Source organism: Ranitomeya variabilis, chromosome 2 (genome assembly GCF_051348905.1).
Source record: "Ranitomeya variabilis isolate aRanVar5 chromosome 2, aRanVar5.hap1, whole genome shotgun sequence".
NCBI lineage: Eukaryota > Metazoa > Chordata > Amphibia > Anura > Dendrobatidae > Ranitomeya > Ranitomeya variabilis.
In genome coordinates this window covers 217,724,069-217,796,157 of record NC_135233.1, presented here as the reverse complement: position 1 = coordinate 217,796,157, position 72,089 = coordinate 217,724,069, and the positions used below count along the sequence as shown (strand labels likewise).

The window sequence follows — 72,089 nt, the reverse complement described above, 5'->3', positions numbered from 1 at the left end:
CACAAGAGTATCGGAATCCCGGTATCGGAATTCCGATACAGCAAGTATCGGCCGATACCCGATACTTGCAGCATCGGAATGCTCAACACTAGTTAAGAGGTGTGCACCATTAACAGCGCCACCTAGTGTCAAAGAAACGGTCCCAGCCACCACAGCAGTTGAACCGCCGACAACCCCTCAGACTAACGCCACCACTACTGTGTGCATGACTACCACTGTGGGACCTGCTGCTGTGACCAATGCTAAAGCTAACACCTGTACTCAGGCTACACAAACTTTAATAGCAGCTAATGACTTGACGATACATGAACAACAAACCCATGACGTCTACTTGGGGCCAGACGAAGATCTGGATACCCACCTCCCCAAGCCAGGAAGTGTGCGATATCGGCTGGTGCCTTTGAAAATACTGCTACCTCCAGAACCACCTGAATAAACCTCGAAAAAACTGAAAACACTGTACATAGTTTGAAAAACATTTCCTTTTCTTTGCTGCTTAAACCCGTCCAGGGTTAACTCTTAAAGGGGTCCCCTGTTTTAAGGGATCCTATGTTTTGGTTCCACCTACTTTGCACAAGTTCTCTATTTTATCAAAGAACTGCAGAATGATGGACTGTTGCATGATCACAAACTGTTCCTGTTAATAGTTTGCACCTTCTTAAAGGTGCTCTCTACTGGTTTTACAAAAGAGGCTTTTACAGAGACTGCCTCTTAACAGAAACTGCTGTTAATTACGCTGTAAAAATAACTTTGCCTTACAGACCTGAAGAAAACCCGTTGGTGTGGCAGAATTCCGGGTCAGGATTACACGTCTTGAAGCCCACCCAAGACCAGAGATGAAGTGGAATCTCACCTTGTAAAGGGACATCCAGGCCAAAGCTTGCACCCTGGTTCGTAACAGGTCCCTCATATCGCATCACGTCACCTTTAAGTAGGCTTGAATATTGACGATGTGATTGTTTGCCTTACCTCAGAAAAAGACTTGGGTTTACCCTTAAAGGGAATGTTTACTTGTTGCACTTTGTGCCTTGAGTAGTTAGATAGTAATAATGTTCACATAGCCGATAGTGTGTAGAATAGTAAAATGTTTGATAATAAAATGTTTAATGATGTACTTTAAGTAAAATTGGGGTTTTATGTGAGTAAGTTAAAGAAGAAAGATGCAGTGAGCCCGTGGGGGTTGATAGATAGTCCTGCATGTGAAGAAGAGAATAAAGAAAATACTAATTTGCACTTTGAAGTTTTATGATAGTATACCCTTAGAGGGTACTTGCACTTAATAGATAGTATACCTGTATGGGTAGTTGTATTTCCAGATCTTGAAACGAGTTGGTAATGTAAATATGTTCTTATTTGTAACGTTCAAGTGTTCTCACCTCCCATAAAGGGAAGCACAGTTAAATCAATTTGTTTTATAGCATTTCAAAAATTTTGCATGTCTTTTGCTAATGTATTGTTGTTTTCTTTTCCCAGTCCGGGAGTGTCACAGATCCCTACTCCGTGGTGTCACTTATTCGTCACGTGTCTGCTCTCACACGTGACTTGGGGTTGTGCCTGAAAGGGTTAATCTATCTCCCCACTCTCAGTCCAGCATTCAACCTCTGTCATATGCTGTAATGGGAGTATAAATCACACACCGACCCAGGCCACACACCCGCTCATACGCGCTGCCACCACTCATCGAATACACGGGCAATGAGTCCCAGTAATAATAATATTGATAAAAATATGTCTATCACTCATAAGGCTCAAACACCTTTAGGCTATGGATTCTTTAGAACATTCAAGGTTCAACTTGTTAAGGTTTTATACTTCAATAACAAAAGGGTCAGTGATTACAATAAGAAAAGGTATAAAAATATAATAAAAAGACATACAACTTATGTAAAACAGTATCAAAATAAACAGGAGAAACTTACAGAAATTATCTAACTGGTAGTTGCTTTCTGCTCCATGAGGGTAGGATGAATGTAGATTGGAAGACACCAGCTTCTCAGGCTGCCCTCAACATGTGAACACAATTCTCTGTCTGCAGCCTAAATTTATAACTTTGGTCTGAGGTCAGGTTTCTAGACCGGCCCCTCAGGCCAATATCATAACTGCTGCCTGTTTGATTGGGCCACGGCCGCGCCCCCAATGAATATATTATTCTCTCTTGTGGAGAGGTTCTCAGGGATAGATTACCTCAGGCCGCAATTTAGCATCTCCCCTCCAAGACCTCAGAGGTGTCAAGTGTTCCTTTGTTCTTGGCCTTAGCCAGACCTCCAGGTGAGATCTGGAGACAGCATTTCTACTAGTTCCAAGGAAGTACCTTTTAACACCTAGGTGCGACTTGCCTTTGTCGGGGTCGTTACGACAATATACCTTCATTCACCAGTCATTCCAAATTAAAGTGTGCGCTGGGCATATGGTACCGAGAAAAGAAATGATTCAAGCACGTAGCTGATTCAATCTTTGCTGATGCTCATGCGTCCACTTGTGTCCAGAGCAGTTACAGCAACAACTTTATTTTTGAATACACAGTACTATTTTCCCTTAAAAAAAGATCCTTCAAGACTGTCCATGTGATGGGAAAAGGGGAGGTGGATTTCTTCATCCAGACACCTCAGAAACTCTCCCCTAGCGAGAGGCCTCCAGGCAGCTGAACTCTTCACTAACCTCACATGGAGTTCTCCCACTGTCCCTAAACTAAATCTCTTAGCATCATCTGAGAATGGGGGGTTTTGTCTACTCTCTTGAGAGGAATATACTTCGGGATCTCCCCTGGGTCAGTACCATTATACTCTGGTGGGTCTATTTCTTGATTGAGGAAGGTGCCAGTCGGAGTTGCTTTGGCAATAACTTTTTTTATACAAGGGAATAACACAACAGAGAATTATCGATCCAATTACAAGGAGGGCAATCAGTACCAGACAAGCTTATTGAAGGAATCCCTTGATCCCACTTAACCAACTGGAGAAGAAAGATGTGTCTGCCCCAGCATACATGACACGTCGTCTTATTGTCCTAATTTGTTCAACTTCTTTAGAAACCTTCAGGTCTTTTGGATCTACATTTCGCCATTCAGGTCTGGCTGTCTATATTTCGTCTCGTAAGTCTTTGGTCATACCGTCAATGAATGTATTTACCAATACTCTAACATCAAGTGGGTTTATGGGACTGTACTCCATGTCTTCCCATTTCAGCTGTAACCGTCCAAAGTATAGCTCTACACTCTCTCCTTTGTCACATCTGTAGAAAATCTTAATTTGCGTCCTAGCACGTCACCTGTTTTTGTGCTCACTAACTACCTAGGCCTGCCTAGGTGCACTTATATGTCCATCATATGATCATTATTTGTCTGTAGAATGAGAAAGGTTGGTTCTCAGGGTCAGCCAAATATTTTGCGTAGCTAGCTAGTCAGAGGGCCTCCAGGGATAATACTCCTGTATCTGTTTTACCCTACCTGTTGTGGTTGGTTCTCTGGTGGTGGGGGTGACTAGATGACCGGTTGGGGGTGACATGACATGCTGGTCTACAGCTCCTTCCCAAAAGGATTACTGTCAGCCTACTCCTAAAAGTTAATGTCCCCACTATCCACCAACCACAATCCTGTGTCAGCTTCTTATGTCACTACTAGTGTTGAGCGATACCATCCGATACTTGAAAGTATCGGTATCGGAAAGTATCGGCCGATACCGGCAAAGTATCGGATCCAATCCGATACCGATACCCGATACCAATACAAGTCAATGGGACTCAGGTATCGGACGGTATTCCTGATGGTTCCCAGGGTCTGAAGGAGAGGAAACTCTCCTTCAGGCCCTGGGAACCATATTAATGTGTAAAAGAAAGAATTAAAATAAAAAATATCGCTATACTCACCTGTCCGACGCAGCCGGGACCTCAGCGAGGGAACCGGCAGCGTTGTTTGTTTAAAATTCGCGCTTTTACTTGGTTACGTGAGGTCCCGGCTTGTGATTGGTCAGGGCGGCCATGTTGCCGGGACGCGGACCAATCACAGCAAGCCGTGACGAAATTACGTCACGGCTTGCTGTGATTGGTCCGCGTCCCGGCAACATGGCCGCCATTAACCAATCACAAGCCGTGACGTCACGGGAGGCTGGACATGCGCGTATTTTGAAAAGCGCGCGTGTCCAGCCTCCAGTGACGTCCCGGCTTATGATTGGTCACGGCGCCATGTTGCCGGGACGCGGACCAATCACAGCAAGCCGTGACGAAATTACGTCACGGCTTGCTGTGATTGGTCCGCGTCCCGGCAACATGGCCGCCATTAACCAATCACAAGCCGTGACGTCACGGGAGGCTGGACACGCACGCTTTTCAAAATACTCGCATGTCCAGCCTCCCGTGACGTCACGGCTTGTGATTGGTTAATGGCGGCCATGTTGCCGGGATGTCACTGGAGGCTGGACACGCGCGCTTTTCAAAATACGCGCATGTCCAGCCTCCCGTGACGTCACGGCTTGTGATTGGTTAATGGCGGCCATGTTGCCGGGACGTCACTGGAGGCTGGACACGCGCGCTTTTCAAAATACGCGCATGTCCAGCCTCCCGTGACGTCACGGCTTGTGATTGGTTAATGGCGGCCATGTTGCCGGGACGCGGACCAATCACAGCAAGCCGTGACGTAATTTCGTCACGGCTTGCTGTGATTGGTCCGCGTCCCGGCAACATGGCCGCCCTGACCAATCACAAGCCGGGACTTCACGTAACCAAGTAAAAGCGCGAAATTTAAACAAACAACGCTGCCGGTTCCCTCGCTGAGGTCCCGGCTGCGTCGGACAGGTGAGTATAGCGATATTTTTTATTTTAATTCTCTTTTTTACACATTAATACATTAATGTTGTTGCGATACCCGATACCCGATACCACAAAAGTATCGGATCTCGGTATCGGAAATTCCGATACAGCAAGTATCGGCCGATACCCGATACTTGCAGTATCGGAATGCTCAACACTAGTCACTACATGTGATCTTGTCTGAACAGGATTCAGTGTAATTCTCTTAGGTCGGGTTGCAGCACTGGTCATACAAGTGTTAGAGCCCAAATCCTCAACTATATCCTGAAAGGCATCACAGCTATAATTAACAAATCTTTGTTCTCTGTAATATATATATTATTGATCCATTCAACATTTTTATTAATACGCATCTGTGGTACTATAGAAGCAAAGCCGGCATAAATCTGGTTCTGGGCTTTAAACTGGTCAGGCACCCCCCTTGGCACTCCAATGGCATCAATACATACTAGTGGATCTTCTTCATAACTCTTGTGGAGCTGATTGAGACTTTTCCTCTTTCTGGTAGGTTCATCAGGTACCTCTGGATCCCAAGGTAAAATCTTGAACTGCATGGCTAGTTTAACAAGGGTGCATTGGCCTAGCCAGGCATTAGGCAACCTAGGACGGAGCTTACCATCTCCACATAACCAATAAATATCGTACATATATTGTGTATGTTTAATTAGCAAGTCAGTATCTAAGGAACTGTTCTCCTTGCAGAAACCTGTCTCGAAGATCCCTACTGGTGTACCTGTGGTGTCGTGGGAATTATAGCAGGTGTAATTGTCAGCTAATACGGTTACTTCTCCTGGGACCTTTAGTCTGGGTTCCTTATGAATTAGTGGGACGTAATCTGGGCAATCAGTGGGCTTCAAACCTTTCAACAGATTCATGACACAGGCAGTGGTGTTGTCATCAGGAAAAAGCAATGCATGTGTGTAGAGATGCGTATTCGCAGCAGCACAAGCAATACATCCTACAGAGATATTCTGGACTCTTACATTGTATCTCACCCATTCTAACCATAGGTTTTTCCTTGGGGCTGTTTGTGTTTCTATGGAGAAAACCTCTTGCCAACTGAGACCTGGAATGGGGATTACTTCATTAACTACATTTTGCAAACACTCACCTGGGCCTGCTTTAACTGTACTGGTAACAGGGGCCTTGGTTGGTCTGAAACTAATATCCTGGAGCTGTATATGGCCTAAACTCCCATGATATCCACTATTAAATACATAATTATAATGCCTTCCCAGTACAAACGTCTGCAGATCAGCAGATTGGGGGTTTTCAAGATTCAGGAGGAGGGGGTGACAGTTTCTTCCCCATTTACAGCCTCTAGGTGGTTGCGGAAGGGCTGTTAGATGCATTCTCCCACGAAGACTCCTACCCGTCCCATCCTTAGGGAACATGGCTTCGCTAGGTTTATATCCCCAATCATCTCCCGTATTCCAGGCAGCATCTGACCAATAATAACAGTTATTGTTGTCATTTCTGGTAACACACATATAAAACTGGATGATTCCCTCTACCACCCGTTCAGTCTCGAGGCACTTGACTACATCACAGAAATCAAATCGCCAGATATTCACCGGGGCTGTCAGGTTTACCCAGAGTATAGTGGGACCTTAGTATTTTCATTTACATTAGGGGCCGAAGAGGTAGGGGCGAGGATGGCCCCCAGTCCCAAGGTCAAAAACAACAGCAACATTTCCCTTCAGTCACTACTGTGACTAAACACTGGTTCGGTCTCTTTTACAATATGAGGCGTGGATCCAAGTGCTCTTTCCTTCAAGTTTTACTGCAGTGGGGGTGACCAGGATCACCGTGTGAAGTCCTTCAAATCTCGGCTGGAGACAATCTCTGCGCACAAACTTTTTCACATACACCAGGTCTCCTGGCACAAAGGAATGGTGTCCAGGAACCTTGTCTGAGTCTGGAAGAGAACTGAAGACAGTTAAATGCACTTTAGCAAGGTATCCATGTAAGGCCTGCACATAGCTATTCAAGTCCTGGTACTTGAGCTGCAACTGTTATGGAAAGAAACATTCAAGATTGGGGCTCCTGCCAAACAGAATCTCATACGGTGACAGTCCTGTCTTCCTGTTTGGGGTATATCTTACTGAAAACAAAACTAGAGGAAGGCATTCTGTCCATGGTTTACCAGTCTCTGCCATTGCCTTCTGGATTTTAAGCTTAAGAATTCCATTTAGTCTCTCCACTTTTCCACCGCTCTGTGGATGAAGTATGCAATGCTTGACTTACCCCCAGTGCTGCCATTACCTCTGACATGATCTCTCCAGTAAAATAGGAACTCCGATCGCTTTCAATGACTTCAGGAACTCCATACCTGCATATGATCTCAGCCATCAGTTTCTTCGCCGTTGTCTTAGCCGTAGCTTTGGCAACTGGGTAGGCTTCTGGCCAACCTGAAAATAAATCAATGCAGACCAACACATACTCATACGTCCCTACCCTGGGTAACTGAATATAATCAATCTGCAGTCTCTGGAATTGGTTAAAGGGCCGGGGAGTGTGCTTGTATGGGGTTTTCACTGTCCTACTCTGATTATGTGTGGCACATATCATGCAGCTCTGTACCTGCCTTTCTGCGCAGGTGGAAAACCCCGGGGGCAATCCATTGTTTCTGTAGGGTGTCACACATGGCCGTCTTCGAGTGGTGCACATTCTCGTGCAGAACCTGTGCCATCATTGGGTACAGTACCTGTGGTAGGCAGACCTTTTCACCCCTCCCCCATAGTCCAGTGACGGTATCAGAGCAAGCCCCTATCTTTTGCCACCTATTTTTCTCCTCCTTACTTGCCTGTTCTTGTAACCGGGCTAAGATGTCTTTCAACACAAGTGGAGATGGTGGGGTGTCTAGGTGATGTACTTGAGAGGCTACAGGAGTGCTTGCTGCTTTCTTGGCAGCCTGGTCTGCCAGTGCGTTACCCTTTGTCCGTCCATCAGTGCCTTTGGTATGTGCCTTTACCTTTATGATGCCTGCTTGGGTTTGGAAACTGTAGTGCATTCATAAGTTGCTGGACTGCCTCAGCATGTTTAATGGGGTGGCCATTTGCTGTCAGGAAAGCCCTGGCTCTCCAGATAGGCCCATAACCGTGTGCAATGCCAAAAGCATACCTGGAATCAGTGTAGATATTTACAGTCTTACCTTCTGGTAGTTTGCACGCTTCTGTGAGCGCCTTGAGCTCTGCATCTTGTGCAGACATATGAGCTGGCATTGACTCTGCCTTGATTACCTCATGTTCTGAGACCACAGCATATCTGGTACAGAAGCGTCCTTGGTCATCTTGGTGACGGGATCCATCTACAAAAAGCTCAAAATCAGCATTAGAATAGGCACACTAGAGACCAGCCGTTTCCTGAGACATCAATTCTAGACAATCATGTGGTTTGGAAACCTAATCTTGTTCCTCTGGATCCATTCTAGAAAGAAAAAGAGTGTCCTTTTCCATGTCACCTACTCCTCCCCCCTTTGGATCCATAGGAACTAGGAGAAGAGTAGCGGGGTTCAGGACAGTGCACCTTTTCAAAGTCACATTAGTAGGCATGAGAATAGCACACTGAAGTCGCAGCTGTCCAGCCATGGACATGTGGCTAGGTTGTACCTGATTAAGGATACTATATACGTGTGGGGTGTGGACCATCAGTGGGTAATTCAAAACAATCTCTGAAGATTTGTGTAGCAACAGCTGGACAGACAACACAGCCCAAACACATAAGGGATTTCCTCTTGCCACCGTATCCAGGCGGCCGCTGTAATAAGCAACAGGTCTCTGTTTGTCTCCATGAAGCTGAGTCAGCACACCCGTAGCATGTCCTGCATTGGTGAGCTCTGTCTGCAGGGCAGTCTGCAATACTGTACAGCAGTGCTCGGGTGTCTTGTAATCATATACGGGGCCTGCAGTGTGTAACACTATATCACAGGGCAAATTCCCTCTTTGGGTGGACATAGCGTCTCCTGGATGCAAGGGGCCATAAGTGGCAAGGTAGGCCTGACACTCTTGGGCTATGGCTGGGCTTCCCTTGTTGGCTATCTGTTGAGCCAAACCACCTCTATGTGACAGGGTAAAATTAGCTGGGTTCACTATAGCTCCTACCTGGTGGGTAATTATGTCCCCATACCCCACTGAGAAAAGAACCTGAGATTCCTGAGGTGTGATATAGTAGCGTGAATGACAGGGAAACCAAACTTCTGATTCCTGGAAAGTCTGGCCTTGTAAGTGTGAAGGTTTCACGGGAAGAGGAGATGTAGGAGCCTTTCCGGGCTGGGGGGTCTGCCATTTACACCGATTAAAACAAACTCTTAATCTGAAAATTGACATAACGAAGCTAGGGAGGGACCATATTATCCAACAGGGAGCCCCCCGTTGATCTTCAATTTGCTATATATATATGCAGGTAAATCTTTTACCAATCTTTCAATTACTTACAAGTTTTTCTCTAAGACTAGGCACAGGTCTATTTCACTTCCAATTTCATACAGTACTTATTGCTTTAAACATAAATCTCTCAGCGTGTACTAAACCAAGGACAGAGAAAACTTAGAATGCAATACATGGCCCCCCTTCCCTCTAGCCCACAGCACCGAGGGGAGAAATTTCAAGCAGGTCGCGCAGGGATTCACTCACCCCCTCCCATCTAGTAACACGGAGATAAGAAAAATCACTGCATTCCACAGCGCACAAGGGAGAATACAAAAGCCCAGCTCTTTGCCCCCCTTTCTCTAAGTTCGTAGCACAGATGAGGAAAGAGGAGAAATCTCACAGCGGTCCGCTCCCTCCTCCCCTCTCCTACACAGCACTGATACAAGGCTCCGTATCTTCCACACAGTCACAAATTGCAGCAGTTTTCAGACTTAATTTCTACAAAACTTTCCTATGATCCTCCGTGGTCTGGGCGGAGCCCCAAGGACGGCCCGTACACGCACACGCGGCAGGTCTCCACCCAGGTTGGATTCTGCACAACACAAACAGGACACACCTACGCTTGTGGAAAGCTCATCCCGCCGCCATTACAGGGCGGTGGCTGGGACTGCATTCTCATCACCAGTGGCACGGCGGCCATTTTACAATCTATAAAATCACAGTTCAAAGGCATTTTATAACCAAACACGGGTTCTACATTGTCTGATCCTCCCTCTCCATCAACCTATTTTCATCCTTCATTCTTCAAGCTTTGCGCAACTCGCAGATGAGCTTGCGCTTGTTCTAACAATCCTTTATCTTTCAACATGCCCCTTTTATTTTCTATGAGATTGGGCCACATAGCCGGCTGCAATCTCCCTGACGAGGGCAATCCCACATGCTTATACAATCTCTCAACATTCTTGACTGCCTTCTTTCCCTCTCGTGACTCTACTATTGCCTTGACTTCCACAGCATCCTCATCTAACTTGTGGGGCACAGACTTCTTCTGCTTTAAGATACGCAACTTCTTTTCACAGAATACTATGGTTTTCTGCAGTAAACCACTGGCAGCAATCGTCAACACTGGTGTTCTATATATATATAGTACGGAGCCTCACGTTCGACGTACTAGGAAAAGAGCCTCACGCTCAATGTTTCCTGTCTGTCCCTAACCTGAACAACAGTGATTACAGACTATCCTGCCACGATATTCTAAACCGTTGGGAGGCAGCCTCCTAATGAGACCCCTCCACAAAAATTCTGGTGGTCCCGTACGGAGCGTCTTAATTACCTGTTTCTGGTGGTCCCGTTCCGGGACGTCTTAATTACCGGTTAGTACAATATCACAGAGGCTGCGTCTCCTATCCCTTTCTCTAAGCCGCCCCATACTCTACAACTAGCTCAATCTTTCACTCCACTTCACTACTAGACAATAGTCACGGGTAGGGTGGTTGAACGGAGTACAATGACCGGTGGAGGAGGTGTGGTGTACATGAGGGCGCGCTGGATGCGACGTCTCTCAGTTGCTGGTTCAGAGCGTGGCACAGGATCGCGCTCGATCTCACCACTCGACCGGTCACCTCCCGGACCCAAGGAGACCACAGACAAACCAATAACGGCTGAGACACTAGCAAGTGTGACATATACAGTGTACATGATCGCCACTTACCGTGTGCGGAGGGTGATCAGTCCTCGAGGTCAGCCACTACGGGTATCATCCACAGACATCCAAGCATGGGTCCAGAGGGTCTCGGATCGCTGTCCACGCCCCCCGTTGGGCTCCAAATTGTCGGGGTCGTTACGACAATATACCTTCATTCACCAGTCATTCCAAATTAAAGTGTGCGCTGGGCATATGGTACCGAGAAAAGAAATGATTCAAGCACGTAGCTGATTCAATCTTTGCTGATGCTCATGCGTCCACTTGTGTCCAGAGCAGTTACAGCAACAACTTTATTTTTGAATACACAGTACTATTGTTTAGGAAAAAGGAATGCATTAGGCGGAGTTTAAGCAGCATACATCTAGTGCTCAGTCTCTCTCTCTGATTCGTCAGAACGTCTCCCGGTGGTTACTTCTTTCTTCACATTCCAGAGTTATCTTTTCAGGAGAAATAATACTTAACTCTTTAGACACTGAACTAAAGTGAAAGTGAACACTGGCAGCCATCTTTAGATACAATTACATTTGCATTAGCTAGCAGATAGGAAAAACTTATTGTTTCACAGTATAAGATATATAAAAGTACAAAAGGTATATATATGAAAATATATTTTCACCTTGACACCTTCAGGACAGATGTTACATTATCACTAGTCACACATATAACCCTAGACATATGCCCCTACACACACATAAATATAAATATATATATATATATATATATATATATATATATATATATACACACATATTTCACCACACCTCCCTCCTTATGAACGTGCATGGGGGTTGACTTACAGGTCAGCTCCCGAGCACATATCCGGTTCTGCCCCATCTTGGCGAGAAAGGCCATTTAATTTCCTGTAGTCTACACAGAACCGGGTAGTATGGTCCTTTTTTGGGACAAAAACCACAGGCGAGGCCCAGGCACTCTGGGATTTTTGTATCACCTTGAGTTTCAGCATCTCCTCTACCTGTTCCCTCATGTGTGCCTTCACCTCTGCTGACACACGGTATGCAGACTGCCGTACTGGGGGATTAGTACCAGTGTCCACATGGTGAACTGCTAAGTGTGTCCTCCCAAGGCTCCCCTGTGAAGACTTTGGTGAACTCGCTGAGCGCCCCCATCAGCTCAGACCTCTGACTGTGGGATAGCTCAGGGTTAAACTCTGCTGACTCCAGGGACTCCACGTACTGAGTCCCGGCCCCCACATCCAGTACCAGATCAGCCTCCCCCTCTTCAGGCAGGCTACAGACAGGCGGCAGGTGGAGATACCAGGCTAAATTCATCTATTGAGTAAGTTATTGCTGACATAGGTCCCCTAATTCTGGTTTAAACATAACGCCTCTTTTTCCTTGGTAGGACTGTTCTGTATGGCACTGGCCGGTTATTTATAAATCTTTATACCAGTCCTAATGATTATCCAGGGTAAATTGGTCTTTTGTATTAGAGTGGGCCCTAGTTAGTTTTGCTTGCTTTTTTTACCTGGAGGGTCAGTTATCCTGTTTAGTCTATTATATTTAATTTTTTGTACGGAAGTTAGGATATAATTTAGGGATATACATGACATCTACTATGGTAGTTTTCACATTTTGTTTATATTGTAAGTGCTATTTATAAATATACCTGGTTATATTTCTCCATTAAACCTGCTTGGTTTGTGGTACTCTAGTTCTACATTTAAAGAATTGTCTGATATAAATAAATAAATAAATATTGTCTTTGAAAAAACTCTTTACCTCATGTGATTAATTTACAATAAGGGGTTGTGGTGTTATGATGAATATAGAGTTATATTATATTTGATCCAGTGGTGTTTAAAGGCTACAGACAGGTAAGACACAGGCCTCCCTGGCATGATGTGCCTTCAACATATTTACGTGAAACACTTTCTGACGCTTTGCATGCTCATCTAGCGTCACCACATAATTAACATCATTCAGCCGCTTATGTACAGTATATGGTCCCTCCCATGCGGCCTGCAATTTATTCTGTAACATAGGGACCAACACCCAAACCTGCTGCCCCTCCTCGTATGCCCTCAGTCTGGCATTACGGTCGTACCAGACCTTCTGGTTGATTTGGGCCTGGGTCACGTTCTCATGGGCCAGATTGCTCAGTTTTTGCATTCTCTCTCTGAGCCGCAGTACATATTCGACCACTGAGACTCCAGTAGTTCTGGATTCATCCTCCCAACAGTCCTTAATCAAATCAAGTGGCCCCCTGACCCTCCTCCCATAAACCAGTTCAAAGGGGGAGAATCCAGTAGACGCCTGGGGTACCTCTCTGTAGGCAAACAACAGATGGGGGAGGTACCGCTCCCAGTCTCTCCCTTCAGTCTCCACCAGCATTTTGAGCATTTGCTTTAATGTTCCATTAAAACACTCGCAGAGTCCGTTGGTTTGGGGATGATAGGCCACAAAATGCTGTACTTGTATTCTTTCACAGAGGCTTTCCATCAGATCAGACATGAATTGGGTTCCCTGATCGGTCAACATTTCCCTGGGGAAACCCACACGAGAGAACACAGTCAGTAAAGCATCCGCCACTTTGTCTGCTTGGATGGAGGATAGTGCCACAGCTTCCGGGTATCGTGTAGCATAGTCCACCACTGTGAGAATGTACTTTTTGCCAGAGCTGCTAGGGATTGCAAGTGGCCCTATGATATCCACAGCCACTCGCTGGAAAGGTTCATCGATCACAGGCAGTGGTATCAATGGAGCTTTCTGTATATTCCCGGACTTTCCAGCTCTCTGACAAACTACACATGATCGGCATTAATTGGCAATATCTGTCCCCATCTTGGGCCAATAGAAGTTATGTGTCAGGCGAGCTTTAGGCCATGTGCACACGTTCAGTATTTTTCGCGTTTTTTTGCTATAAAAATGTGATAAAAACGCGAAAAAAACGCTTACATACGCCTCCTATTATTTACAGTGTATTCCGCATTTCTTGTGCAAATGTTGCATTTTTTTCCGTGAAAAAATCGCATTGCGGAAAAAAAAGCAACATGTTCATTAAATTTGCGGAATTGCGGGGATTCCGCACACCTAGGAATGCATTGATCTGCTTACTTTCCGCATGTGGCTGTGCCCACCATGCGGGAAGTAAGCAGATCATGTGCGGTTGGTACCCAGGGTGGAGGAGAGGAGACTCTCCTCCACGGACTGGGCACCATATAATTGGTAAAAAAAAAAAGAATTAAAATAAAAAATAGTCATATACTCACCTTCGATGGCCCCCGGAGTCTTCCCGCCTCTCAGCGGTGCATGCTGCCGCTTCCGTTCCTATAGATGGTGTGTGTGAAGGACCTGCGATGACGTCGCGGTCTTGTGATTGGTCGCGTGACTGCTCATGTGACCGCTCACGTGACCGCGACGTCATCGAAGGTCCTGCACACACACACCATCTATAGGAACGGACGCCGCTGAGATCGGCTGTCTGCAGGTGAGTATAATCATTTTTTGAATTTTTTTATTATTTTTAAACATTCTATCTTTTACTATTGATGCTGCATAGGCAGCATCTATAGTAAAAAGTTGGTCACACTTGTCAAACACTATGTTTGACAAGTGTGACCAACCTGTCAGTCAGTTTTCCAAGCGATGCTACAGATCGCTTGGAAAACTTTAGCATTCTGCAAGCTAATTTCGCTTGCAAAATGCTAAAAAACCGGGAAAAAAAAACGCAAAAAAAAAAAGCGGATTTCTTGCAGAAAATTTCCGGTTTTCTTCAGGAAATTTCTGTAAGAAATCCTGACGTGTGCACATACCCTCAGTCTTTTGTATTCCAAGGTGTCCGGCCAAAGGAATTTCATAGGCAATTCTCAATAATTGTTCCCTATATGGATAAGGGACGATCAGCCGCCGTTCATAGTCCCAAGATTCTGTAGTATCCATGGGGATAGTCTCTGTATACAGTCTGCCCTGGTCCCAGTATACTCTCTCTTTGTCAGAAGCAGCAGGGGGTCGGTCTGCAAGACATCTGAGCTCCTCCAGACTGACATCTGTCTGCAGGGCCTCCTGGAAGCTCTGACGGTCAGCCTGCAGGCCCTGGCCTAGTGTGACTGCCAGGCCCTGGTCTGCAGCTGAGTTTTCAGTGTCTGTTATCAGGGACCTTGGTGGGTCTGCCATGTATGGAGGCTCCGGGACCACAGTATGGGCCTCCTGTCCTGGCAGTTCTGTCTGAGACTCATTCTCTAATCTCTGGGCCTGAGTCTGAGCCGCAGCCTGACTCCGGGTCACAGCTGCCACATAATTTCAGTCCTGTGCATTGGGACATTTTCCCTCCTCGCACGGGATCTCAGGTGGGTCTTTCTTCCACCTTCTCTGCATCATTTACTTGCAAGGGAGGAACATAGTGGGACACCATCCTCCCCAGGTCCGTGCCTAGCAACACATTGGTGGGAATAGCCTCTGATAATCCCACTTCCCTCAGTCCTTTCCCTGCTCCCCAGTCCAGGTACACACGGGCCATGGGCACGGCAGGGCTGACCTCTCCAATCCCGGTTATAGACATACTCCTTCCTGGTATGATATCGGCAGGGGTTATCATGGCTGGACGCACCAGGGTCACCTCTGCCCCAGTGTCTCTGAGACCAATGGTGACTTTATTGCCAACAGTGACAGATTGACAATTCTCATTCGCCCTCGCATCAGAGCCGGCTACAAAGAGGACAGACGGTGGGGGCACAGGCGGATTGTGGTGGTAGTTGGGCATTTCTCCCTATCAGGGCAGACAGCGCTAACATGTCCCACTTTGTTGCAGGAGAAGCACCAGCGTGCATCACCTAGAGAATGTCTATTTCCCGGGGCCCCATAGAAGGTGGGCTTGGACAGCACTGGTGATCGGCTGGCAGAGGGAGAAGGGTCCCTGTTTGGTTTACCTCCCCTCCAGCTGAATCCCGATGGCTTCCGCACCTCAGGCATCCTGTTAGCCACATAGCAGTCCGCAATTCTTGCAGCCTGATCCGCAGTTTGTGGCTCCCGATCACACACAAATTGTCGTACATCCGTGGGGCACAGGTGAAGAAATTGATCCTTGACCATAAGATCCGTTAAGTCCTCAAAACTGTTAACAGAAAGTCCCCTAATCCATTGGTGGAATGTGGTCCTCAAGGTGCTCATAACATCTGCATAGCTGTCAGTTGATCCACGTTGTAGGTTCCGGAACTTTCTGCGATACACTTCTGGTGTCAGGTTATATTTCCTGATCAGGGCCTCTTTTATGGCCTCATAGTTCGCATCTAGCTCTGGTGGGAGGCCAGCAAAATCTTCCAGGGCTTTGCCTCTCAACCCTGGGGTTAGATACTGTGCCCACTGCTCACCGGGTAGGTGGTACTGCCTGCAGGTTATTTCAAATCCCCGCAGGAAAGTATCTAAGTCCGTATCCTTCTCCATCACAGGGAAGTTTTCAAGACATAGCCTCCTTGGATTTATGTCCTGGGAGGGGGTTTTCTGAGGACTGATACCCTGCTCTAGTTGAGCCATCTTAAGCTGGAAAGCTCTCTCCTCCCGGCGTTCCGCAGCCTCTCTCTCAGCCTGTCGGTCTGCAGCCTGTCGGTACTGTAGAATCAGCTGCATGCGCAGATTGGGATCACTTGTTCCCAGCCGTTGTAAGTCCATTTGCAAAGTACAGTCCATAGGCTCCTCAGCACTGGCATTGCTGACATTTCCATCAGGCATCTCCGGTGCAAGAGCTGGCATTGCTGGGTCTCTCTGAGGTGGGCTCTCTCCTTGCCCAGATGTTCCAGCACTTTGCTCTATGTCCTGCTCGACCAGGGCGCGTATCAGCAGCTCCCTGGATCTGTCGGCTGTCTCTATTCCTCTCTGCTCACAGAGGTCGGTCAGAGCCTCTTTGCTCAGCTTCTTGTACTGGGCTGCCATATCGATGAACAGCCTTTGCCAAATAAAAAGACAGAAAAGAAAAACGGGGAGGGGAAACTGTTTGCAAGTATGTCTAAGTAAGCACTGAGTTGAACCTTGAAGTACTGGTGCACTCCTCGCACGGATACCAATTCTTTAGTACAGGGAATAATTGCTTAAACCATGCACTAATGCTCTAATGGAAATAATTCTATCCCACCGCTCGCCACCAATTGTCACGGATCCCTACTCCATGGTGTCACTTATTCGTCACGTGCCTGCTCTCACACGTGACTTGGGGTTGTGCCTGAAAGGGTTAATCTGTCTCCCCACTCAGTCCAGCATTCAACCTCTGTCCTATGCTGTAATGGGAGCATAAATCACACACCGACCCAGGCCACACACCCGCTCATACGCGCTGCCACCACTCATCGAATACACGGGCGATGAGTCCCAGTAATAATAATATTAATAAAAATATGTCTATCACTCATAAGGCTCACACACCTTTAGGCTATGGATTCTTTAGAACATTCAAGGTTCAACTTGTTAAAGTTTTATACTTTAATAACAAAAGGGTCAGTGATTACAATAAGAAAAGGTATAAAAATATGATAATAAAAAGACATACAACTTATGCAAAACAGTATCAAAATAAACAGGAGAAACTTACAGAAATTATCTAACTGGTAGTTGCTTTCTGCTCCCTGAGGGTAGGACGAATGTAGATTGGAACACACCAGCTTCTCAGGCTGCCCTCAACATGTGAACACAATTCTCTGTCTGCAGCCTAAATTTATAACTTTGGTCTGAGGTCAGGTTTCTAGACCGGCCCCTCAGGCCAATATCATAAATGCTGCCTGTTTGATTGGGCCACGGCCGCGCAATGAATGGCCGCGCGCCCAATGAATATATTATTCTGTCTTGTGGAGAGGTTCTCAGGGATAGATTACCTCAGGCTGCAATTTAGCATCTCCCCTCCAAGACCTCAGAGGTGTCAAGTGTTCCTTTGTTCTTGGCCTTAGCCAGACCTCCTGGTGAGATCTGGAGACAGCATTTCTACTAGTTCCAAGGAAGTACCTATTAACACCTAGGTGCGACTTGCCTTCAGGACAGATCACTAGTCACACATATAACCCTAGACATATGCCCCTACACACATATAGATATATATATATATATATATATATATATATATATACATACATATTTCACCACAGGGAGTACTGGATTTAACGGGGGGGATGTGCAGCGCCCCAGAGTCCTGGTCGTTGCAGTAATGTTGTTCTTCCACCAGGGGGAGCAATATTACGTCTGAAGGCAATAAAGGAGATCTTCTGTCCAGGTATCACAACCACACACAACACACTTCACACTCCAGGCCGCCAGGGGGAGCTATGCTTCTATCTATTAGGGCACTCCTCACAGTTAGGGAAAACTGGTGGTTTGGTTAGAAAGTTAGTCAGAAGCGGACTGGGCTTGGCCCAGTCAGAACCAGCCAGAGTTTGGCAGAAGCTGGCTGGAGTGAGATCCGGTCAGATCCAGACTTTGGTCTGAGTAGGATGAGGGTCCACGGAGCTGTGCCTGCCCCACGTGCGGCAGCATCCTAAGAAAGAGACATTAGAAAGGAAGTGTATTGCAGTGAGTGAGAAACGAAGTCATAGCAAAAGGAGAGGAAACCAGAAGGAGTTCTGCCCTGTGAGAGGCTGACTCCTTCTAGAGCGCAGGAATCCCGGTGGCCAGAATACCGATGGAGTAAGGATCTCTATGCTTTACTTCAGAGACTGGCAGGACAGTTAATTCCACGTTAGCTGCCCGACCTTATACCCAGGAGGCACGGTGGCAACTTGTGGGGGCCGGGGCGTCGTAGGGCCCCTGTAAAAAGCCTCATTCCACCAGTCATACGGGTTTATCCTATCCATCAGGGAGACAGAAAGAAAGAGACTTAACATCTCCAATAGTTGTGAGGACCTTACCGAGAAGCTCAGCAGGGAGGTACTACAACACTCAGGCGCTAGAGGAAGGCTATTGAATTCCACCTGGATAAAGGGACTCTGGATTTGCCTTCAGACCGGCCGGTCTCTGCCTGCCCTGGACTGTGGACACTGAAGCCTTCAGTAAAGTTAAAGAGACTGCAACCTTGTGTCCTCGTTATTCACTGCGCCTCACACCATTCACCATCTACACTCTGGGAATCCCTGGGGATACACTTCACCTGTGGGAAGGTATACCATCAAGCTGCCATAACATCACCCCAGCGGACCCCAAAGCAGCGTCGGTCACCCTGACCGAATACCACAGGTGGCATCACGAACATTATCCATTTAAAGACTATTCCTTTTATTGGACACCCCTCAAAGGGCCATGGACTGGGTCGGGCCACCGTGACATCCCCCGAACCGAAGGACCCGGTACCGAGTACCCCATTGCCCATACGTGGGGGCGCTCCACATCTCCCCCCATACCTCGCCTGAAGAGGAGCATCAGCGGTGAGTTTGGCAGGGGTGGGGGGGCTCCGGAGCACACCGCGGGCTCGGCCGCATCTTGCAGCCGGGGCACCGCTAATTTAGTCCCCAGCTTCGGCCCCAGCTAGGCTGCGTCTACGCGCGAGGGCCCGCCCACCAGTTTAGCGCTTCTCGCACATTGCGAGAAGCGCTCCACATACTCTCGCCGGCCATCTTGAATACGAGGAGCTTCAGGACGGCAGCTGCACCTTCTCCTCCCCATCACAGCGCTGCGACAGGACACAGGACCTTGGTAGGTGTGCTGCATACTATCACAGGCCCTCCTCCTCCTGCACACAAAGCGCTCCGCTTTTTTAGCTGCACATCAGCCCTGCACGGAGGTTAACAGTACAACATGTCCCTGCCTAAACCCTCCAAAAAATCTGCAAAAACACATACGGTGTTCTTCACTTCTTGCACCCCTGTCAGGCTGTGCTACCAAGCGGGCATACTGCTCCACTTTGTACTTCTTGTGACCCTAAATGCGCTCAGGATCCCCCCGCCGCAAACAAGCCCGCGGTGACCAGTCCCCCTGAGTGGGCTTTGTCACTTTCGCAATCTATGGCTTCTTTGACTAAAGCTATCGAGTCCCTCCAGGATCCATCCAGGAGCAGGACCACTAATCCGCTTATTCAAGGAACTTCCCCTATGGCTGCGGAATCTTCAGCCTGCAGGGGCTGCTCTCATTCTAAGCACAAGCGGCCATCTAGGAAGCGCGTCCATTGCTCGTCCCCCTGGCTCTCTGGTGCCTTGGCGTCCGTTAGCTCCGCTTCCCGCTCTCGCTCCCCAGGCACCTCTTCGGACCAGGACTCTGAACCTGAGTCTGATGGGCCTCTTGATCTGGAGTCGCCAGGTTATCAGAGCACTATAGATAGTCTCATTGAGGCCGTCAACCAGTCCCTTCAGGTTGATGAGGAACCGGCGATCTCCAGTACAGATAATTTGGTGTCCTTCAAAAGGACCAAATGTACTCATAGGGTGTTTGCCAATCACCCGGAGTTCCAGGACATAGTCCAACAACATAGGGAGTGTCCGGACAAGCGTTTTGCAGGCCAGAGATCTCTGGAGTCCAAATGTCCTTTTTCTCCCAATCTCCGCAAACAATGGTCAGAATCCCCGCCTGTGGATCCTCCTGTTTCACGTTTGTCCTCTAAAACTCTCCTATCCGTGCCAGATGGATCTTCTATCAAAGATCCCACAGATCGCCTAGTGGACAGTCTCGCCCATTCAGCCTTTGAGGCTTCAGGCTCGGCACTCTTTCCCTCCTTCGCTGCTACCTGGGTAGCCAAAGCCATGACTTGTTGGGCAGACTCTCTGCATAAGGCCTTACAGAACAGCGATCTTCCCTCTGACATAGCAGAGCTAGCAAATCAAATTTCCTTGGCTGGCGATTACTTAGTAAACGCTTCCCTGCACGCGGCGAACTGCTCTGCACTTACGGCTTCAAACGCTGTGGCGATTAGGAGAGCGCTATGCTTGAGGAACTGGCGAGCGGACTCCGCATCTAAAAAGTCTCTCACGTCCCTGCCATATCTCAGCGGCCGACTATTTGGTGAAAAGCTGGACAAGCTGATTTCAGATGCTACAGGGGAAAAAGTACTTCCCTTCCCCAGCAGAGATTCAGAAAACCGTTCCAACGACAGCCGTAGGCTCGTCTTTGGCCCTTTCGTGGAAATTACACATGGCATTCCTCGGCCAGTTCCCCTGGTTCGGGGCGCCGCTCCGGCAGAGACAAAAGCCCTCAGGCCTCATACAGGCCCAACCATTCCTGGAGGGGCCGCACCACGCAGTCTAGGTCCAGGGGATCCAGACCCCAACCATCTTCTTCTAAATGCCTCGCAATCTCGTTGACGACACCAGCAAAGTAGACGGATGCCTTCTCTTGTTTCGTCATGCCTGGCTCGCAGTCGTTCACGACCAGTGGGTCAGGGATCTGGTGTCCTACGGTTACAAAATTGATTTTTCCTCCCCCCTCCAACCCGGTTTTTCGCTTCACGCCCCCTTCCCGCTTCCCAGAGTCATCAGGAAGATCAGGGCAGAGGGTGTCCCGGTGATTCTCATCGCCCCGGATTGGCCTCACTGGGCGTGGTATGCAGAGCTGGTCCAACTCATCGCAGACTTTCCTTGGCGCCTACCAGATTGTCCAGATCTACTCTCTCAGGGCCCGATCTACCACCAGAACTCAGGGGCCCTGTGTTTGACGGCTTGGCCGTTGAATCCTGGGTTCTGACTCAAGCAGGTTTTTCCTGTGAGGTAGTTTCCACTTTGATCAATGCCCGAAAGCCGGTGTCATCGCGCATTTACCATCGGACATGGAGGATCTTCTTTGAATGGTGCAGAAGCAGAGGTAGCCCTCTCATGGTTTTCAACATCCCTACCATCCTGGATTTCCTCCAATCTGGTCTGGACTTGGGGCTTTTGCCGAGTTCCCTTAAAGGGCTGGTCTCGGCCTTGTCAGTCCGTTTTCAACAAAAAATTGCTTCCAAACCCCAGGTCAGAACGTTCTTTCAGGGAGCCTCTCACGTGGTGCCTCCCTACAAAGCGCCTCTAGAGGCTTGGGACCTTAATCTGGTCCTAGATGTCCTGCAGGAATCTCCCTTCAAGCCATTGCAGGAAATCTCACTACCTCTCCTTTCTTGGAAGGTGGCTTTTCTCGTCGCTATTACCTCGATCAGACGAGTCTTGGAGTTGGCTGCACTTTCCTGTCGGACGCCATTCCTTACATTCCACCAGGACAAGGTGGTCCCCAGACCATCCCCCTGCCTTCCTCCCAAAGGTGGTGTCTTCCTTCCACCTCAACGAGGATATCGTACTTCTGTCATTTTGTCCTGCTCCAACGCACCGCGTGGAGAAGGCTCTTCACTCCCTGGATCTTGTGAGAGCTCTCAGGAAGTACGTGTCTAGGACGGCACCTTTTCGACAGACGGAAGCTCTGTTCGTGCTCCCAGCGAGACACCGGAAGGGACTGGCCGCTTCTAAGTCGACAATTGCCAGATGGATTCGGTCGACTATTCAAGAGGCTTACCGCGTCAGAGGCAAGCCTATCCCTGCGGGCCTCAGGGCACACTCCACTCGGTTGGTGGGTGCTTCCTGGGCCATTCGGAATCAAGCGTCTGCAGAGCAAGTTTGCAAAGCTGCAACCTGGTCTAGCCTGCACACCTTCTCAAAGTATTACAATGTCCACACTCAGGCATCTTCAGATGCAAGCCTGGGTAGGCGTATTCGGCAGGCAGCGGTAGAGCACCTGTAGACAGCAGGTGCCATAAGTTTACACTGTTGGGTTATTACCTGCCCAGGGACTGCTTTTGGATGTCCCACGGTCCTGTGTCCCCCAATGTGGCGATGGAGAAATAGGGATTTTTGTGTACTCACCGTAAAATCCTTTTCTCGTGCACTAAAAACTCATTTGTTCAGATTGGCCTACCGCCTCAACGCATTAACCTAATTATCCCTGTGTGGCCTATTAATAAAAAACAACAACATAATCACGTTCCTCCATCATGTTCTCATACACTTTATGCAGTTAATAGCCTCTGTGTCTGTACTGTTACATACTTAGGCAGTTAACTGGTTCATGCAGCTTTACATGAACACCCGAGCCTTACACTATGGCTGGTCCAAATAACTAAAGCAATTGTTACCATCCACCTCTTGTGTCTCCCCTTTTCCTCATAGATTGTAAGCTTGCGAGCAGGGCCCTCATTCCTCCTGGTATCTGTTTTGAACTGTGATTTCTGTTATGCTGTAATGTCTGTTGTCTGTATAAGTCCCCTCTATAAGTTGTAAAGCGCTGCGGAATATGTTGGCGCTATATAAATAAAATTATTATTATTATTATTATATTATTCTCCGAGCCACTCATTGGGGGACACAGCACCCACCCCGTTTTGGCTTGTTGCCTATGATGAGTGTTTTAGTCTCTGACGTGTTGTTCCTACGGTTAAATTTTGTTAATCTCCTACTGCTTTGCTACCGAACTGGTATTATCCGAAGCCAGTGGGCGGTGTATACTGCAGAGGAGGAGCTAACCCTTTTTGTATTTACTTAGTGTCAGCCTCCTAGTGGCAGCAGCATACACCCACGGTCCTGTGTCCCCCAATGAGTGGCTCAGAGAAAAGGATTTTACGGTGAGTACACAGTCTACACCGCTCGGTCCTGTAGTCGGAGTATAGGGTGTGTTGAAGCCTCTCTTGTTTTGGCAGGATGCACAGTTACGCAGCCTCCATTCATAAGGCTATCCTGGGCAGTATGAATGAGCACCGGATAAGTTCAGCAGGTCCTTGGCCCTGCAACAGGTGGACAACACTGTGCGACCCCCTATAAGTGACCACTGCCTCTTGCCCAGCAGCCATCACCATGAACCTACACATACAGCTGCTTCTCACTAAATTAGAATATCATAAAAAAGTGAATTTATTTCAGTTCTTCAATACAAAAGTGAAACTCATATTATATAGAGTCATTACAAACAGAGTGATCTATTTCAAGTGTTTATTTCTGTTAATGTAGATGATTATGGCTTACAGCCAATGAGAACCCAAAAGTCATTATCTCAGTAAATTAGAATAATTAACATAAAACATGTGTAAAGGCTTCCTAAGTGTTTAGAAAGGTAGCTTAGTCTGTTTCAGTAGCTCCACAATCATGGGGAAGACTGCTGACCTGACAGATATCCAGAAGGCAGTCATTGACACACTCCACAAGGAGGGTAAACCACACAAGGTCATTGCTAAAGAAGCCGGCTGTTCACAGAGAGCTGTATCCAAGAATATTAATGGAAAGGGGAGTGGAAGGAAAAAGTGTGGTAGAAAAGGGTGCACAAGCAACCGGGATAACCGCAGCCTTGAAAGGAAGAGGAAGATGAGACACCAGATCCAACAATGTAGAGGAGCTGAAGGCTGCTATCAAAGCAACCTGGGCTTCCATAACCCCTCAGCAGTGCCACAGACTGATCGCCTCCATGCCATGCCGCATTGATGCAGAAATTGATGGAAAAGGAGCCCCACCAAGTATTGAGTGCATTTACTGAACATACTTTTCAGTAGGCCAACATTTCAGATGTTAAAATCATTTTTCAAGCTGGTGTTATAAAGTATTCTAATTTACTGAGATAATGACTTGGGTTTTCATTGGCTGTAAGCCATAATCATCAACATTAACAGAAATAAACACGTGAAGATCACTCTGTTTGTAATGACGCTATATAATATAGGAGTTTCACTTTTTGTATTGAAAAACTGAAATTTAACTTTTTGATATTCTAATTTAGTGAGAAGCACTTGTACAAAGATGGCAACTCTTTACCCTATTACAGACTGTATCACATGCAGAACACAAGCTGCTGTTAGTGGCGGTGGTTGGATCTTTGCATTTTCAGAAACTGTGTATGAATTGCTTCTCTTTTCGTGACAGATGCACACTCCAGATATTGGGGGTCAGGGTACCACCTCAGAAGTGGTCCAGTCCATTTGCCAGCAGATTATTGTGAAAAATGGCCGTGCAGTCACTGTTTGAGGTAAGGTGACGTTTTGTGAGGTTTGCCCTGTAATGTGTATATCGATGATGTCACTTTGACAATATAATGATTTAAATTAAAAGTAGTGGTCTTCAGCACTGGGGAACAGCGCTAACAGTACTGCTGCTTCTCAGGTGCCGGTATGTGTGGTTCTGATGCAGCACATGGTTGCCACAAGTATTACACGTGGTATCGGTAATCTCAGGACGTGTGAAACCGGCCTAAAGAACTCTGTGCAGCTCGGAAGTTAGAGGGGGATTCTTATCGGGCACATTAACCTATTCCCGCTACGAAGTGTACTATTACATTGAAGGGGTTTTACAGTTCTTGCAGACGGGTGTAATAGTATGGCATGTTTATAAAATGATACATTTAATAAAGGCTTTTGTTGTGGGGAGGCAAATAAACAAAAATTTGAATTTTGGGGGAAAAAATACATTGCAAAAATATTCATAATTTTTAAGGTTGTTAATACACAAGTCCATTGACTTCAACCTATAATTTATAAAAGATTTTATGTATATCAAAGTTAATAAAAACCTCAGTAAATGCAATAAGCTAAATAACAAATGATTGGTTTCATAGAGCATTCACTTGAGAGGACTTGCCAGTTTGTGCTCTTATTTTATTCCAACTGCTCCCCTGACTATTCTGTTTTAGTTGTTTTTAAATCCGCCATGTGCGTACAGAGATATGCACCTTCACATTACTTTTCATTTTAAGTCTTTACTCAGGGGCTGTGGCTCGCAGGATCCTCAGGGGCGTGTCTTTAGGTTGCTGTACATTATCGAGAGAGCCATGCCCCCAAAGAAAATAAAAAGGCGCAGATCTCTGGGACCGTATTGCGGGTTTGACCACTCTTGTGACAGACGTTAAGGTTTCAGGATATCTTCCTTACGCGAAACGATAATAATGTGTGTTTGGTGCCGTGGCCTCCTCCACCATTGCCGGTGCCTGCTCCTGTCACAGCCCTCAGCTCCTCTTAGCCGCAGTACATAGGTGTGAGATCTTCTGGTATACTCTCGGCACTTGCACTCCAGCGTTCGGTATTTCATGCCTACGGCAGTGTTCACACCAGCCTGTTTCCTGTCTGTGGGCAGCAGATCTCACACTGACCGATGTTCATCATCACATCACAAAATCCCCTTATTTGATAACGGCACATATAACTGACCACGATATGAGTCACACAAAAGAACAACCAGTATACTGTGCAATATTAAAAGATAATCTTTATTAAGCAAAAAACTACAAACACCTGTAGCCACAATAACAATTCATATTTGTCTCAAATACCAACAGGTATGGTGATATATGTCACTACTTGATAAGTATAGGAAAATACATCAACGCTATTTTGATCTACCATTCATGTAGAAAAAGTGCTTAGTGCTATTCACAGTAAAAGCCCCAGGTGGCGCCCTAATATCATAGACACCTATATCACTGTGGGATCAAATGACCGCATGTTTGAATCAGACACTTACATGGCAGGGTGATCTTATCAGCGTGGTTTTCCAAAGCGCCCCAACGCGCGTTTCGTCCCTTCGTCAGGAGGCGAACGCTACAGGGCGGGTGCATACGTATTAAATAGGGACTAATGTCCAATAGGGAAGCCAGTTTCTATTTTACACAGCTATGCTTGATCCAATATGTACGTCACATCCGATGCATGGTGCGCGTGCGCAGGCGGCAACATCCGTCTAATAGGTGCCATGGTTTGCGGCCGTGGAACGCAAGCTAAGCCTGGGCAGTCATGGAGACGGCGCAGGCGTACTGTTCCTATTGACCGCTCACCATCGCACCGACGGACGTGACGACCGCGCACGCGTCGCATCGGATTGATGAAAGAGGAGGGCTCGACTAAGGCTGCTTAGAGTGCATAGTGCATGAATAATACGCTAAAAGGTGAAAAAAATGTATATATACCGAATAAATGTTCATATGTTAAAGTGCTTGTGCATACATAATGTATTAACAGTGAGAGAATGTATACTACTAACTATGTGACTATTCTTATTTAAATGTATCTAGTAATAAACCATGATATGTAGTCTTATGCCAAAAATTGGCTACCTCATACACATAGAGTGACAAATATAACCATAAAATTAATATAACAAAATGAAAATAAATATAAAGTGCATTATTGGCATATAGCAATATAATTGTTACACTTACAAAGTGCCATTGTGAATATTGGTAACATTATACAGCATTGGTAAACCCCATATTATTTGGTAAAATCCACAAAATTCATATAATGATAAAAACATGTACAACCATATAGCAATATAATTACAACATATGCACGTGCCATTCGTGAATATAAAAAACTACACATACACAAAATATGAGCCTTCTGTTTGTCTATGTTCTTTCCTCAGTAATGGAATGTCCAAATTCAGTATTGATGCCATATAGTTATATCCCATATTCATATATGGATGAAACGTTAAGCCTGCTACCCATATTGGTAAGAAACAACCTATGACATGATTGCAAAAATGAAAATGTTAGAATAAAAACAATACAGTAAAACTAATAAAATCACCCACCCTATACCAATAAAATACCAACCCCTTATCAAGATATTGACCAAAAACTACAGGTAGGAGCTGAATCCAAAGTTCTCATTTAGCCCTAGTGGTGTCACTGTTTGCAAGCGATAAATCCAGCGACTCTCAATTTGTGCCAGTTTTTTGAAAAGATCCCCACCTCGTTGGCCTAATGACACCTGGTCTATCGCTCTTACTTTTAATAGACTTGAGTCCGAGTTATGGAAATCCCTGAAATGTCTCGGTAGTGTTTTTAAAGGTTCCTCTGTAGTATCTTCTTTGGACTTAGCTTTGTCAATATCCCGCACATGTTCCCTAACTCAGATTTTTAATTCACGGGTTGTCATCCCCACGTAGATCTTTTTGCATGGACATTGGGCATAGTAGATGACACCCGTGGATGAACACGTGAGTCTATGCCAGATTTTAAATGTACGTGTGCCACTAGATTTTTGGAAATCTTTACATTTAACCAGGTTTCTTTTAATGCTGCTAAATCAGACCCTTTGTTCTTCTGATGATCAGCCACATAGTGGCTGTTCACAAGGAGATCCCTAAGATTCCTAGATCTTCTTGCAGTAATCAATGGTGCAGGGGGGATGACTTTTTTCAATATTGGATCAGTTTTTAAAACATTCCAATGTTTTTGGAGAACTCCCCTGACATTATCCCACTGATCAGTGAATGATGTTATGAATCTAAGTTGGTCTCTCTTCCTATTGTCCACTGGAAGAGCAGGTTTATACAAAAGGGTATTTCTAGAGGACTGGTTCGCTCTTTTATAGCCTCTGCGGATAGTTCTATGGCTATAGCCTCTATCCCGAAATCTGGAGTAGAGATCCCTAGATTGTTTTTGAAAATTTTCCTCAGTAGAACATATTCTTCTAATGCGAAGATGCTGACCTATTGGGATGCCACTTATTGTTTTACGTGGATGGAGTGACTCCGCATGAAGGATGGTATTGGTAGCCGTAGGTTGGGGGACTAAGCGAAGTGGTATGCCAGATGATTGACTTTTACCTTAAACCATTGGTTTCCACATTACCATCATACACTAGGGACACCACCTCGGCACTTGGACACTTTGATGGCCTGACTCTGCATGACGATATGATAATGGTGACAGCAGACATTGAGAGTCTTTACACGTCAATCACGCACACTGATGGTATCAGGGCTGTTTCTTGGTTCCTCCAATCCAGTAATTTGGATAGATCCCTTGCAGACCTCATCATCGAACTTCTGGACTTTATACTGAAGCATAATTGCTTCATATTTAACAATCAAATTTATCTCCAGACCCAGGGAACTGCGATGGGGGCCACTTGTGCCCCCTCGTATGCAAACCTGTTCCTTGGGTTCTGGGAACGTGACATCTTCCAGAGTAACCCCATAATGAATGCGGACAAGATCCATCACTGGATCCGCTATATAGATGATGTGTGGTTTATATGGGAGGGATCTAAGGAGGAACTGAAAAACATGATTGACGTGCTAAATGACAATGACCAGAACATCACTTACATACAGCTGTGGTCGAGAGGTTAATTTCCTCGACATCACGGTTCGTGCTGATGAGTATGGGACGCTGGTCACAGATGTATATAGCAAACCTACGGCTACCAATACCATCCTTCATGCGGAGTCACTCCATCCACGTAAAACAATAAGTGGCATCCCAATAGGTCAGCATCTTTGCATTAGAAGAATATGTTCTACTGAGGAAAATTTTCAAAAACAATCTAGGGATCTCTACTCCAGATTTCGGGATAGAGGCTATAGCCATAGAACTATCCGCAGAGGCTATAAAAGAGTGAACCAGTCCTCTAGAAATACCCTTTTGTATAAACCTGCTCTTCCAGTGGACAATAGGAAGAGAGACCAACTTAGATTCATAACATCATTCACTGATCAGTGGGATAATGTCAGGGGAGTTCTCCAAAAACATTGGAATGTTTTAAAAACTGATCCAATATTGAAAAAAGTCATCCCCCCTGCACCATTGATTACTGCAAGAAGATCTAGGAATCTTAGGGATCTCCTTGTGAACAGCCACTATGTGGCTGATCATCAGAAGAACAAAGGGTCTGATTTAGCAGCATTAAAAGAAACCTGGTTAAATGTAAAGATTTCCAAAACTCTAGTGGCACACGTACATTTAAAATCTGGCATAGACTCACGTGTTCATCCACGGGTGTCATCTACTATGCCCAATGTCCATGCAAAAAGATCTACGTGGGGATGACAACCCGTGAATTAAAAATCTGAGTTAGGGAACATGTGCGGGATATTGACAAAGCTAAGTCCAAAGAAGATACTACAGAGGAACCTTTAAAAACACTACCGAGACATTTCAGGGATTTCCATAACTCGGACTCAAGTCTATTAAAAGTAAGAGCGATAGACCAGGTGTCATTAGGCCAACGAGGTGGGGATCTTTTCAAAAAACTGGCACAAATTGAGAGTCGCTGGATTTATCGCTTGCAAACAGTGACACCACTAGGGCTAAATGAGAACTTTGGATTCAGCTCCTACCTGTAGTTTTTGGTCAATATCTTGATAAGGGGTTGGTATTTTATTGGTATAGGGTGGGTGATTTTATTAGTTTTACTGTATTGTTTTTTATTCTAACATTTTCATTTTTGCAATCATGTCATAGGATGTTTCTTACCAATATGGGTAGCAGGCTTAACGTTTCATCCATATATGAATATGGGATATAACTATATGGCATCAATACTGAATTTGGACATTCCATTACTGAGGAAAGAACATCGACAAACAGAAGGCTCATATTTTGTGTATGTGTAGTTTTTTATATTCACGAATGGCACGTGCATATGTTGTAATTATATTGCTATATGGTTGTACATGTTTTTATCATTATATGAATTTTGTGGATTTTACCAAATAATATGGGGTTTACCAATGCTGTATAATGTTACCAATATTCACAATGGCACTTTGTAAGTGTAACAATTATATTGCTATATGCCAATAATGCACTTTATATTTATTTTCTTTTTGTTATATTAATTTTATGGTTATATTTGTCACTCTATGTGTATGAGGTAGCCAATTTTTGGCATAAGACTACATATCATGGTTTATTACTAGATACAATTAAATAAGAATAGTCACATAGTTAGAAGTATACATTCTCTCACTGTTAATACATTATGTATGCACAAGCACTTTAACATATGAACATTTATTCGGTATATATACATTTTTTCACCTTTTAGCGTATTATTCATGCACTATGCACTCTAAGCAGCCTTAGTCGAGCCCTCCTCTTTCATCAATCCGATGCGACGCGTGCGCGGTCGTCACGTCCGTCGGTGCGATGGTGAGCGGTCAATAGGAACAGTACACCTGCGCCGTCTCCATGACTGCCCAGGCTTAGCTTGCGTTCCACGGCCGCAAACCATGGCACCTATTAGACGGATGTTGCCGCCTGCGCACGCGCACCATGCATCGGATGTGACGTACATATTGGATCAAGCATAGCTGTGTAAAATAGAAACTGGCTTCCCTATTGGACATTAGTCCCTATTTAATACGTATGCACCCGCCCTGTAGCGTTCGCCTCCTGACGAAGGGACGAAACGCGCGTTGGGGCGCTTTGGAAAACCACGCTGATAAGATCACCCTGCCATGTAAGTGTCTGATTCAAACATGCGGTCATTTGATCCCACAGTGATATAGGTGTCTATGATATTAGGGCGCCACCTGGGGCTTTTACTGTGAATAGCACTAAGCACTTTTTCTACATGAATGGTAGATCAAAATAGCGTTGATGTATTTTCCTATACTTATCAAGTAGTGACATATACCACCATACCTGTTGGTATTTGAGACAAATATGAATTGTTATTGTGGCTACAGGTGTTTGTAGTTTTTTGCTTAATAAAGATTATCTTTTAATATAGCACAGTATACTGGTTGTTCTTTTGTGTGACCAATGTTCATCATCGCAGCATGCACTGTTCCTACAGCTAGCAGCCATCATTAGTCTGAGCCCAACCTTTATCTGTATGTTCTTGGGTCATTGTGTGTGTACTCCGCTCTGACGTGTGTGAGCTTCATTTACTCTCGTGTTCCCAATTCAATAAAAGATTGATAAACCAGATTCTGCCGTCTTTTAAGGAGGAACTCGACTTTTATATATGGCTCCATGCTTCTGGAGTAGTAACGCCGTCCTGCAGCATTTTCCCACGATACTCAGAATATTTATTACTTTGTAGAAACAGTGCCACTCTTGCTTGGTGACGGTGTTTGGAATTGCAGGTCAGCCCCATTGTAGGTAGTGGAGTGGTCCTTCAGTACAGAACACAACCCAACAACCAGATATTGTATGGGGGGGAAATGGGCCTTTAAAATTTCAGACACACTTTTTTGGGGGACACATTTGATCGGCCAGGTTACAGATGACCACCACAGTCACGTTGCAGCCCTATCACAGGTGTCACGTGTCTTTAAAAAGAACCTGTCATCACGATTTAACCTGTAAAGTTATGGCTATAAGGCCGTTATTCTGATTTAATGGATACCTGTAGGGGGGAAATCTGTAGCCTGGTTCTTGTTTAATTCCCCTTAGAAGTTTTGGTACAATAGCCTCTTCGTACATCGGGCAGGACCGTCTGTAGGGTCTTCAGCTCTGCGGACCTCTCCACGCTTTTGCACATTCATATCCCAGCGTTCTCCAGCAAAATGGCGCATGCTCAGATTAACCTCCGGCGGTCTCCAGCAAAATAGTGTCAATGGTTACGCATGCGCAGATTGGGATCTCGGCTCAATGACGAGTTCTCGATCAGCGCAGGTGCCACCATTCTGGTGGAGACCGTAAGGTTGATCTGAGCATGCTTTGCCTCCAGCCCCATTTTGATGAAAAAGGAGGCTCATACAAATGCGGAGGGGACACGTCCCAGCTGAAGACCCTACTCAGTCTCGCCCCGATGCACGAAGAGGCTATTGCATCAAACACTTCTAAAGGTAAATTAAACAAAAACCAGGTTACAGATTTTTCACTACAGGTATCCATTATGGCCAACCTTTACTTTAACAGGTTAAATCGTGATGACTGGTAATCTTTAATATACTTATCTGAAATACACCATCAAGCAGATCCCAGATGAAATGGTTCTGGAGGATTCTGCATTGTGGGAGCTGTCTGACAATGTGTGTGTGCGCATGTGTATGTAGCAGACTGTGTGCATGTACATATAAGCAAGGTTATCAGTAGGAAATGGCCTTTAATATTTTCTGCTCTCTACACCTGAATGCCTTGTATAATGCAAAAAACAGGGCACATTAGAGGCGGCCATGTTCCCACCTTTATCAGGACACAATGTGGCTGCCTCCCCGTCATACATCCAGCATTCCTCAGTAATGACCACCACATAATTAACTTTTTGTATCAATTTAATAACATACACACATTTCATAGAATCCAAAACCAGCATCATATTACAACAGCTTTGTGAACCACGCCGACACTCGAACACGATGCAACCACCCTGGAAGTAAAAGGATTTATAGGTATCTAGGTTTCCGGAGACAGATCCACATATAACGGCCCGACCGCCGCACCGGAAGGAGGCGAATACTGGGGTCACCGATCACTACGTGGTAACGTTGGCAGAGCCGGCCATCAGTCGTTAGTCACAGTTATATATTGCTTCTAGTGGTCACTGAGGACTGGGCATCATTATGGAAGTGTCCTCTACATCACATGCAGACGTCTCTGGGCCTGTACACTACTGTGTGCCTGCTGGATGGATTATCTCATCCCGTCATAGTCTTTACCTGAGCGATCATCGGACCCGGACTCCTAACTACTGAAGTCTTTTAATTTTTTGATATTTTTAATTACACTTTAAGGGTTCCCACCATGGATGACTGTCGGCAGCGCCTGCTGACCATTCTTGTGCATGGGGGGGGGGGGGGGGGGGCAGCCCAAAACCTTCCTCATTGCTAAATATTGTGGTAACAACAGGAAAGACAGGCATCAAATCCTAACAAAGTCGGGTGTTTTACTGATGGCGCGGCATCCGTGGAGAGATATACGACATGTCTGTACACCCCTGGTGAGCGCAGAGACGAGCAGCATCTGTAGAAAACAGATTAAGGTTTCCATTCACTGAGCACAAGCGGAGATACTGGAGACAGTGTATGACAAAGCTTCCTCCCTTCTCAGACTTGGTCCATCCTTCCAAGCTTCAGTGCCCACTACTACTCCCAATCTCCGTAACCCGGGGAGGACGAGTGTCTGATTTATACAGTCGGCACTGCTCAGCCCCAGAGGTTCCACTGGCTATGGTTAGATATCGCTCGGATCCATGGAGCTCATTCCGGCACCTACATCACCACATCCTCCTCCATAATTCCCAACCTGCCTGTTTTCCCAACCTCAGTCCATACAGCAGACATATCATGTGCCACCCAACATCATGAAAACTACCGCCTTCTGGTTCTCTTTAAAGGGTTATTCGCTACATCATGCAGTGGGGTGAAAAAGCGTTTGCCCCCTTCCTGATTTCCTTATTCTTTTGCCTGTTTGTCTCTCTTTCACACAGGACCCTGTAGGTTTGGATTTCTTTTCCACTTAATCAACACCTTCATTTATAAACTGCATTTTGTGATTACTTGTGTTATCTTTGTCTAATATTTACATTTGTTCGTTGATCTGAAACATTTAAGCGTGACAGACATACACAAGAATAGGAAATTCGGAAGGGAGCAAACACTTTTTCACACAACTGTATATATTGCTGGATAGAGCTTGTAAATACAAGCGCTTTTGCAATTTACCACTTATCTCACCAATAACGCAGCTATTCTTCCTATTCCCCCTTTCTATCTAAATCAATGAAGACTCAAACACAAAGATGTGTTGCGGATTATTTTTTTCCACTGAAAACCACCTATAAGCATAAGAAATGCCCACCCATTACCAGTACCGTGACCCTCAATATCCTGTCCCTACATCATGCTACTCTCAGATTACATATCAAAAACCTGGTGACAGATTCTCTATGAACAGGGCATGGGTATATACTCAAATATATAAACACATTCCAGTTTTCCCCACCGTGCTGATCATGAGTCACTGCATTTTATGACTTGTCTTTTGTAAGGGGATCTGTGTCTGTATCCCTAGACCGGAGGTGCGTCAGATGTATGTAATCAGCGTCACACTACCACACACAACCTGACACCTGCGGTCCTCATAGTGTATTGTAATGGATGTTTTATCAGGAAATTAGCCCGCGCTCCATGCTCTATTCACTGAACTCCATTTTGGCTATGCTGTTCTAATTCCTTTGCACTTGCAATAGCCCAAACAACCTATTGGAGTGTTGTGACACATCACAGACCTATTCAATTTTTTGTGCCCACCTTTCCACGTTCTGTTGTTTCTTGAAGCTAAAACAACATTTGCAAGGAGCATATCTCTGCAAAACAGTTGGCTACTACAAAGCCCAAAAATCATAACGGTAAATCTGTCCCGTCAGTTGGATCCAATTCAGTTTTTGATGCAAAATACACAAACTGCTAATATGGCTTTAAAAATATAGCTTAAAAAGGGGTCGTCTCGTTATAAAATATTCATGTACTCTGTAAGACAAAGCAAAACATAAGTAAAAAAAATTAAAAATAAATAAAAAACTGCTCCAGTGTCTGTATATTGCTTTACATACTTGTTAGGGGGCCCAATTATGCTGCTACTAGTGCCCTGGCCTGTACAATCACAGGAATAACTTCACCGCTCGTGTACATCCAGGCTGCATTATAAAGAGGAAAACCCTTTTTTTGTGGGACAACCTCGTCTGAAAAGGAAGAGACTTAATAATCTAGAAATTCTGTAGCTATAAGGAGGGGAGGCCACCCAGGCCGCGGGGGTGGAGGCCACCCAGGCCGCGGGGGTGGAGGCCACCCAGGCCGCGGGGGTGGAGGCCACCCAGGCCGCGGGGGTGGAGGCCACCCAGGCCGCGGGGGTGGAGGCCACCCAGGCCGCGGGGGTGGAGGCCACCCAGGCCGCGGGGGTGGAGGCCCCCCAGGCCGCGGGGGTGGAGGCCCCCCAGGCCGCGGGGGTGGAGGCCCCCCAGGCCGCGGGGGTGGAGGCCCCCCAGGCCGCGGGGGTGGAGGCCACCCAGGCCGCGGGGGTGGAGGCCACCCAGGCCGCGGGGGTGGAGGCCCCCCAGGCCGCGGGGGTGGAGGCCCCCCAGGCCGCGGGGGTGGAGGCCCCCCAGGCCGCGGGGGTGGAGGCCCCCCAGGCCGCGGGGGTGGAGGCCCCCCAGGCCGCGGGGGTGGAGGCCACCCAGGCCGCGGGGGTGGAGGCCACCCAGGCCGCGGGGGTGGAGGCCACCCAGGCAATCATATTAGACCACAAAGCTCTAAAAAAAATATCCAAAAAGTAAAGGAACCCTTCTAATATCAGGCATTTCTGGTGTCCAGGTGGCAAGAGTCACGTGTCCAGGCTTGTACTGATGGACCGGTACCCACTAACCATTAGTCATATCAACATTTCATCATCTGTGGAATTGGGTCCTTTATATGACGTGTCCTCGGCTGGGCCACGGCCTCCGCCAGCAGCAGGGGTTAGGAGTGAAGCCAGGGGTGCTGCAGGCACTGTGCGGCGGTGGCCCTTTTCTCTGGAATACACTCCAACATGGGCAGCAGAAAGTCTGAGAACTGAGTGGCTTCTTCTAGTGACCACTCGTACTTCTCCACCAGGACCTCGAACAGGCCCCAGTGCTTCAGGTTCTGTATGTGCCGAAGATCTCCTGCCAAAATGGAAGGTGGTAGAATTAAAGGGGTTTTCACACTAGTATGATCGATCCCATGATCCGGGGTCCCCTGTGTAATAAAGCGGTGGTCAGACATGCGCACCACCGCCCCATCAGACTACACTGTGGGGGTCCACCAATATAAGCAGTAAGACCACCATATACATATCCACTTCATTTACCCTGGACCCCTAATCTCATAAATAGATGGGGCTCCTACAGTCGGACCTCCACTGATTATATACTTAAGTATCCGGCAGACAGGTGAAAAATGTATATAATAATAATATTAATAATAAAAAATTCTATAAAACCCTTTGACCTGGGAAGATACTGCGTATGTGCGAGGTGACGGCGCACGTCATGCTTGCGCACAACCCTCCTGGGCCTCCTCAGGCCAAGACCAAGTGTGAGACGCCATCTGAAGATGTGAATGCTGAGCTGTGTATAACCCCGCCCACATCACCAATTGGCTGCTACCTGTGTACACTGTGCATTTCTGGTTCCAATCAGTGCTGGGGGCGGGGTTGAACTACGTGGCAGCAAGTTTTCTAGTGATAATCTCCTTCTGATAAAACTCTGATTCTATCAAAACCAGCAAGCAGCCTAGTAAGTGATACATCACAGGAATCAGGGTCACAGATGCTGCTCTCAGAATATCAAAACCTGGTGAGATTCCCTTTGAAGAGAGATATTCTCAGGTTGTCTCTTGAGCAGCTCAGATATTTTTATATTCATTATGATGTTATTCTTCAGGCTGCCCCCTGCTTCTATTAGGGGACATTATGAGTCCTTTAACCATTATAGCACATGGAACTTTTTAGGCTTTCTACTCTAGCAACGTCGCCCTTTTTTTCCCCTCTTATTACGTGATCTTATTTTTAACCTTAAGAATTTTAATAATTTACTATTTTGTGCTGGCATCATATCATTACGTAGCTTTATCGGTCATTTATGTACGGCGCATGTTGGGTGCGGGCGTATGGCACGAGTAAGGATCGGATTCCGCTGCCGGTTGTGTTAGGCGGCCAGAATCAGCCACTAACAGCAGCGACAGGAGCTGGATCCAATCTCTGCTGCCACCATCATTTATTGCTTTAAATCTCCCGATCTGATTTGGAGGCATACTGACCCCACATGACATGACTGCAGGGTGTCGATGGTCTGCTATAGAGGCCAGGGACCTAATAAAGGCCAATCTATGCTATTTTTGTGCTTCTATGAAGCCCAGGAGATGGTTAAAGATCCCTATGTACTGCAATACTAATAGTACCAGCGACTGTAAATTCAAGTAATCTATGAGGAATTAAAAAAAATAAAAAGAAAAATTAATTAAAAAAAATAAAGAATAGTAGTTGAGCATCAGTCGCTTACCTCTCCTTGTGAAATACTCTCGGGAATAACGACCTGATAGTGCAAAATGCGGGGGGATGTCTCCTAGAAGCTCAATGATATGTGCTATGTGATCTGGAACAGGACAAGACGAGTTAGAAAGGAAGGCTGGAGTTATTCCACTGGTTTTTATAGCGCCGTCATACTCTGTAGTGTTGTAGGCAGATTGTAATCACTTATGTCGTTCGCGAGGATCGGAATCTGATTTTCCAATCTCAGACTCACACACTGTTTATTATAATAAAGAAGCGACATCTCTTCTTAAACAGGCTGCCCACTCTATTCGGACAAACCCCTCGGGAGGCGTTCCAGCCGTGTCAGCACTGGCTCTCCCGGGGATCGCGTGACGTTATTATGTCACGCTATCCCTGCTGCTAATCAGCGCTGGCGGTTTCAGCGCTCTCCCCATCCTTCAGAAGAGAGGGCTGCGGCAGACCTCTCGCTTCCACCAGATGTCAATTACATTCGTAGGAGGGTCGAGTAAAGTTAGCTCTGTAGCTGTAGGGATCGCGAGACAATGTGCCGATCTGCCCCGACTCCCCCATGACTGGTGTTGTCGGGGAAGATAACGATCCAGCACATCCGGTGTTGGGTTGCCAATCTTTTTGTCTCTGGTGAGATAAGCCACCGCCACAGGAATCGGACAGCGGCTCTCTCATAGACGAGAGGCAGAGCGAGCGCTCCTGTGTATGGGGAAGTCGGGACAGATAGCTGTTGGCCACACAATGGTTGCACCAATCGCTTGGCCGGCAGCTATCTGGTGTGTATGGGGTATAGAACTGCACTGTGGAAGAAAGCATGTGGAGGAAGCCGACGGACACACTGAAAACGATGCTCAGGACACAATTTATTGATTTACCTGGGACTGCAAGTTACCTTACAGCATTATCCTATCCTATGGAGAGCAAAACTGTGCCGTCACCCTCAGTATCACTACTGTCCTTCCCTAAATGTGACAATCGGAGAGTACATGGACTCCTCTATTGATATGAGGGGTGATAACATGATGAAACGTTACTGGGGCGAGTGCATATTGTAGCGGTATCATCTGCAGCGTCCTGCCTCAGCGTCCTCCTTCGAAGATGTACCAGGACTGAAACTTTTCATGCTGGACTGCGACTTCAAGCGAGTCCTGAATCCAGCACGAGAAGCATCGTTTCACAGCCCCATTGGCGGAGACACATTTCGGATAGTTGCCTACCTTCATCACGTGTGTAATCTTCCCCCGAATGAGGCTCAAAGAGGTAATCGCCAGTCACCAGCTCAAAGGCCTAGAGGAGAAACCAAAGCAGGATAAATTAGTTCATTTAGATATATAACTATTTCCATCATTTTGCAGCACATCCTCTGGGTGAGTCAAATGTAGGACTAGAGATGGTGTAAATCGATTGCCTGGAACCGGCCCTATCGGCCACGTCTGTAACCTGTAGCCCCTGAATAGCCCCATCGGCGATATCTGTAACTTGTAGCCCCTGAATAGGCCCCATCTGTAACCTAAAGCCCCTATATAGCTCCTATCGGCCAAGTCTGTAACTTGTAGCCACTGAATAGGCCCCATCTGTAACCTATAGCCGCTATATATAGCTCCTATCAGCCACGTTTGTAACCTGTAGCCCCTAAATGGCCCCATAGTCCAAATCTGTAACTTGTAGCCCCTGAATAGACCCCAACTGTAACCTATAGCCCCTATATAGCTCATATCAGCCATGTCTGTTACCTGTAGCCCCTGAATAGGCCCCATGGGCCACATTTGTAACCTGTAGGCCTGAATAGGCCACGTCTATAACCTGTAGCCCCTGAATAGGTCCCATCTGTAGCTCCTGATTAGACCCCATCGGCCACGTCTATAACCTGTAGCCCCTGAATAGGTCCCATCTGTAGCCCCTGATTAGACCCCATCAGCCACGTCTGTAAGCTGTAGCCCTTTCCAGAGTATCATCGTCCATGTCTGTAACTTGTAGCCCCTGAATAGGCCCCATCTGTAAACTATAGCCCCTATCGGCCATGTCTGTAACCTGTAGCCCCTGAATACCGCCACTTACCCAACGTTATCCCTAGCTCCTCTTCTGATTAGCCGGCCTGGTGTGACTTCATCCTTGCAAGCCGGGAAATCAAGAGAGACCCCGAAGGCGGTATTCAGGGCTGCCTACTGATATGGCCGATGGACCTGGTTTCCGAGAATCGATTTGCCCCAACGCTAGTTAGGACCTATCCTGGGGTCCAACCTGTATTACAGGTCAGAGCGACAGTCACATGTTTGTTAGTGGATAATGTCTGTTGTCAGACATCCTCTTAACGTCTCATAGAAAGGCTTTTATTTCCTACATCAGAAGTAATGAACCACCTTCCTACACTACAGGCTTTGTGCAGACACTGAACAAGCAGGAAACGCTTGGAAATTTCAATGATGAGGTCACGAAGTACTGAAGCTCCCTGACTGTCCTGTGTACTGTACTTTAGGTACCACCCATTGAAAAGGGTCCGAACCCACCATACAAGCAGTGCTCCAAATATCAGCAGGCGTTCCATATCCGGCACCTATTAAAACCTCCAAGGCACGATACTGCCGCGTCTGAATGTCGTCAGTGAAGTGCTTGTGCTGCAAAAAAGAAGGATAACCAGCGCCGTCATAGTCATCTACACCTGTAGACTGCGACCGGGTCACCCCCGTCACTAGCATACTCACCACCCAGCATGCATTGCCCAAATCTGCCAGTTTCACTGAGATCTTATCTGCGTTTTGTGGTTCCAGGGGGTTAGTCAGGAAATCTGCAGCTTTAAGGGACACTAGAAATGTAGAAAAGGAAAGGTTTTTCTAGGTTTTCTCACTTTCTGGAAGGTGAATGTGAAGTGGTGTCTGCGCTGGACTCACAAGTCGGGGACAGAAGGCCTCCTCTTTCCCGTCCTCCGGAGAGTCCAGATATGGCAGAGCCTGAGGTGGCGGAGAAGGCCGAGCTGGAGAAACCGGACGTGTGTGTATCGGGACTGATGCCGCGAGGACCGTTGCTGAACCCGTTGCAGTTCTCGTAGGCGCTGGAGGACTGAGGACTCTGAGCCAGGTACGTGGTTCCTCCACTTCCCAAGGAGGAGTCCGCACCTTCACTGTCCCCGGGGAAGGGATCTGACATGGGATGGAAAGAGAAATAAATTAGTGCTGTCCAGACTATCAGACTTTCTGCATTATCAGATTCGGGACATAAAGAATTTCACTATCATTTTTATTTAACCCTTTGCACCCAAATCAAATATGTTTTCATGATAGAACACCATGTATGATCATAATGGTATATGCTACGGGGGCAAAAAGGGGATTGGCAACTTTTGATCCTGGGCGTTATACCCCTTAAATGCTGCGATCAATAGCAACAGGGGCACAGAAGCAGTTAGGTGATTGGCAACCTCCGATCAAGGGCGTTTTACCCCTTAGATGCTGTGATCAATAGCAACAGTGGCACAGAAGCAGTTAGGTGATTGGCAACCTCCGATCAAGGGCATTATACCCCTTAGATGCTGTGATCAATAGCAACAGTGGCACAGAAGCAGTTAGGTGATTGGCAACCTCCGATCAAGGGCATTATACCCCTTAGATGCTGTGATCAATAGCAACAGGGGCCCAGAAGCAGTTATGTGATTGGCAACCTCCGATCAAGGGCATTATACCCCTTAGATGCTGTGATCAATAGCAACAGGGGCCCAGAAGCAGTTATGTGATTGGCAACCTACGAACAAGGGCATTATACCCCTTAGATGCTGCATTCAATAGCAAAAGCGGCACAGAAGCAGTTAGGTAGGGGAGTGGGGATGTTCGCCTGTGCCAGGAGAGGACAATGTGTGGATTGCTTATACTGCCCGCAGCATATACTCACTCTCCCCATTGCCAGCAGCTTCGTGGCTTATTCGGGAGCCCCATGACTGCTCGTTGAGTCCCTGCTGATATGGCTCTAGGATGGGGGTCCCTAGACGGCCACTGCCAGACCCCAGCTCCTCCATGTTGTGGATGTCCCGCAGTCGCTCTTCCAGAAGTTTCTGTTGCCGCTTCTGTTGTCTTTTTAACTTCTTCTTCTTATTTTTGGAGACTTTCTCATTCTGCGACGAACAAGAAGAACATGGCGACCAAGTTATACGGAGAAAACGCACATGGGGCACAAGTGACATCGCTCCTAAGTAGCGTTTTAAAGGCATGGTCACAGCCAAGAGAAAAACAAATTACAAGCAGTTCAGAATGGGGTAAAATACAGAATAGTCGTGTTACCTGCTCCTGTTACGATGCTTCCCTATACATCCTGCTGCAGCAATGGCGTCTGTGACCGCTCCCGTCAATCAATGGCTGTAGTGATTGGCTGCAGCCATTAAATGCTCGTGCTAAGGCGCCATCACTGCAGTAAGAAACTACAGGTGCAGATACGGGCGGGAGACCAGAAAGCAACAGAAGGAAAGTTGTGATTGGGATCGGTTTTAACCCATTGTGAGCTATTTGTTTTTTAAATTGTTCTTGGCTGGACAACCCCTTTAAGCAAACTTTGGTCAGACACTTTAGATAACATGTCGTTCACAGGACGGCCATCTCTGCCGACCCCTTCATACACATGCACGCTGAGCTCGGCATGTGGGAAGACTCCTCTGGCGGCAGTCTATCTTCCTTCAGAGCAAACAGATCAGACATGTTGAAATTCATCATGCCCGATCCTTTTTTCACCTGACATCGAGTGGGACAGTCTGGACACCCCTCACACACATCACATGGTCGGCCGATTCCAGCTTCAGCGTTCAGCTAATGTGTATAGCAACATTTAAAGGAGATGTCATCAGATGAATATAATGGAAGTCTGGGTGGTCAAATCCCAGGACAAATCTTCAAAGAAGATGGCGGACCCCAGGAAAAGAGCAGCATTACATGGTGCTCGCCTCGTCATACGCTATAGACAGTGGGTCTCCGATCATGAGCACCCCCCAGAGGACATCAGTATGCCTTAATGGGTCATCTGCGTAGGGGCGGTCCAAGGCGGCACAACTCCTTTAATATCAGCCACGTCACCAATAATATGCAGCCGATAAGTAATGGCGTGATATCAACGTTTTAATAAAGATAGGTCGTTTCGGTTTTTTGCCATCCGATACTCCAGAATATTTTGTAATGCCAGATTAACAGAATACACCAAAGACACGCACAGCAACCGATAACTCACAGACGTCACAGACTGCAGAGCCTTTTTATGGAGCCGTCACATTCTTAATTCATCGTCCGGCAATCGCATAAATAGCAATTACATAACATACTGTCATAATTAAAAATAGTCCCTGCGTTACATAGGAAAAAAAAGTGCAGGGGGGTACGAGTACGAGCGCACTAATGATAGGCTGACATGCTCACCGCCTACCACTAGGGGGGGGCTTAGGTAACACTGAACTACCGGACAGGCAGTGTTATCATGTGGACGCCGACGACAGCTATGTCTCCATAAAAAGGCGATGGCTTCTGTGCCACTTACCAAGTTGTGATGTGTAGGAGGCGCAGAGCTGACTGATTGTACCCAGACAGAAGAGCAGAAAGGAGCAGGAAAACACAAAGGAAGAAAGAAAGAAAGAACACCCTTAGATGAGATTAGGAAAATAATAATTAATATGTCGTTACCAGTGAAAGTCGGAGCCGTACAGGCCTGTGCAGTTAGTATTAGGGTGCAATAGAAGGGGACGCTTTAGAAATAAAAATGAGAAATTCCTTAAATGAGCCTGTCAACACATAATGACTGTTCAAACCAAGCACAGGCGCTCAGTGCACTCCTGGCATCGCCAAGCATTCAGTGCACCTTCCCACCTACCTGATTTCTATCTATCTCGGCCCCTCTCTACCTCCGGCAAAGCCAGAGCTGTCATCAAGGAAAAGGTGGCAGAGATAGATGGAAAACTAGTAAGTGGGAAGGTTGCGCTTTGTTTGAATAGTCATTTTCTGCTCCCTTTAAAGGGGAATTCCTAAAAGATAGGTGATCACTATCAGATCAGATTGGTCGTGCATGTGTACTACCCCTCAACTTCATCTCATTGAGACCACCAGAGATGGCGCTCTACTAACATCAGCATTCTCAAAGTTCAGCGGTGGTCTTAGCACCCCCCATCTATCTAATTGTTATCATCTATGATCCAGGAGTCAGAGACACCATAACAATAAATAAATGTAATTCTCCTCTGGGTAGGGGGCGCTTGTAATAAGCGGAATAGCCCTTTATACAGAAGTGATCTGATGTTTCGCATGGCTCTCTGTTTCCACCAGCGGTATATGGAGGCACAGAACCTGTAGATGGACCCCAGGCTGTAATAATATATAGGGAGTTACGTTCCCGGGGGAACTGACGAGAGATGAGCAGATCGATCTGCGGGCATCCAGTCCAGGTCAGTGGTATCTGACCGATAGACGAGAGGGTCAAATCTCCTACCTTCTGGCGTCCTCTTTGGACAAATCATGGGGATGGTAGAAGGTTAAAAGATTTGCAGGTCTCTCACCTATCCACCAAGTATCACTGACCCGGAGGCTGGGCCGCAGTCCCTCGAATCGATCTGCTCAAAGAACTATTCAAGCAACACTTCTTCTAAAGTGTCTCCAAAAGTCTTTGCTGCAATGGAAGGACCATGAGGGTCAAGAGAAAATCCTTACCGGCAGATCCAGAGGGTGGAGGCTCTCCAGACTGCTGCCAAAGGGTGGCCTCGGCAGCGAGGCGTCGGATATACCCCTCCTCTACACACATTAGGATGTTCTCCGGCTTAATATCGGTATGGATGATCTTGCATTTGGTGTGGAGATAATCCAAGCCTTGTAATACCTGAGTGACCAAAACATGAGAGTGAAATATATTGCTAAGGTTGGGGGCCACACCTTGGCCATGGCATAGGTCGAGCAGCCAAATATCATAATATGCCCCCAATAAATCCCAGCATGATGCAAGTGATCAGGGTCACATTACCCCCCATAGGGTAACACGACATCAACAAGCAAGTCACACCCAGCTGAAACAGTCCTGATACCCTAGGGGTCATAAGGAGACCCAGATCACTTGTACTGTGCTGCAACGTGGTCGCCAAAGTTGTCTGTGCCGCCATCAAAGTTTTCACGTAACTTTCACAACTTGAAGATTGGCGATTATCGCAGGTGAGAACCTACCTGACGTATGATGCTCTTCACGCAGGGTAAGGGGAGGCCTTCATAATTAGATTTGATGATCCACTTCAGTAACTGGTGTCCGAGCACCTCCAGCACCATGCAGACATCTGAGCTGGTTAAGGCAATACTGAGGGTCTTACCAATCCCACCCAACCCCAGCTACAGATATGGCGGCTGTAAAGGATACGTACACCATTCACACCGGATATCTTGAAGTCATCAATAAGCTGCACAATCATCTCCCGCTTGGGGTCGCTCGGGTCACTGTCTCTAACCTGAGAAGGCAGCGGAGAAGGGGGCACTGTGACATGGAGACTGACCCCGGAGCGGGGCCCGTCAGCGTATCAGTGACGGCGTGTGCAGCCCGACAGGAGGGATACTCACACATTTCAGCAGTTTGATCTCATCGATGGCCGTCTCCGTGTAATGCACCGCGCTCTTCACCACTTTAAGAGCTCCGAAACGTTTCCGTCTGTAATCAGAAGAAAGACAGAAATCAATACAGAACAGGGGAAGGCAAGAAGCAACCCAAAACGAAATGTTTAGGAGCTCGGCTATGGCCCCCTCACTGTCCTGGGTCTGGCAGTAGGACAACTGGCTGCAGTAGGAGACACCCCATACTATAAGGCCAACATATTGTTAATGGGGTTGTCTTGTACTTTGATACTGATGACCTATCCTTGGGATAGGTCAGCAATATTATATGGGTGGGGGTGCGATATCCGTCATCGGCGCTAATCGGCTGTTCCTGGCCGAATGTGACCAGTTGCGGAGTGGAACAGGACAGCTCTGTCAAATGGGGGATACAGCAGATCCACCCCTATGAGAGGATGTGCAGTACCCGTCTGCTATAAAGTTTAAGGAGGTGCCAAAACTGATCACATTTGGCCACCAGCTGACCAGTGAGGATGACAGGGGACCGCACCCCCACTGATTTGGTATAATCATACTGGACAATCCCTTTAACAATACATTAGTCTCATTGCAGGAGATGGCTTCTGCTGCAGCTAGTTGTCCTACAGCCAGACACAGAACAGTGACAGGGAGGAGAGGGGCATGGCCGAGCTCCCAAACATTTCTTTCTACATTGCAATGGCCAGTTCTGAGCTTCTTCTTCACTCACCCTGTATACATTATTAGGTCAAAATAAAAAGTACTGAAGAGCCCCTTTAAGTCACACCACTCTGATTCCCATCAGAAACTTACTGAAGGTCCCAGCACAGCCATACGGTGGAGAAGTGACCCCATCCAAGCTTTCGAACGACATGGTACCGGCCATTAAAAAGGTCCCCAACTTTCACTGGGTAGTAGCCCCCTAAAAGACAGAAATAAACAAAAACTTTTTAAACTTTTTAAACAATGAATCCCCCATAAGCACTCTACAATGCACACGGATATATCCACTTTACAAAGGCTTTTCTCAGGACGCCCTCTCCTGTCGCCTTTTTTTTTTTAAGCTTGGTGAAGTAATAACATCTATGTTTTAAGAAGACGTCTGGCGCCTTGGAAATTTGAGGCGACAACGGATCGGAATGGCAACAGATGGACCCAATGGACTAATGAGGTATTCTAGGTTTCGTTGAAATTTCTGTGGTTTGGTGGCCTGCCATTGAAAGTAACCGAACCCTTGACTGACGCTCATACCTCCAGTATGACACCGATAGCACAGGTCTTATTAAAGGGACTCTGTCACCTGAATTTAGAGGGAACAATTTTCAGCCATAGGGGCGGGGTTTTCGGGTGTTTGATTCCCCCTTTCCTTACCCGCTGGCTGCATGCTGGCTGCAATATTGGATTGAAGTTCATTCTCTGTCCTCCATAGTACACGCCAGCGCAAGGCAAGATTGCCTTGTGCAGGCATGTACTACGGAGGATGATTACTTGACCAAACCAGCGCCGCCCCTGCAAGTGATGTGATGTGCAAGTTGGGTATTCGTCTTACAACGCGCACTGACAGTGCACTCTTTTGCCAGCTCATTATTGCTGATCTGAACCAGCGACAGAGCGCACTGTCATTGTGCACGTCGTATAGTGACAGAGCAGAACGTAGCCAAGCTCCTGTGAAACAAAGGGGACTGATGACACATTGTTACAGGGAGAGGGCAGGGGCTGCGACAGTGATTGCAACCTATGCCCCCTGATGAAGCTTCATTTGAGCTTCCCAGCATGCACTGGGATTCTCAAACGAAGCATCATAAAAAGAGAATTAGGAACAAAAAAAAGCAGTTATTGTAGTGAGAGAATTAGATAATGGCATTAAATACACGGGCAATTAAAATGAAAATGAAGGTCTCTTCTCACCTCTACAATAATCTCCAGGATCCTCCTGTTCCTCATTGTCAGAGCCCAGCGGCCCTGGAGGAGGCAGCACTGGTGTCGGTGGGGTAGGAGGGGGTCCTGGGGACATGGGCACATCCTGTGGGCTAGGGTCAATGATGCTGTAAGAAAACAGAAGAAAGATTGAGAATCTTTACAACAAGAAGTATTTGACCGTTACATATGGGCACCGAGAAGGATCAGCAGGGACGGGCAATTTGATTCATGGTGAAAATCAAATTGCTCATATGTAATGATTAGCATTCAGGTGCCCAAAATACAAAATCCTGTATTGTAGAGACTGGAAACCATAGAAGCAAGTCAGTGATGAACCATGCAAAAGGCTTCACAATTCAGCTGTGGTGTGGGAATCTGACAGCAGGGTTTTACTATGTAATTTGAGAGCAGCACAAGACCCTGATTCCAGCGATGTGTCACTTACTAGATTGTGTTTTGCTGTTTCAATATAATTAGCGTTTTATCAGCAGGAGATTATCACTACAGGACTAGGGGTCTCATTCCTCCTAGTCCAGCCACGCCCCCATTAGCAGCTTTCCGCTTATGCACAGTGAGCTGCCAATCAGAGGTGTGGGTGGGGTTATAAACAGCTCAGTAGTCAGAGCTCTGCTACATCTACAGCACATAAAACAGGGATTGTATCACAATGACAGTAAGCAGCCCAACAAGTGACACATCGCTGGAATCAGGGTCTCTGCCCCTACACCATGCTGCTCAGACATTGCAAAAACCTGGTGACCGTTGTAAAGGGATTTTAGAATCCTATATAAAATCAGTATAAGGCCGGGATCACAAATAAGCGAGATACGGCCGAGTCTCGCAGGTGAAATCCTTCCTCTGGCGCCGGCACTCCGGAACGGAGCGTGCAGCCGCACAGCAATACAGGGAGCTGCACGCTCCGCTCCGGAGTGCCGGCGCCAGAGCTTGGTTTTCACCTGCGAGACTCGCACGTATCTCACGTATGTGTGATCCCGGCCTAAAGGCCACATTTTTGGCAAAGCTAGAATATCGGATAAAGACATCACAAGTGTTTACTAAGTGTAATATCTCCATTATAACAGCCAGATGGCTCCTTAACTAACAGTTGCGAGAATTCATTGGCCGATGGGCCCAACCTGCGCCCGGCCACAATAGAGGATGGGAAATACATGTTTTGGGAATGAATGGTAAATTGGGCGTTTTCTACAAAAAGGATCACTGTTCAGTACCTAACCCTAAAACCAATGTACCCATCTCTCCAACCCACTCTGGAATCAACTAATAGGATCAATCTATGGATAGATATATACATACATATACATACATACACATATATATATATATATATATATATATATATATATATATATATATATATATATATATATATATATATATATATATATATATATACACACATACATACATTATATATATATATATCTATAATATAACGCTGGGAGCGTCACTCTGTCCGAAGCCTCTATAGACTGCGCAAGCGCCGGCGCAGTCTGGACCGCACAGAGCGACGCTCCCAGGAGATCGCGGTATGCGTAAGCGCTGAACGCACACCGCGATCTCCACCGGACAAGCAGGGACGAGCCAGGAGGCGGAGGGTGAGTATACTTACCTGACCCGTTCCACCGACGCGCTTCCGGGCCGTGACTGTCCCCCTGCTCCCGGAATCGGCGCCTGCGCAGTCCGCGCTTTCCGGCGCCATTTTCTTGAAGACACATTGCAGTGTCTTCAAGAAAATGGCGCCGGAAAGCGCGGACTGCGCAGGCGCCGACTCCGGGAGCAGGACCAAGAAAATGGCCGCACCCAGCACAGCCGCCGCGCCCAGCACAGCCACGCACAGCCGCCCACAGCAACGCACAGCCGCCGCACCCAGCACAGCCGACCATAGCCGCCCACAGCAACGCACAGGCGCCCACAGCCACGCACAGCCGCCGCACCCAGCACAGCTGCCCACAGCCACGCACAGCCACCCATAGCCACGCACAGCCGCCGCACCCAGCACAGCCGCCCACAGCCACGCACAGCCCACAGCCGCCGCACCCAGCACAGCCGCCGCACCCAGCACAGCCGCCGCACCCAGCACATCCGCCGCACCCAGCACAGCCATGCACAGCCGCCACAGCCACGCACAGCCGCCTACAGCCACGCACAGCCTCCCACAGCCACGCACAGCCGCCCACAGCCACGGACAGCCGCCGCACCCAGCACAGCCGCCGCACCCAGCACAGCCGCCGCACCCAGCACAGCCGCCCACAGCCACGCACAGCCCACAGCCACGCACAGCCGCCGCACCCAGCACAGCCGCCGCACCCAGCACAGACGCCGCACCCAGCACATCCGCCGCACCCAGCACAGCCATGCACAGCCGCCACAGCCACGCACAGCCGCCTACAGCCACGCACAGCCTCCCACAGCCACGCACAGCCTCCCACAGCCACGCACAGCCGCCCACAGCCACGGACAGCCGCCGCACCCAGCACAGCCGCCGCACCCAGCACAGCCGCCGCACCCAGCACAGCCGCCCACAGCCACGCACAGCCGCCCACAGCCACGCACAGCCGCCGCACCCAGCACAGCCACGCACAGCCGCCCACAGCCGCCGCACCCAGCACAGCCGCCCACAGCCACGCACAACCGCTGCACCCAGCACAGCCACCCACAGCCGCCGCACCCAGCACAGCCGCCGCACCCAGCACAGCCGCCGCACCCAGCACAGCCACGCACAGCCGCCACAGCCATGCACAGCCTCCGCACCCAGCACAGCCGCCTACAGCCACGGACAGCCGCCGCACCCAGCACAGCCACTGCACCCAGCACAGCCGCCGCACCCAGCACAGCCGCCTACAGCCACGCACAGCCGCTGCACCCAGCACAGCCGCTGCACCCAGCACAGCCACCGCACCCAGCACAGCCGTCCACAGCTGCCGCACCCAGCACAGCCGCCCGCACCCAGCACAGCCACGTCACATACAGCCGCCCGCACTCAGCACAGCCACATACAGCCGCCCGCACTCAGCACAGCCGCCCGCACTGATGGGGGCGCAGGATGGAGCAGCACGTGATAGGATGGGGGCACAGGATGGGAGCACATGACAGGATGGGGATGAGGATGGAGCAGCACATGACACGGTGGAGCAGCACATGACAGGATGGGGGCGCAGGATGGAGCAGCACATGACACGGTGGAGCAGCACATGACAGGATGGGGATGCAGGATGGAGCAGCACATGACACGGTGGAGCAGCACATGACAGGATGGGGGCGCAGGATGGAGCAGCACATGACACGGTGGAGCAGCACATGACAGGATGGGGGCGCAGGATGGAGCAGCATATGACAGGATAGGAGCAGCACATACCAGGATGGAGACCATATTCCAATATAAATGCTCGCCACCCGGGCGTAGAACGGGTTCAATAGCTAGTATATATATATATATATATATATATATATATATATATATATATATATATGTATATATATATATATATATATATATATTTTTTTTTTTTTTTTTTTTCCAGAATGATCTCAGATGTCCAGATCCATTTTTTTGTGTAACACAGACTCCAACACAACTTTAGCCCTGATATCTACGAAGCCGCCCGTCTATGACATCTGAATGGCTGCCACGTACTACGTTTTCCCAGCTGCAGCTGGTCGGCCACGGCGTCCTCCTGGCCAAATCGGGTGTCTGAGGTGTTAAGATGATCGCACAGCATGCGCTGCTGGTATTCTCTGGTGCCAGGAGCACACATACTTACAGTGGCTTGCATAAGTATTCACCCCCTTGGCTTTTTACCTGTTTTGTTACATCACAACCTGTGTTTAAATATTTGTGTAGTCCGATTTGTGCGTGATGCATCAGCACTAAATAGTCTAAGTTGCTGAAGTGAGAAAAATAAGCATAAATTACATTTATGGGATCAAATAACTAAAAATTGGCATGTGCATATGTATTCCCCTCTTTTGCTACGAAGCAACAAAAAATTTGTGGTGCAAGTAATTCCCTACATAAATCCCATTCTTAGCTACAGGACATCCCCCTGTGTGCCATCTAAGTGTCACATGTCTGTGTATATAACAACACCACGAAGACCAAGGAGATCTCCAAACAACACCACGAAGACCAAGGAGATCTCCACACAAGTCAGGGACAAAGTTGTTGACAAATACAAGTCAGGGTTGGGTTATGAAAAGAAAAAAAAAAAAAATTATAATAACAATATTAATATATATATATATATATATATATATATATATATATATATATATATATATATATATATATATATATATATATATATATATACACATACATACATAAATATATACACACACATACACATCCCAATCTCTGATCATCCCCAGAGCACCATCAAATCCATTATCGTCGAATGAAGAGAACATGGTACCGCAACAAACCTGCCAAGAGGGCCACCCATCAAAACTCAGACTGGGCAAGGAGGGCATTAATCAGAGTTCCCAAGCAGAGACTAGAGTATCTGTCCATACGACCACATTGAGCCGTACACTCAATAGAGGTGGCCTTTATAGAAAAATGGCCAAAAAAATGCCTTTTCTTACACACAAAAATTCTAAGATTCATTTTGAGTTTGTGAAAAGACATGTGGGAGACTCCCCAAATGTATGGAGGGAGGTGCTCTGGTCAGATGAGACCAAAATTAAACTTTTTGCCCATTAAGATAAACACTATGTCTTGCGACAAGCCAACACAACTCATCACCCCAAGAACACCATCCCCAGAGTGAAACATGGTGGTGGCAGAATCACGCTGTGGGGATGTTTTTTGGGAGCAGGGACAAGGAAAATGGTCCCAATCCAGTGGAAGATGGATGTTGCAAAATAATGGGATATTCTTCCGCAAAACCTGTTTCAGTCTGTCAGTGATTTGAGATTAGGACAGAGGTTCACCTTCCAACAAGACAATGACCCAAAGCATACTGCTAAAGCAACATTCGAGTGGTTTAAGGGGAAACATGTAAATGTTTTGGAGTGGCCTAGTCACAACCCAGACCTTAATCCAATGGAGAATCTGTGGTCAGACTTGAAGATAGATGGTTTCCTCTGGTGAACAGCAAACTTGAAGTGGCTGGAGCAGTTTTGCCTGGAGGAGTGGGCAAAAATCGCAGTGGCCAAGCGTGGAAAGCTCAGAGACTTATCCAAAGCAACTTGAAGCTGAAATTACCACAAAAAAAGGCTCTACAAAGTACTGACTTTAGGAGCGTGAAGAGTTATGCACACTGAAGTTTTCAGTTATTTTGTCCTAGTTGTTTGCTTCACAATAAAAAGAAAACCAAATGTTCAGTTATCGGCATGGTCTCTACATGAAGTGATGCAAACTCTCCAAAAAAAACAAACAAACAGTGAAATTCCAGGTTATGAGATAACAAAACACAAAAAATGCCAAGGGGGGCTTTCACAAGTCACTGTACAGCCACATTCCGACTAGATGTGTCCGGCCTTGTATGGAGCATGGCCGCACACATCTAGTGGGCATGTGACGTATCACGCCCGTCTTCTCCCAGCACTGGAGATTCGGCCAGCTTCTTGTAGTGATTACAAGATCTATAGCAAAGAATTTGCACGTAACTAAGCCTTAACCGGCCACCTCTGCGGCTTGGTTACACTTTTTCTGTAACCTCCATTCATAGTTATGGGAGTTGTTAATCAAAAAACTGTGTAGAGCAGTTTTCGTGACCTCTTCTCTGGGGGCCCGACCTCTACAAGAAGCTATTCCTGTCTCAGCCATGAAAGGAAGAGATGTGTATAACCCTTAAGTCAGTTCTATTTCACCACGCATACGCTGCAGTATGAAGCGTTATCTAGTTGCTTGTTATATTTTATGTATTTTACATTAATGCAATGTGATGCAGAAGCATGTCAGCGCCACTACTATCCCTATTCTGGACGCTATCGGAGAGTCTTGGCTCGCAGCCACTTTGGCAGCAGTTAGTGAAGAAGATGGAAAGTATCCAGATTTATATGAACCAGACGGCTGAATATTGGGCGGTCAGACGTCAGCGCAACCTGCGGGTGTCGGATGATTGCATTTATCAACAATGTCCAATTAAAAAGCCCATCACATTAACCGATAATTTTGCTTCGACCAAACGCAAATCCATAGCAATGGTCTGTAAATGGTCGTGTCGCTGGAATAACTTCGTACGTGTTCATTTTACATTATCTGGAAATTTGTATAGCGCCGACATATTGTGCGGCGAAGTACAAAGCATAATTCACTTTCAACAGTCCCCAACATAATTTATTCTTCATATGCACAAGCTCTCTACGGACAGTGTAATAGAAAGCCGACACATTTTGTAGTGCAGGGAAAAAAAAGAAAAAAAATGAGTGCTCCCAAAAAGGAACCCAAACATTATAAAGGGTTTGTCTGCTGACAATTTTGGGTAGATGGTTGGCGCTCCCCAATCCTGGATCCAGTCACTAATTTCTGCCCAGAAATCACGTTGGGTAGCCAAAATGTGGATTAACCCCATGCGGACCCAATGGAAGCCATGACAGTGCACCGGGTCTGGGGTACGAAGAATCCAAAAATGAATGATGTTGCCATTATCCCTCCAAAATGACATGCCAACCAAATGTGAAGAGACTTATAGGCAACTCCGACCCCTGACCAGTGTAAGGAACTGGGGTGGCATGGTTTGTGGGGGTGCAGTCATGCCCCTGCTGTATACATAGCTGCCCCCTTTAGGATAGTCGATGGAAGAGAGATCCCACACGATAAAGGCTCATGTGGAAGCCGACTAGTTCTCGCCTGGGTGCAATAACACATTTCTAAGGTCTATAAAGGGGCGAGAAGGACGGATCTCACAGGCTTTCCTCACTTGGCTTATGGTGCGAGGCCCATTTGCATTCGGCAGGATCATACATCCTGGATAAGACAACTTAGAAACCCCTCTTTACATCCAGCCCTGCTGCCTCCAGGCATCACCCACTATATATAAAGTATATACAAGCCATGATATTGCAGAAGTACTGTATGCACGCTCCTGTAATGCAGCTGTGCACGCAGGAATCGCCGTAATGTATTTCCTGGCTTTGAATGGGTCGGTGATGATTTCACAGCTCGCACATAGATTGGCAGCAGCATCAGGGTTATAAATACCCCGCAGCTGCCGTTGCTCTGTGGGGGCTGGGATCCAACATAGGAAGCCGGGAGAACCCACGTGTCAGTGACCAAGTCAGCGTGTTAGCGGCATTACCGCTATATACCGCCTGCACCAAGAGGACAATGATAGGGTTAACCCGGCTCACACATACATGTCACTTATCTACACGCCGTCACACACGCAAGTACATATAAAAAATCATCAGTGTATTACACGATCACACGCAGACATACAGATATATAAACATACATAATCTGAAGAATGACGGAGGAGCACTTCCAAAGAGAAAAGCTAATCTGGGTGGAGACGTCTGATGACCGCTGCGGCTAATCAGCCAGCCCGGCACTGATAATAACGATGGAACCCCGAATGCCTACATATCCCCCCTCTGTGTGATTATATACGCACACATATATATATGCACACTACATACAATATTATATATATATATACACATTTTATATTTGGGCAGTAATACAAAAGTAATCTTCACATATACTGTATTCATCTAACGATGTGTGCATTGCACATACATACACACGCACCACAGGCATTCATATACAATACACAAATAATGTATATACATACACATACGTGCTACATATATACAAAGAAACGTAAATCCTATTAAAAGATATACGAGCATATATGTACATGTAATTACATATACACAAGAGCTTACAGAAGACGTCTATACAGGACATATATAACATAAGCTATAAATATACTGCAGCACAGTCCTATAAATTATATATATATACACACACGCACACTTCTATACAGGAGGGATGAGCTCAGCGGCCGCTCTCACGTGCCATCAGAGATAAGATTATGCCCAGTGTCCGGGAGGGGCACGTACCCGCTCTGGCTGTCCAGGCTGGGGCTGCGCACCCCCGTTATCTCTCGTTCCGTCGTTCTCTTCTGCTTTTTTTGCTTCTTCTTGCTCTTCTTTCCTGAACTGTTACCTGAAACTAGAAAGTAGATGGTAAAGCTGCAAGCAATCCAGCAAGGGGTTAAATTACAAAAGTCACCGGGAAACTTTACATGGACACACACGTGATATGTATGTATGTGTCTGTGTGTGTGTGTGTGTGTGTGTGTGTATGTATATAGTGATGGGCAGTAAAGGAGCGCAGGCAGGAGGGGGTTAATGAGGTTCTATACATACAGGGATATAACAGTCACACCGGGTATAATGACCCGCACATTAGTACCTGGCAATGCACAGATATATATACCCCTCCCCCACACTGACATAGGGGGTCCCCACCCGGTGCCCCTGAGGGTTTGGGGTCCTCACCTTTCTTGGAGCTCATGTCAGAGTCGGAGAGGCAGCCATAATGAGCGAGGAGAGACAGGAGGCCGGAGGAGGACAGACAGCTGGCAGCAAGGAAAGAGACGGCCGGGAGACAGCTGCACCCGGAGGAGACACCGCCGGCACCCAGAGATGTCAGCAGAGAGACCTGGGGGAGCCGAGAGACCGGAGAGGCGGCCGGGGAGCAGCGGAGATGTCACCACAGCGCCACCTGGTGGGAGGGAGGACACGTGACAGCTGTGCGGCGGCCTGTGCCGCTCCAGGGAGTGTGTGCACAATGCGGGCTATTGTTCCCTGCTATCATCCATCATCTCAGCTATTGCTCCCTGCTATCAGCCATCATCTCAGCTATTGCTCCCTGTTATCAGCCATCATCTCAGCTATTGTTCCCTGCTATCAGCCATAATCTCAGCTATTGCTCCCTGCTATCAGCCATCATCTCAGCTATTGCTCCCTGCTATCAGCCATCATCTCAGCTATTGCTCCCTGCTATCAGCCATCATCTCAGCTATTGCTCCCTGCTATCAGCCATAATCTCAGCTATTGCTCCCTGCTATCAGCCATCATCTCAGCTATTGCTCCCTGCTATCAGCCATCATCTCAGCTATTGCTCCCTGCTATCAGCCATCATCTCAGCTATTGCTCCCTGCTATCAGCCATCATCTCAGCTATTGCTCCCTGCTATCAGCCATCATCTCAGCTATTGCTCCCTGCTATCAGCCATAATCTCAGCTATTGCTCCCTGCTATCAGCCATCATCTCAGCTATTGCTCCCTGCTATCAGCCATCATCTCAGCTATTGCTCCCTGCTATCAGCCATCATCTCAGCTATTGCTCCCTGCTATCAGCCATCATCTCAGCTATTGCTCCCTGCTATCAGCCATCATCTCAGCTATTGTTCCCTGCTATCATCCATCATCTCAGCTATTGCTCCCTGCTATCAGCCATCATCTCAGCTATTGCTCCCTGCTATCAGCCATCATCTCAGCTATTGTTCCCTGCTATCAGCCATCATCTCAGCTATTGCTCCCTGCTATCAGCCATCATCTCAGCTATTGCTCCCTGCTATCAGCCATCATCTCAGCTATTGCTCCCTGCTATCAGCCATCATCTCAGTTATTGCTCCCTGTTATCAGCCATCATCTCAGCTATTGCTCCCTGCTATCAGCCATCATCTCAGCTATTGCTCCCTGCTATCAGCCATCATCTCAGCTATTGCTCCCTGCTATCAGCCATCATCTCAGCTATTGCTCCCTGCTATCAGCTATCATCTCAGCTATTGCTCCCTGCTATCAGCCATCATCTCAGCTATTGCTCCCTGTTATCAGCCATCATCTCAGCTATTGCTCCCTGCTATCAGCCATCATCTCAGCTATTGCTCCCTGCTATCAGCCATCATCTCAGCTATTGCTCCCTGCTATCAGCCATCATCTCAGCTATTGTTCCCTGCTATCAGCCATCATCTCAGCTATTGCTCCCTGCTATCAGCCATCATCTCAGCTATTGCTCCCTGTTATCAGCCATCATCTCAGCTATTGTTCCCTGCTATCAGCCATCATCTCAGCTATTGCTCCCTGCTATCAGCCATCATCTCAGCTATTGCTCCCTGATATCAGCCATCATCTCAGCTATTGTTCCCTGCTATCAGCCATCATCTCAGCTATTGCTCCCTGCTATCAGCCATCATCTCAGCTATTGCTCCCTGTTATCAGCCATCATCTCAGCTATTGTTCCCTGCTATCAGCCATCATCTCAGCTATTGCTCCCTGCTATCAGCTATCATCTCAGCTATTGTTCCCTGCTATCAGCCATCATCTCAGCTATTGCTCCCTGCTATCAGCCATCATCTCAGCTATTGCTCCCTGCTATCAGCCATCATCTCAGCTATTGCTCCCTGCTATCAGCTATCATCTCAGCTATTGCTCCCTGCTATCAGCCATCATCTCAGCTATTGCTCCCTGTTATCAGCCATCATCTCAGCTACTGCTCCCTGCTATCAGCCATCATCTCAGCTATTGCTCCCTGTTATCAGCCATCATCTCAGCTATTGCTCCCTGCTATCAGCCATCATCTCAGCTATTGTTCCCTGCTATCAGCCATCATCTCAGCTATTGTTCCCTGCTATCAGCCATCATCTCAGCTATTGCTCCCTGCTATCAGCCATCATCTCAGCTATTGCTCCCTGCTATCAGCCATCATCTCAGTTATTGCTCCCTGTTATCAGCCATCATCTCAGCTATTGCTCCCTGCTATCAGCCATCATGTCAGCTATTGTTCCCTGCTATCAGCCATCATCTCAGCTATTGCTCCCTGCTATCAGCTATCATCTCAGCTATTGCTCCCTGCTATCAGCCATCATCTCAGCTATTGCTCCCTGCTATCAGCCATCATCTCAGCTATTGCTCCCTGCTATCAGCTATCATCTCAGCTATTGCTCCCTGCTATCAGCCATCATCTCAGTTATTGCTCCCTGCTATCAGCCATCATCTCAGTTATTGCTCCCTGTTATCAGCCATCATCTCAGCTACTGCTCCCTGCTATCAGCCATCATCTCAGCTATTGCTCCCTGCTATCAGCCATCATCTCAGCTATTGTTCCCTGCTATCAGCCATCATCTCAGCTATTGTTCCCTGCTATCAGCCATCATCTCAGCTATTGCTCCCTGCTATCAGCCATCATCTCAGTTATTGCTCCCTGCTATCAGCCATCATCTCAGTTATTGCTCCCTGTTATCAGCCATCATCTCAGCTACTGCTCCCTGCTATCAGCCATCATCTCAGCTATTGCTCCCTGCTATCAGCCATCATCTCAGCTATTGCTCCCTGCTATCAGCCATCATCTCAGTTATTGCTCCCTGTTATCAGCCATCATCTCAGCTATTGCTCCCTGTTATCAGCCATCATCTCAGCTATTGCTCCCTGCTATCAGCCATCATCTCAGCTATTGCTCCCTGCTATCAGCCATCATGTCAGCTATTGTTCCCTGCTATCAGCCATCATCTCAGCTATTGCTCCCTGCTATCAGCTATCATCTCAGCTATTGCTCCCTGCTATCAGCCATCATCTCAGCTATTGCTCCCTGTTATCAGCCATCATCTCAGCTACTGCTCCCTGCTATCAGCCATCATCTCAGCTATTGCTCCCTGTTATCAGCCATCATCTCAGCTATTGCTCCCTGCTATCAGCCATCATCTCAGCTATTGTTCCCTGCTATCAGCCATCATCTCAGCTATTGTTCCCTGCTATCAGCCATCATCTCAGCTATTGCTCCCTGCTATCAGCTATCATCTCAGCTATTGCTCCCTGCTATCAGCCATCATCTCAGCTATTGCTCCCTGTTATCAGCCATCATCTCAGCTATTGCTCCCTGCTATCAGCCATCATGTCAGCTATTGTTCCCTGCTATCAGCCATCATCTCAGCTATTGCTCCCTGCTATCAGCTATCATCTCAGCTATTGCTCCCTGCTATCAGCCATCATCTCAGCTATTGCTCCCTGCTATCAGCCATCATCTCAGCTATTGCTCCCTGCTATCAGCCATCATCTCAGTTATTGCTCCCTGTTATCAGCCATCATCTCAGCTACTGCTCCCTGCTATCAGCCATCATCTCAGCTATTGCTCCCTGTTATCAGCCATCATCTCAGCTATTGCTCCCTGCTATCAGCCATCATCTCAGCTATTGTTCCCTGCTATCAGCCATCATCTCAGCTATTGTTCCCTGCTATCAGCCATCATCTCAGCTATTGTTCCCTGCTATCAGCCATCATCTCAGCTATGGTTCCCTGCTATCAGCCATCATCTCAGCTATTGCTCCCTGCTATCAGCCATCATCTCAGCTATTGCTCCCTGCTATCAGCTATCATCTCAGCTATTGCTCCCTGCTATCAGCCATCATCTCAGCTATTGCTCCCTGCTATCAGCCATCATCTCAGCTATTGTTCCCTGCTATCAGCCATCATCTCAGCTATTGCTCCCTGCTATCAGCCATCATCTCAGCTATTGCTCCCTGTTATCAGCCATCATCTCAGCTATTGTTCCCTGCTATCAGCCATCATCTCAGCTATTGCTCCCTGCTATCAGCCATCATCTCAGCTATTGTTCCCTGCTATCAGCCATCATCTCAGCTATTGTTCCCTGCTATCAGCCATCATCTCAGCTATTGTTCCCTGCTATCAGCCATCTCAGCTATTGCTCCCTGCTATCAGCCATCATCTCAGCTATTGTTCCCTGCTATCAGCCATCATCTCAGCTATTGCTCCCTGTTATCAGCCATCATCTCAGCTATTGCTCCCTGCTATCAGCCATCATGTCAGCTATTGCTCCCTGCTATCAGCCATCATCTCAGCTATTGCTCCCTGCTATCAGCCATCATGTCAGCTATTGCTCCCTGCTATCAGCCATCATCTCAGCTATTGATCCCTGCTATCAGCCATCATCTCAGCTATTGCTCCCTGCTATCAGCCATCATCTCAGCTATTGCTCCCTGTTATCAGCCATCATCTCAGCTATTGTTCCCTGCTATCAGCCATCATCTCAGCTATTGCTCCCTGCTATCAGCCATCATCTCAGCTATTGTTCCCTGCTATCAGCCATCATCTCAGCTATTGTTCCCTGCTATCAGCCATCATCTCAGCTATTGTTCCCTGCTATCAGCCATCTCAGCTATTGCTCCCTGCTATCAGCCATCATCTCAGCTATTGCTCCCTGCTATCAGCCATCTCAGCTATTGTTCCCTGCTATCAGCCATCATCTCAGCTATTGCTCCCTGCTATCAGCCATCATCTCAGCTATTGTTCCCTGTTATCAGCCATCATCTCAGCTATGGTTCCCTGCTATCAGCCATCATCTCAGCTATTGCTCCCTGCTATCAGCCATCATCTCAGCTATTGTTCCCTGCTATCAGCCATCATCTCAGCTATTGCTCCCTGCTATCAGCCATCATCTCAGCTATTGCTCCCTGTTATCAGCCATCATCTCAGCTATTGCTCCCTGCTATCAGCCATCATGTCAGCTATTGCTGCCTGCTATCAGCCATCATCTCAGCTATTGCTCCCTGCTATCAGCCATCATGTCAGCTATTGCTCCCTGCTATCAGCCATCATCTCAGCTATTGCTCCCTGCTATCAGCCATCATCTCAGCTATTGCTCCCTGCTATCAGCCATATCAGCTGAGATGAAGGCTGATAGCAGGGAGCAATAGCTGAGATGATGGCTGATAGCAGGGAGCAATAGCTGAGATGATGGCTGATAGCAGGGAGCAATAGCTGACATGATGGCTGATAGCAGGGAGCAATAGCTGACATGATGGCTGATAGCAGGGAGCAATAGCTGACATGATGGCTGATAGCAGGGAGCAATAGCTGAGATGATGGCTGATAGCAGGGAGCAATAGCTGAGATGATGGCTGATAACAGGGAGCAATAGCTGAGATGATGGCTGATAGCAGGGAGCAATAGCTATCAGCCTTCATCTCAGCTATTGTTCCCTGCTATCAGCCATCATCTCAGCTATTGCTCCCTGCTATCAGCCATAATCTCAGCTATTGCTCCCTGTTATCAGCCATCATATCAGCTATTGCTCCCTGCTATCAGCCATCATCTCAGCTATTGCTCCCTGCTATCAGCCATCATCTCAGCTATTGCTCCCTGCTATCAGCCATCATCTCAGCTATTGCTCCCTGTTATCAGCCATCATCTCAGCTATTGCTCCCTGTTATCAGCCATCATCTCAGCTATTGCTCCCTGCTATCAGCCATCATCTCAGCTATTGCTCCCTGCTATCAGCCATCATGTCAGCTATTGCTCCCTGCTATCAGCCATCATGTCAGCTATTGCTCCCTGCTATCAGCCATCATCTCAGCTATTGCTCCCTGCTATCAGCCATCATCTCAGCTATTGCTCCCTGCTATCAGCCTTCATCTCAGCTATTGTTCCCTGCTATCAGCCATCATCTCAGCTATTGCTCCCTGCTATCAGCCATAATCTCAGCTATTGCTCCCTGTTATCAGCCATCATCGCAGCTATTGCTCCCTGCTATCAGCCATCATATCAGCTATTGCTCCCTGCTATCAGCCATCATCTCAGCTATTGCTCCCTGCTATCAGCCATCATCTCAGCTATTGCTCCCTGCTATCAGCCATCATCTCAGCTATTGCTCCCTGTTATCAGCCATCATCTCAGCTATTGCTCCCTGCTATCAGCCATCATCTCAGCTATTGCTCCCTGCTATCAGCCATCATGTCAGCTATTGCTCCCTGCTATCAGCCATCATGTCAGCTATTGCTCCCTGCTATCAGCCATCATCTCAGCTATTGCTCCCTGCTATCAGCCATCATCTCAGCTATTGCTCCCTGCTATCAGCCTTCATCTCAGCTATTGTTCCCTGCTATCAGCCATCATCTCAGCTATTGCTCCCTGCTATCAGCCATAATCTCAGCTATTGCTCCCTGTTATCAGCCATCATCGCAGCTATTGCTCCCTGCTATCAGCCATCATATCAGCTATTGCTCCCTGCTATCAGCCATCATCTCAGCTATTGCTCCCTGCTATCAGCCATCATCTCAGCTATTGCTCCCTGCTATCAGCCATCATCTCAGCTATTGCTCCCTGTTATCAGCCATCATCTCAGCTATTGCTCCCTGCTATCAGCCATCATCTCAGCTATTGTTCCCTGCTATCAGCCATCATATCAGCTATTGCTCCCTGCTATCAGCCATCATCTCAGCTATTGCTCCCTGTTATCAGCCATCATCTCAGCTATTGCTCCCTGCTATCAGCCATCATCTCAGCTATTGTTCCCTGCTATCAGCCATCATATCAGCTATTGCTCCCTGCTATCAGCCATCATCTCAGCTATTGTTCCCTGCTATCAGCCATCATCGCAGCTATTGCTCCCTGTTATCAGCCATCATCGCAGCTATTGCTCCCTGCTATCAGCCATCATATCAGCTATTGCTCCCTGCTATCAGCCATCATCTCAGCTATTGCTCCCTGTTATCAGCCATCATCTCAGCTATTGCTCCCTGCTATCAGCCATCATCTCAGCTATTGTTCCCTGCTATCAGCCATCATATCAGCTATTGCTCCCTGCTATCAGCCATCATCTCAGCTATTGCTCCCTGTTATCAGCCATCATCTCAGCTATTGCTCCCTGCTATCAGCCATCATCTCAGCTATTGCTCCCTGCTATCAGCCATCATCTCAGCTATTGCTCCCTGCTATACTGTGTTGGGGCTATGGGAACCATTACACTGTGTATGTTGGGCTGTGGGGTCATCATACTGTATGGGGGCTGTGGGATCTCATGTTTGCGGGCCCGAAGGGGCATCATGCTGCTGGGTCATTCTTGTATGTGTGGGCTGTATGCTGAGGGTGTCATGCAGTGGATTGGATGCACTGTAGGGGGCGTACTGCTCTATGGGGGGATTGTAGTGGCTGAGAACATTAGGGGCTTCAGTAGGGGCTCTATTTCTGACTGATTCCTCAATACCTCTCTCTACCTTTTCTAGTCGGGCGCTTGTCGTGAATTCCATTTCTCGGACTCCCTCCTGTGGTCATGAATGGTACTTTGGTTAGTTCTGCTCTTGGACTCCCTCTGGTGGCTTTGAGCGGAACTGCTGGTCTCTGAGGTTTGCTTTCTCAGCTGCCCTCGTTTATTGTTAGGCTGGCTTCCCTATTTAACTCTACTCAGATCGTTACTTCATGCCAGCTGTCAATGTATCAGTATTGGTTCAGATCTCTCTTGGACTTCTCTGAGGACCTGTCTACTCCAGCAGAAGCTAAGTCTCTGCTAGTTCATTTGTTGTTACTGCTGCCTGAATATATTTCTTAGTACTGCTAAATTCTAGTCCAGCTTGCTATCATGATATTTCCTTGCTATCTGGAAGCTCTGGGGTGTAGTGTTGCACCTCCACACCGTGAGTCGGTGTGGGGGTCTTTTTGCATACTCTGCGTGGTTTTTGTAGTTTTTTGTGCTGACCGCATAGTTTCCTTTTCTATCCTCTGACTATTTAGTAAGTCTGGCCTCCTTTGCTAAAACCTGTTTCATTCCTGTGTTTGTGACTTTCCTCTTAACTCACAGTCAATATATGTGGAGGGCTGCCTTTACCTTTGGGGAATTTCTCTGAGGCAAGGTTAGGCTTCTATTTCTATCTTTAGGGGTAGTTAGCTCTTAGGCTGTGAAGAGGCATCTAGGGAGAGTTAGGTACGCTCCACGGCTATTTCTAGTGTGTGTGATAGGAGTAGGGTTTGCGATCAGCAGAGTTCCCACTTTCCCAGAGCTTGTTCCGATTTCTAGTTTACTCATCAGGTCATTCCGGGTGCTCCTAACCACCAGGTCCATAACAGTACAGCTGGCCATCAAAGTGTTAATGCATCTCAAAAGAGGGATAAGAGAAGTTCTGAACCCATTTTTTTTTCTTTGCAGTGTGTTTTGTCTCTCTTTTCCCCTTAATCTCTGGGTGGTTCAGGACTCAGGTGTAGATATGGATATTCAGGGTCTGTCCTCTTGTGTGGATCAACTCACTGCAAGGGTCCAAAGCATTCAAGATTATGTAGTTCAGAATCCGATGTTAGAGCCTAGAATTCCAATTCCTGATTTGTTTTCTGGGAAAAGATCTAAGTTTCTGAATTTCAAAAATAATTGTAGACTGTTTCTTGCTTTGAAACCCCGCTCCTCTGGTGACCCCATTCAGCAAGTAAAAATTATTATTTCTTTGTTACGTGGCGACCCTCAAGACTGGGCATTCTCCCTTGCGCCAGGAGATCCTGCATTGCTTAATGTAGATGCATTTTTTCTGGCGCTTGGATTGCTTTATGACGAACCTAATTCAGTGGATCAGGCAGAGAAAGCCTTGCTGGCTTTGTGTCAGGGTCAGGATGAAGCGGAGGTATATTGTCAGAAGTTTAGAAAATGGTCTGTGCTTACTCAATGGAATGAGTGTGCCCTGGCAGCAATTTTTAGAAAGGGTTTCTCTGAGGCCCTTAAGGATGTTATGGTGGGCTTCCCCACGCCTGCTGGTCTGAATGAATCAATGTCCTTGGCCATTCAAATTGATCGGCGTTTGCGTGAGCGCAAAACTGTGCACCATTTGGCGGTGTCCTCTGAGCAGAGGCCTGAGCTTATGCAATGTGATAGAACTTTGACCAGAACTGAACGCAAGAACACAGACGTCAGAATAGGCTGTGTTTTTACTGTGTTGACCCCACTCATGCTATCTCTGATTGTCCTAAGCGCACTAAGCGGTTCGCTAGGTCTGTCACCATTGGTACTGTACAACCTAAATTTCTTTTGTCTGTTACTTTGATTTGCTCTCTGTCGTCCTACTCGGTTATGGCATTTGTGGATTCGGGCGCTAAAAAAATATGAAAAAATATGATTTTTTATTTTTACGGCTCTGCATTATAAACTTCTGTGAAGCACTTGTTGGTTCAAAGTGCTCACCACACATCTAGATAAGTTCCTTAAGGGGTCTACTTTCCAAAATGGTGTCACTTGTGGGGGGTTTCAATGTTTAGGCACATGAGGGGCTCTCCAAACCCAACATGGCGTCCCATCTCAATTCCAGTCAATTTTGCATTGAAAAGTCAAATGGCGCTCCTTCCCTTTCGAGCTCTGCCATGCGCCCAAACAATGGTTTACCCCCACATATGGGGTATCAGCGTACTCAGGACAAATTGGACAACAACTTTTAGGGTACCGTCACACAGTGGCATTTTTATCGCTACGACGGCACGATTCGTGACGTTCTAGCGATATCGTTACGATCTCGCAGTGTCTGACACGCTACTGCGATCAGGCACCCAGCTGAGAATCGTACGTCGTAGCACATCGTTTGAAACTTTCTTTCGTCGCTGGATCTCCCGCTGTCATCGCTGGATCGTTGTGTGTGACAGCGATCCAGCGATGCGTTCGCTTGTAACCAGGGTAAACATCGGGTAACTAAGCGCAGGGCCGCGCTTAGTAACCCGATGTTTACCGTGGTTACCAGCGTAAAAGTGAAAAAAAACAAACCGTACATACTCACCATCTGATGTCCGTCAGGTCCCTTGCCGTCTGCTTTCCGCTCTGACTGTCTGCCGGCCGGAAAGTGAGAGCAGATCACAGCGGTGACGTCGCCGCTGCGCTCTGCTCTCACTGTACGGCCGGATCTCAGTCAGAGCAGGAAGCAGACGGCAAGGGACCTGACGGACATCAGATGGTGAGTATGTACTGTTTGGTTTTTTTACTTTTACGCTGGTAACCACGGTAAACATCGGGTTACTAAGCGCGGCTCTGCGCTTAGTAACCCGATGTTTACCCTGGTTACCCGGGGACTTCGGCATCGCTCCAGCGCCGTGATTGCAACGTGTGACCGCAGTCTACGACGCTGGAGCGATAATCATACGACGCTGCGACGTCACGAATCGTGCCGTCGTAGCGATGTAAATGGCACTGTGTGACGGTACCCTTAGGGTCCAATTTATCCTGTTACCCTTGTGAAAATAAAAAATTGGGGGAAAAAGATCATTTTTGTGAATAAAATATGATTTTTTATTTTTACGGCTCTGCATTATAAACTTCTGTTAAGCACTTGGTGGGTCAAAGTGCTCACCACACATCTAGATAAGTTCCTTAGGGGGTCTACTTTCCAAAATGGTGTCACTTGTGGGGGGTTTCAATGTTTAGGCACATCAGGGGCTCTCCAAACGCAACATGGCGTCCCATCTCAATTCCAGTCAATTTTGCATTGAAAAGTAAAATGGCACTCCTTTCCTTCCGAGCTCTGCCATGCGCCCAAACAGTGGTTTACCCCCATATATTGGGTATCAGCTTACTCAGGACAAATTATACAACAACTTTTGGGGTCCATTTTCTCCTGTTACCGTTGGTAAAATAAAACAAATTGGAGCTGAAATAAATTTTGTGTGAAAAAAAGTTAAATGTTCATTTTTATTTAAACATTCCAAAAATTCCTGTGAACCACCTGAAGGGTTAATAAACTTCTTGAATGTGGTTTTGAGCACCTTGAGGGGTGCAGTTTTTAGAATGGTGTCACACTTGGTTATTTTCTATCATATCAAAATGACTTCAAATGAGATGTGGTCCCTAAAAAAAATGGTGTTGTAAAAATGAGAAATTGCTGGTCAACTTTTAACCCTTATAACAAAAAAAAATTTGGTTTCCAAACTTGTGCTGATGTAAAGTAGACATGTGGGGAATGTTACTTATTAAGTATTTTGCGTGACATATCTCTGTGATTTAAGGGCATAAAAATTCAAAGTTGGAAAATTGCGAAATTTTCTAAATTTTCGCCAAATTTCCATTTTTTTCACAAATAAACGCAAGTTATATCGAATAAATTTTACCACTAACATTAAGTACACGAGAAAACAATCTCAGAATCGCCAAGATCCGTTGAAGAGTTCCAGAGTTATAATCTCATAAAGGGACAGTGGTCAGAATTGTAAAAATTGGCCTGGTCATTAACGTGCAAACCACCCTTGGGGGTGAAGGGGTTAAAGTTCAAAAACTTAGATCTATCCCCATAAAACAAATCTGGAGTAGGAATTCTAGGCTCTAAGGCCGGAGTCTGAACAACATAATCTTGAATAATCTGTACTCTTGCAGCAAGCTGATCCACACGAGAAAACAACCCCTGAACATCCATGCCCGCATCCAAATCCTGAATCACCCAGAGATTAAGAGGAAGGAAAAAGACAAAACAGACTAAAGAAAAAAAAAATGGCTCAGAACTCTTTTTCTTTTCCTTCTTTTGAGATGCATTCAGATCATTTTTGGTCAGTTGTACTGTTATGGTCTGGTGATTAAGGAGCGACATGCGACTAGCTCTGAGCAGGTGGTAACTATACCGACCGCAGTTCCTGATCTTAACACAGACACTAGCAGTAGCCGTGGGATGTTCCTGTCACTCCCTGGAAACCTCGGCACAGCCGGAGATCTAGCTACCCCTAAAGGTAGAAGCAGGAAAGCTATCTTGCCTCAGAGAAAATCCCCAAAGGATAGGAAAGCCCCCCACAAATAATGACTGTGAGAGGAGAAGGAAATGACATACGTAGTATAAAACAAGATTTAGCAAAGGAGGCCACTACTAGCTAGAAAGAATTAGTACAGGACAGAACACTGTGCGGTCAGTAATAAAAACTAGAAAAAGTCCACCGCAGAGAAATGCAAAAATCTCCACACCTGACTAAAGGTGTGGAGGGCAAACTCTGCTGCCCAGAGCTTCCAGCTTAGCTGACTAGATACATACTGATAAGCTGGACAAATGAGCAAAACATAGAAAGTGCTAAACAACAAAGTCCACAACAAGTGAACTGCAAAAAGACAAGCAAGGACTTAGCTTTGCTGAAATGGTCAGAGTGACAGGGAAATCCTCAGAGAGCCATGACTCCAAGCTCAACAATTGACAACTGGCATTGAATTAGGGAAAAGGCCAGACTAATATAGCAGAGCCAGAAAGACGATCAGTGAAAACAGCTGCTGATGCTAAATCCAAGAAGCAGCCATACCACACAAAACCACAGGAGGGAGCCCAAGAGCAGAACTCACAAAAATGCTACTTATAACCACCGGAGGGAGCCCAAGAGTGGAATTCACAACAGTACCCCCCCTTGAGGAGGAGTCACCGAACCCTCACCAGAGCTCCCAGGCCGATCAGGACAAGCCAAATGAAAAGCACGAACCAAATCGGCGGCATGGACATCGGAGGCAACCACCCAAGAATTATCCTCCTGGCCATAACCCTTCCACTTGACAAGATACTGAAGCCTCCGCCTCGAAAAACGAGAATCCAAAATTTTCTCAACCACATATTCCAACTCCCCCTCAAGCAACACCGGGGCAGGAGGATCAACAGATGGAACAACGGGTACCACATATCTCCGCAACAAAGATCTATGGAAAACATTGTGGATGGCAAAAGAGGCTGGAAGGGCCAAACGAAAAGACACTGGATTGATAATCTCAGAAATCTTATAAGGACCAATAAACCGAGGCTTGAGCTTAGGGGAAGAAACCTTCATAGGAACATGACGAGAGGATAACCAGACCAAATCCCCCACACGAAGCCGAGGACCAACACACCGACGGTGGTTAGCAAAACGCTGAGCCTTTTCCTGAGACAACGTCAAATTGTCTACCACATGAGTCCAAATCTGCTGCAACCTGTCCATCACAGAATCCACACCAGGACAATCAGAAGGCTCAACCTGCCCTGAAGAAAAACGAGGATGGAAACCAAAATTACAAAAGAAAGGTGAAACCAAAGTAGCCGAACTGGCCCGATTATTAAGGGCAAACTCGGCCAACGGCAAGAAAGCCACCCAATCATCCTGATCAGCAGACACAAAGCATCTCAAATAGGTTTCCAAGGTTTGGTTAGTTTGCTCAGTTTGGCCATTTGTCTGAGGATGGAACGCCGAAGAAAAAGACAAATTAATGCCCATCTTAGCACAAAAGGCCCGCCAAAACCTGGAAACAAACTGGGAACCTCTGTCAGACACAATATTCTCTGGAATGCCATGCAAACGAACCACATGCTGAAAAAATAATGGAACCAAATCAGAGGAGGAAGGCAATTTAGGAAAAGGTACCAAATGGACCATTTTAGAGAACCGGTCACAAACCACCCAGATAACAGACATCCTCTGGGACACAGGTAGATCCGAAATAAAATCCATGGAAATATGCGTCCAAGGCCTCTCCGGGACAGGCAAAGGCAAAAGCAACCCACTAGCGCGGGAACAGCAAGGCTTAGCCCGGGCACAAGTCCCACAGGACTGCACAAAAGAACGCACATCCCGCGACAAGGAAGGCCACCAAAAGGACCTAGCAACCAAATCTCTGGTACCAAAAATCCCAGGATGACCGGCCAACACAGAACAATGGACCTCAGAAATTACCTTACTTGTCCATCTATCAGGAACAAACAGCTTCCCCACAGGACAGCGGTCAGGTTTATCAGCCTGAAATTCCTGAAGCGCCCGCCGCAAATCAGGGGAGATGGCAGACAGAATCACCCCTTCCCTAAGAATGCCAACCGGCTCAAGGACTCCAGGAGAATCAGGCAAAAAACTCCTAGAGAGGGCATCCGCTTTAACATTCTTAGATCCTGGAAGATATGAGACCACAAAATCAAAACGGGAGAAAAACAGGGACCACCGAGCCTGTCTAGGGTTCAGCCGCTTGGCCGACTCGAGGTAAATCAGATTCTTATGATCGGTCAAGACCACAATGTGGTGCTTGGCTCCCTCAAGCCAATGTCGCCACTCCTCAAATGCCCACTTCATAGCCAACAACTCCCGATTGCCGACATCATAATTGCGATCCGCAGGCGAAAACTTTCGGGAAAAGAAGGCACATGGCTTCAACAAGGAACCATCAGAATTCCTCTGTGACAAAACGGCCCCTGCCCCAATCTCAGAAGCGTCAACCTCAACCTGAAAAGGAAGAGAAACATCCGGCTGACGCAAGACAGGGGCAGAAGTAAATCGGCGTTTAAGCTCCTGAAAGGCCTCTACAGCCTCAGAGGACCAATTACTCACATCAGCGCCTTTCTTCGTCAAATCGGTCAGGGGTTTAACCACACTGGAGAAGTTGGCAATGAAACGGTGATAAAAATTAGCAAAGCCCAAAAATTTCTGAAGGCTCTTCACAGATGTGGGTTGAATCCAGTCATGAATGGCTTGGACCTTAACAGGATCCATTTCTATAGACGAAGGAGAAAAAATAAACCCCAAAAAAGAGACCTTCTGAACTCCAAATAGGCACTTAGACCCCTTCACAAATAGAGCATTATCACGAAGGATCTGGAATACCATCCTGACCTGCTTCACATGAGACTCCCAATCATTGGAAAAAATCAAAATTTCATCCAAATACACAATCAAGAATTTGTCAAGATAATTGCGGAAAATATCATGCATAAAGGACTGAAATACAGAAGGAGCATTAGAAAGCCCGAAAGGCATCACCAGGTATTCAAAATGGCCTTCGGGCGTATTAAATGCAGTTTTCCATTCGTCACCCTGTTTAATACGCACAAGATTATATGCCCCTCGAAGGTCAATCTTGGTAAACCAACTAGCCCCCTTAATCCGAGCAAACAAATCAGAGAGCAAAGGTAAAGGGTATTGGAATTTGACCGTGATCTTATTAAGAAGGCGATAATCAATACAGGGTCTCAAGGAGCCATCCTTCTTGGCAACAAAAAAGAATCCCGCTCCCAATGGTGACGAAGATGCCCAAATATGCCCCTTCTCCAAGGACTCCTTTACATAGCTCCGCATGGCGGTATGTTCAGGCACAGACAGGTTGAAAAGTCGGCCCTTAGGGAACTTACAGCCAGGAATCAAGTCAATAGCACAATCACAGTCCCTATGTGGAGGAAGGGAACTGGACTTGGGCTCATCAAATACATCCTGGAAATCTGACAAAAATTCAGGAACATCAGAAGAGGGGGAAGAGGAAATTGACATTAAAGGAACGTCACTATGTACCCCTTGACAACCCCAACTAGTCACAGACATTGATTTCCAATCCAACACTGGATTGTGTACTTGTAACCATGGAAAACCCAGTACAACAACATCATGTAAATTATGCAACACCAGAAAACGGCAATCTTCCTGATGTGCTGGAGCCATGCACATAGTCAGCTGAGTCCAATACTGAGGTTTATTCTTGGCCAACGGTGTAGCATCAATACCCCTTAAGGGTATGGGACTCTGCAAAGGCTGCAAAGAAAAACCACAGCGCCTAGCGAATTCTAAGTCCATTAAGTTCAGAGCAGCGCCCGAATCCACAAATGCCATGACAGAAAAAGATGACAATGAGCAAATCAGGGTCACAGACAGGAGAAACTTAGGCTGCACAGTACTAATGGTAACAGATCTAGCGACCCTCTTAATACGCTTAGGGCAATCAGAAATAGCATGAGCAGAATCCCCACAGTAAAAACACAGCCCATTCTGACATCTGTATCCCCTCTGTTCCGCTCTAGTCAAAATCCTATCATATTGCATGGGCTCAGGACTCTGCTCCGAGGACGCTGCCATATGGTGCACCATTTTGCGTTCGTGCAGGCGCCGATCAATCTGAATGGCCAGAGACATAGATTCGCTCAAACCAACAGGCGTGGGGAACCCCACCATAACATCTTTAAGGGCTTCAGAAAGACCCTTTCTGAAAATTGCTGCCAGAGCGTCCTCATTCCATTTAGTGAGCACAGACCATTTTCTAAATTTCTGGCAGTATAATTCTGCCGCTTCCTGACCCTGACACAGGGCCAACAGTGTTTTCTCAGCATGCTCTACAGAGTTAGGTTCGTCATACAATAATCCAAGCGATTGAAAAAATGCATCTACATTAAGCAATGCCGGATCCCCTGACTCAAGGGAGAATGCCCAGTCCTGAGGGTCACCACGCAGCAGAGAAATAACTATTTTTACTTGCTGAATGGGGTCACCAGAGGAACGGGGTTTCAGAGCAAAAAACAATTTGCAGTTATTTTTAACCCCTTTCTGACATCTGACGTACTATCCCGTCGAGGTGGGGTGGGCCCGTATGACCACCGACGGGATAGTACGTCATATGCGATCACGGGGGGAGCGCGGCCGATCGCAGCCGGGTGTCA

The 72,089-nt window shown here is 47.1% G+C and overlaps 1 protein-coding gene and 1 pseudogene across 1 annotated transcript; both read right to left on the bottom strand.

Moving 5' to 3' along the window:
- Positions 1–15,180: 15,180 nt before the first annotated feature.
- Positions 15,181–16,763, bottom strand: LOC143803699 (uncharacterized; annotated as a pseudogene).
- A 15,962-nt stretch (positions 16,764–32,725) lies between these two features.
- Positions 32,726–55,644, bottom strand: SRPK3 (SRSF protein kinase 3). The gene is made up of 16 exons (XM_077283636.1): positions 55,442–55,644; positions 55,001–55,112; positions 46,958–47,094; positions 45,863–45,971; positions 45,041–45,128; positions 44,844–44,931; positions 44,657–44,763; positions 44,153–44,318; positions 42,993–43,024; positions 41,370–41,589; positions 40,376–40,624; positions 40,190–40,290; positions 39,995–40,102; positions 38,705–38,774; positions 37,486–37,578; positions 32,726–36,108 (listed from the first exon to the last, which is right to left on the bottom strand). The coding sequence occupies exons 1-16, from the start codon at positions 55,455–55,457 to the stop codon at positions 35,924–35,926; spliced, it is 1,881 nt and encodes a 626-aa protein (XP_077139751.1). The 5' UTR covers positions 55,458–55,644; the 3' UTR covers positions 32,726–35,923.
- Between the last annotated feature and the right edge of the window lie 16,445 nt (positions 55,645–72,089).

Coding starts and splice junctions, on each gene's coding strand:
- SRPK3 (XM_077283636.1), bottom strand. Junction 45,129..45,862: donor TGGCTGTGCTGGGACCTTCA/GTAAGTTTCTGA, acceptor TTCTGATTACAG/ACGGAAACGTTTCGGAGCTC. Junction 44,764..44,843: donor ATCCGGTGTGAATGGTGTAC/GTATCCTTTACA, acceptor TAACCAGCTCAG/ATGTCTGCATGGTGCTGGAG.